The sequence below is a fragment of the Spermophilus citellus genome, assembly GCF_964194105.1.
Source record: "Spermophilus citellus genome assembly, chromosome: 9".
Lineage (NCBI taxonomy): Eukaryota > Metazoa > Chordata > Mammalia > Rodentia > Sciuridae > Spermophilus > Spermophilus citellus.
Genome location: NC_138191.1, coordinates 125,512,690 through 125,583,442, shown reverse-complemented (window position 1 = coordinate 125,583,442; position 70,753 = coordinate 125,512,690). Strand labels below are relative to the sequence as shown.

General features: G+C 51.9%; 3 protein-coding genes across 3 annotated transcripts; 2 read left to right on the top strand and 1 right to left on the bottom strand.

The window, feature by feature from the left end:
- Positions 1-2,892: 2,892 nt before the first annotated feature.
- PLA2G2F (phospholipase A2 group IIF) lies at positions 2,893-8,865 on the top strand (the record flags this gene model as incomplete). The annotated part of the gene is made up of 5 exons (XM_081305639.1): positions 2,893-3,008; positions 3,610-3,659; positions 6,954-7,098; positions 7,919-8,028; positions 8,657-8,865. The coding sequence occupies 5 exons, from the start codon at positions 2,893-2,895 to the stop codon at positions 8,863-8,865; spliced, it is 630 nt and encodes a 209-aa protein (XP_081161765.1).
- Positions 8,866-17,367: 8,502 nt separating this feature from the next.
- PLA2G2C (phospholipase A2 group IIC) lies at positions 17,368-42,532 on the bottom strand (the record flags this gene model as incomplete). Its single annotated transcript, XM_081305638.1, is given in 7 exon segments — positions 17,368-17,465; positions 17,468-17,533; positions 24,691-24,794; positions 28,555-28,607; positions 28,611-28,699; positions 38,017-38,102; positions 42,489-42,532. Coding segments are annotated over 7 exon segments (540 nt in total).
- UBXN10 (UBX domain protein 10) lies at positions 37,990-43,955 on the top strand (the record flags this gene model as incomplete). Its single annotated transcript, XM_081305637.1, has 2 exons — positions 37,990-38,063; positions 43,095-43,955. The coding sequence occupies exon 2, from the start codon at positions 43,110-43,112 to the stop codon at positions 43,953-43,955; it is 846 nt and encodes a 281-aa protein (XP_081161763.1). The 5' UTR covers positions 37,990-38,063; positions 43,095-43,109.
- Positions 43,956-70,753: the final 26,798 nt, after the last annotated feature.

The window sequence follows — 70,753 nt, the reverse complement described above, 5'->3', positions numbered from 1 at the left end:
AAGCCCAAAGTCAATCTGCTGTCTAGAGATGACGGTTACTAATGTTTGACATTTATCTCTCCAGATGAATTTTACATATGTGCAACCAATCCCTTCCCTTTTCTTGTTCTTTGGTGGGGGTGGGGGTGGGGATGGGGATTGAACTCAAGGGCACTTAGCCACATCCCCACCCCCTAGTTTTATACTTTATCTAGAGACAGGGTCTCACTGAGTTGCTTAGCGCCTCACTTTCGCTGAGGCTGGCTTTGAACTCACAATCCCCCTGCTGAAGCCTCCAGGGCTGTTGGGATTACAAGCACGTGCTACCGCATCCAGCAATCCTTCCCTTTTCTAAAGAGAAAAATTGACATTGCCCTGTGTATACAGGTATGGGTTTATTTTTTTAATCATCCAATATTTTTTTTAAAACATGATTATGGATGAATCGTTAATAATTTGCTTACCTAATCCCCTCTCTTAGCTTGTTTCTGATTTTTGGAGGGGGTGCTTCTGAAAGCACCTCAGTCAGCGTCCTTTTTCATCTGTCTCTGGGAACAATTCGGGTTTGTATCTTAGTTTGCAATCCCAGAAGTGGAATTTCTGGGTGGACCAGTTTATCATTTCATTATTGAGCACAACGTGCTTGGTGGGGGGAGGGTGGGGAGCCCATCCTTCCCCTGGAGGATCGGGCCTCTCTGAGGACCAGCCCGTCCAGCACCTCTGGAGGGAATTCCACACGATGAAGGTGGCGGTGCTGTGCACAGGCTCTCAGGGGTCCCTGGATTTGAGGTTGGCCTCCTTAACACAGATCTTGATGGCTCCCAGTGACATGCAGGTTGGAGACTGGACCTTAGTGTGGGGACTGTACCCGGGCTTCCTTCCTGATTCTTTCTTCTTCAGAGCAAGACCATCTCATTAAGAGGTGTGCGCAAACACAGAAGCTCAGCTTTGGGCAGACAGAGGAGCAATGGCAGAGACCAGCCCTGCCACTCCCAGCCCTGGGGCCAGGGGAACTTCTGAGCGTTTGGAGGAAATAGGGGCCCCTCTGTTCTCCAGGATCCTGGTCTAAGGGAAGTGTGCAGATCCACAAACCCAAACATACACGTGTATCTGCAAAGGAACGCGCCCGCAGGTGCAAATTAACAGCTTCCCGTGTGATGCTGATTGGAAGGGGGGTGGGGAGGGTTCGTCCAGGAGAACTTCCTGGGGAAGGAGAGAGGGTCCTCCATCACAGAGGCATTCGGGTGGAGAAAAGGCGGGAGCTGGGTGAGGGGGAATGAGTGACACCTGAGGTGGGTTAATTGGATCAGGACAGTTGGCAAAGCTGGAGGTGGGAAAGGTCCCCTGTCAGCAGTCTGGGGGACACTGGGAGAGAAGGAGCCATGTGCAGGTGAGGTGATTATTTGGAATGTCGACTTCCGAGAGGACCCTTCTCTCCCCTGAAAGCATTCCAATTCACCTTGAGCCAGAGATCAGGCCTCTACTTTGGAACACGCAGGTCTTTAAAACTGAGAACCTGCCCAGTGCCCCACAGCACAGGACACCCGGCGTGCCAGGGCCATCCTTACTCACGATGGCTTGTCATGCAGTGGGGGATTCCTGCCAAGGTCTCAGACAGGAAGTGGGGTGCTGGGGTTGGAGCCCCATCAGTGTGACTATGCAGTCTGGAGCCCCGGGCTCTCCCCTCTTCTCTCCTGCCCCTCCCTCCCATGCACACCACACTCCAAACAAGGAGCAATTGGTGATGACTCCTGGGCCAACCAAACCCTCAACCAGGGGCCCTGGTGCCCCCCAGGGCACATTTAGCAATGTTCAGAGACATTTTTAGTTGTGACAACTTGGAGATCAGGGCAACTTCTGGAGGCCAGAGATGCTGCTCGACCTTCCGGGATGTGCTGGGTTGCCCCTCAGCAAGGCGGTCTCCACCCCCAGGGTCAGCTGTGCCCAGGTTGAGGGGCCCCGGTGCAGCCAAGCAAGCTCACCCCTCCAGATGTGAGCTGGGGGGACTTCCTGCCAGATGCATGTGCCTGGGCCCCTCCAGTCTTAGCCTGGGTGGACACGGGCACCAACCCACTTCCAGAGCAGTGGAGCCCCCTTCTCGATGTGAACGGGGAGTCCTCTGCAGATTCTGGATTAAGGGCACTCCAGATGGACAGGGTACAGACATGACGTGTGCGCATGGAGGCCTCCCTGACAAAAGTCTCTCCTGGTCACACTCCATTCAGGTCCCCTCTTCCCAGGCACCCTATCTTAGAGAGTCCTGCCCCGTCAGTTGGGCTGGAATCTCTCTAATCTGAACCTGATCACCCTCCACACCTGGTGAGTTCCTCAGCTTCCACCATCACCTGGTGAGGTCTGGTCACCCAGCAAGAAGCCCATCAGGTCATTTTCCAGAACCTTCTGGCCCCGGTATTTCCTTTTGGTAATTTTCCACCCACCCATTCATTGGCTAGAAACCCTCACTTTTCCTTTGAAGCTCACTGTAAAACCCTGGGGCAATGGTCCCTCCACCTGTCACGATGGCTGCCCTTGAACAAAGTGCACCTTTGACAAATGTCATGGAGGACTTTCGCATCTTCCCATGGGGATAGGGAGGCCTCTGGACTCATTTCCTTTCGGATCCCTGGGGAGGGGCCAACCCTTGGTCAGGTGCAGGAACCCCTCGGAGGGGCAGGCCAGACAGAGGACGCTGGAGGTGGGACTTCCCCAGGCAGCGCGGGGCAGGGCTGTGGCAGGAGGAGGAGGAGGTGGAGCCTCCATTTTCTAGGGCATCTGCCACTTGCCCGGGGCATCGCCCTGGCTCTACCCTGTCAGTGTGCGAGGAGCGTGAAGCTGGGGCCTGTTCCCTGGAATTTGAGGAATGCATCAGGGACCTCTCAATACTTATGCTGCTGGTCCCCCAGAACCCAGAGTATGGCAGATGGGGCGCAGGCCAACCCCAGAGGGTTCAGGAAGAAGATGCTGGTTAGATGCTGCTCTGTGCGGAGGGGTCCAAGCTGCCAGGCCTCTGCCCCTTCCAGAACCTTCAGGTAGGTGCTTCCTGCCCTGGGATGGAACTCTCCACGGAGGGGTGCTGGGATGGGTGAGGGATGGGCTCCTAGAATCCACTTCTCCCCAAACGGGAGCTCTGAGCTTTTGAGTGCAGAGCTGAGCTCTGTCCCTGTAGTTTCAGCACTAGAAGGGCCTTTGGGACCACTTGGCCACCCCTCACAGGGCACTTGAGGCCCAGAGAAGCTAAGGGATCATCAGCCTGTGGTCAGGGCTGGAACCATCCAGGGACCATCATGTCTGCTGGCTGTGGGTTTAAGCTGCCCAGCTGCCAGGCTGGGTCACTGACTCTGGGTCCCAGGCCTCTCTGGAGTGTGGAAGGCGGGGGTGGCTCTGGTCTGAGACTGTGGCTTCCTGCTTTGGGAGCAGAGGCGTGGAGGGAAGTTGCTTCTGGTGCATCCTGGCTCTGCCACCCTGGGTGTGCTCCTCCAGGAGGCACAGGGCGGGTGTGGGATGCTGTCACAGGGCTGGGGTGGCAGTAACTGGGGCATCGAGGGACAGCATGGGTGGCCCCTGGGCTGAGGCCCAGAACTGCGGGAAGGTGGGGAGATGAACCGAGGCTCAGGGTGTCCTCTCTCTCAGGTCCAGCCTGGGTGTGAAGCTCCTCGTCATGGCTGTCCTGGCCGGTGGTGGTGAGCACAGGCCCTGGGAGACCCCTCGTTGGTGGCTCCCAGTCTTTCTACTGTGACCCTGGGCACCTATTGTTCCACGGGCCTGAGTGGCCTTCCTCTCTCTGGGCTTCCTGTCAGGCTTCCCCCTCTCCCCTGGGGCTGTTTACTCCTGGGGCCGTCCTACACACCCAGGCCCTTCAGCATTTATGAGCCAGAGGGAGGCAGGCACAGGGCTGAGCCAGGTGGTAAAATACAGTGTTCACTGGGCGATCTGTACCTCAGCGTGCGTAGGAGTGAGTGTGCCGCCAGACGCACGTCTGTCTGTGTGTGTGGGGGGGGGGGGTCTGAGCACAGGGGGGTGTCTCTGTGTGCCACACATGACAGAGTGTGTCGGGGCTGGCACCTGAGCCTCTTGTGTCTCGAGGGTGGGTTCCTGTGGTGTGTCCCCAGAGTCTGCGCCTGGCGGGTGGGGGTTCTCTCACAGGCTGGTACTCCAGGCACCACGGACTGGGGGCAGCCACCCTGCAGGATTGTCATAGGCAAATCAAACCCCGTCACACATACAGGGATCCCCGTGGCAGGTGCCCCGGATGCATGGGAGGTCAGCAGAACCTCTTGCTGGCTTTTCACATCCCTGGACACAGCCTGGTTTGAGGAAAAGAAAGAAATTCCAGAAACAAAGATGAGCTTCAAGGTGGCCAGACTTGAGGAAGGACTGGCGGCTCATGGGAAAACGGCCTGTCATTAGAAAACTCCCACTCGCGCTCAGCCACACCACGGGGATTGGCTGGTTGTGGCTTCGTGTGTGTGAGCCCAGTCGTGATGCGTTAGAGTGTGGTTGTGTGCAGGTGTGTGCGGGTGAGGTGCCGGTAGCAGGCATGTGTGTGTGCACAAGTGTCGGTGTAAGAGGTGTAAGCTGAGTGGGTGAGGCGCCTGGATGTGTATTTGTGAGTGTGTAAGCAGAGTGTGTGAGCGTAGAGGCTGCGTGAGGGAGTCCACCCTGTGTGTGACCGGTAAGTGCCTCACTCCTCTCTCGCCCTGTGTGGCGGGTGGTCGGGGCCTGGAGCCTGGTGCTGACCCCCAGGGAATATCTGGGCAGCAGGTGGGGACGGGGGCAGCCAGGAACCCAAGGCAGCCAGGTCCTTTCTTGAGGCACTTCCTGGGCCAGGTGCTCTGTACACATATTCAAGGTGGCACCTGAACCTCCAAGGGACCCATGAAGGAGGTGTCATTGTCCCCAGTTCTCAGATTTGGGAAGGGAGGTTCAAGGAGGTTGTGAGTTGTCTGGGGGGGGGGGGGGCAGGACTGATGGAGAAACCCGAGCCGGCCTGGTGGCTCCCGGGTGCTTTGCACACACTTATCCTGCAAGGCTCAGCAGAGAGGGGGAGGGGGCAGGGAGGGGCCAGCACCAGCCCCCGTCATGCTGTCCTCAACAGCACCTTTAGGCCAGCGCCCCGTCTGCAGCTCAGGAGGGGCTCAGCCCACTGGACACAGGGCCTCTCCTGCCCACCCCCCGCCCGTCCTGGCTAGACAGTCCCCTGGTGCCACACAGTTCTCTTCAAAGCCATCTTTCATTTCTTCCTGGTCTTCCCTCTTTTCTTTGCTCCTTGTTCTCTATAATGATGGTGACCTAAGAACTGAGACCCAGGAAGACTCAGGAGGAACAGGATTCCCAGCCTCTACCCTCTGAGAATTGAGCAGGCCTGACTGGGGGCCACCAAGCCCCAAGAGGGGGCACGGAGAGTAGCCAGGGTGTACCAGCACCAGCTGGGCACTGACCTGTAGATCTCTCATGGTCAGGACTGTTATTCCCATTTCACAGATGGGAACATGGAGCCCCAGGGAGCTTTAGTTATTGGCTTAGGTCTGTCTGACTCCAGAGTCTGAGCTTTTCCCGCTAAGGCACATCTTTAGTGAGTTCTCCTCATTAGAGATATAGAACAACCTTGTCTCAAGAAGCAAGCAAGAGTGGGCTGGGGACTCATCGAGCCTCCAGTGTCTGAAATCCCTGGCTTCCTTGATCTCCCAGAATACCTTGTTCATGCAGCAGGGCAGGGTGGGTGGGAATGCCTGGGGACAGCAGGGGACGAGGCACTCAGCCGAGCAGCTGACCCTGGTGCAATGAAGGAGCCTGGGGCTGGGGGTGCAGATAGATCCTATCTGGTTGGCCTCCCAGCTGCGGTTCTGTCTCTTCCAGCCTGCAACACCTGGGCAAGCCTTAGTTTTCTGATCCATAAAATGGGGACAGAGTGGTTCTCCTGATGCTGTGTGGGGAGGCTTCACCCAGGTAAGAACTGTAGGTGGAGCCCAGGAAGGCATGTGGAAGCCGCCCATGTGGCTCAGAGCCCAACACCAGCGAGGACCACAAGAGAGAAGGGAAGCAGTGGTCAGCAAGGAGAACGCATATGGGCAGGTGCAAGAAGTGCCCCTGCACTAGCGCTTTCTCCATGCATGCGTAATCCTCAGATGCTCCAACCCCAGGACTGTGGTGGGGGCCTGACAAGAATACCAGGAAGAGGCCAGGGAGCAGAAATGAACCCCTGGGGTTTATAACAGCATGTGGCATTTGCAAAGCCCCTTCCAGGGAACCAGGTGCTGGGCAGCCCCTTTGAGGACGGTGTTCAGATGCTCCCTGACCATCGACCATCGATGGCTTGACTTAATTTTTCGGCCCTACCATGGCGCAAAAACAACATGAACTCAGGAGAAACCATACTTCAGATTTTGAATTTGGATCTCTTCCTAGATTAGTGACATGCATTGCAATCCTCTGTCACATGCTGGACAGCACTGTGCCTCCTAGTCAGCCCCCAACCGGGAGGGGAAGCACCCGCCCTGCAGTGGACTCCGTTGCTAAGCCGGGGTGTTTGGTAGGATAGGCGACTGAAAGGAATTTTTGATTTATGATACTTCCAACCTGCGAAGGACTTATCAGGACTTATGACGCATCTGCACAGCCAGGTGGCAGGGATGTGGGTGAGGAATCCTCATCCCCTGGGAACAGACTTGTCTCCACCGCCTTCTCACACAAGCCTGGGCAAGTGACTCAGTGCTCCAGCCTCAGTCTCCTTATCCATACCATGGGATAATAACACAGAGGATTGCAGGGAGTGGAGCGGTTTAGGATTTGTATGTCTGGTTTCTCAGGCTATAGAGCTTTGGTAAGGCCAGGACTTTGTAGGTTCCTCTCTCCTCCAATTCCCTGCTCGCCTCTCCTCTTCTTCTGCTTCTTCCTGCTTCCTTTTTCCTCTCCCTGGCCCTGGGTGGGGGGCAGTCATGGGGCAGGGACTCACGCAGCCCCTGGTTCTCTTATAGTTCTGTCCATAGCCCAGGGCAGCCTGCTCAACCTGAAGTCCATGGTGGAGACCGCCACAGGCAGAAGCGCGATCCTGTCCTTCGTGGGCTACGGCTGCTACTGCGGGCTGGGGGGGCGCGGCCTGCCCATGGACGAGGTAGACTGGTAGGTGCCGGAGACCCGGGCTTCCGATGGGACCAGGTGGGGCAGCTGAGGTCACTCCATCTCTGTGAGGAGGAAGAGGGGCCCCTCCCCAAGGAAAGAACTTTTGCTATGACCCCAAACACCCATGGGAGGTAAGAGGTGTGTCACTCAGCTCCATCAGACTGGGTGCTGCCCTGAGGGCAGGACTGTGCTTCTGCCATCAGACTTGGGGCTCCCAAAAGCCACGGCTTCTGTTCCTATCTCCCCAACAGCAGCCCGCACCAAATCTAGTATCACGGGGAGCTTAATAAATGCATACTGGCAATGACTTCAGTCCTATAAGAAGGTGGGGACAGCCACTCTGCGTTTGCTTCCTGTCCTCGATATTCCAATGCCCATTGACTTTCCAGACCACGCCCCTCCCTGGCCATCAGGCACAGCCAGGCCTAGCCTCGGAGTACAGTCAGAGCTCCTCCGCACGCACCAGAGCCCAGGCCTCTCCCTCCACTTTGACCACGCTGCTGGACCACCCGATCCACCCGACCCCCGCCACACACGCCCTGCAGTACTTCCTGGGCTTTAGTTCAGGAAGCCCTGGGGATAGGACAAAGAGGCAGAATCAAGGACAAGAGCCCTGGCACCAGCCCCAGCTCTGGCCGGCTGTGTAAGCTTAGGCAAATAACTACCGCTCTGGGCAGCAGTCTGAAAAGGTCTGACTCAGGAAGGGCCGACAGATGACCCAAGGTCTCTGGGGCCAGGAGCCTACAGATGACCCAAGGTCTCTGCTGGGGATAGACAGATGGGCTGGCAGCACCTGCCTGCTCACCTCTGCCGCCTCCAGGTGCTGCCATGCTCATGACTGCTGCTACCAGAAACTCTTTGACCAGGGCTGCCGCCCCTACGTGGACCACTATGACTTCACGATGGAGAACGACACCGTGATTGTGTGCAGTGAGTCCCTTCCCTGACACACACACATACACACACACACACACACACACACACACACACGCCCGGGATGCATGGACACCAAAAAGTAAATGTTCATAGAAGATTAATATTAGCATAGAATTAAAAATTAGCATAAGCACTCACTAGGTGTGAGTACTAAGGAGCTCTAGTATGAACCAGAGGAAGTGCTACTTTGTACCCTACAGTCCTTGCTAATCACTCCCTCCAGGGTGTGGGTCCTTGCCCTGGGACTGGAGGGAGGAGGTCTGGAGCGTGGAGATGACCTGCAGGCTGAGCCTTTGCTTCTTCGGGTGACTTAGGTAAACCCAACTCCATTTCTGGGCCTCGGTTTCCCCAACTATTCAATGCTGGACTTCAACTATACGAGCTGAACTTCAGTGGTTCCCCAATTTTAGCCTGCACCAGAGTCACCCGAAGGGCTTGTGACAACATGGACGGCTGGGCCCCGGTCCAGAGCAGCTGACCTGCAGTCTGGGGCATGGCCCGAGGGTGGTGCTGGTGCTACTGTCCCCAGAACACATTCCGAGGGCCACTGGGCTCTCAGAGTTGTGCTCCAGGTGCCCGTGTCCCGGGCCTCCACCCACAGCCTTCACCCCCCCCCCCCCAGGCGAGCTCAACAAGACAGACTGTGACAAGCAGACGTGTGAATGTGACAAGAGCGTGGCGCTGTGTCTCAGGAACCAGACGTACCGGGAGCAGTACCGCAGCTACCTCAACATTTACTGCCAGGGCCCCACGCCCAACTGCAGCATCTATGACCCGCCCCCAGAGTTCATCTGCGGACACCACTTCCCAGTGACCCCTGCCCCTCCCTAGCACTCCTGAGGTCTGAGCGAAGTGGGTAGAGGCTCTGTCTTGGGGACCAGACAGATGGAGCAGACAGGGATGGGACCGGGTCAGGAGCCCAGGGGCCCTGCAGCAAGTCTGGCCTCAGAGGACCGGGAGACCGGGCCCTGCCTATGGCCACCGGCTCTTCCAGACCAGCTCTGGACATGACTTTGTCCTGGTGCTGGTTCTGGACTTGGTGGGAAGCGTGTGGCTGGTTGGGGTCTCTCCTGAGTGTGGAAGGCAAGAGCTGGGAGGTGAGAGTGAGTCCTCTCTGTCAGCCCAGCTTGATTCTCTGAGCCTCTAAGACCTGGCCCCCAGGCCTCCGGCACATGCTGGGCTGTTTCCCGGGACCCAGCTCCCAGGCATGGACAGGGCTGGGAGGTGGGGCTTCTGGAGTCCCTGGCCAGTCCCGCAGGATGATTAGGATGATTCTTCTCTGCTCTGGGGGCCTGTGGCTCTCTAGAGCCCATTAACACGGCAGGTGGCCCACGCCACATCCATCGAGGTGACACAGGGGTGCAGGTCCACAGGACAGGTCCCAGCCCCCAAACTCCTGTCGCTCAGAGTGCCTCCGAGCAGACTCCTGAGCCCACCTGCAGCCAGGCATCAGTGTAGGGTGACACTCCCTTGAGCACACAGAGACAGGATGGGGACACCCAGATATGCCCGCAACACTTACAGCTCCTCTCCTTGCCTCTCTGACCCATGCACATAAAATCCCCAACCCCCACCGCAGGACACCACTCACCTGAGGAGGACCTCTGAGCGCCCTGACAGGGAGCACGCAGGGCCCAGCCTCCAGGCCCTCACCTGCAGCCACCAGAGGCAGGAGGTCAGGGACCCATCACCCTGTGCAAGGGGAGCCAAGTGTCCGGAGTCCTGTCCATGGGGAAGGAGCTCACCTGACCCACCTCAGTAAAGAGGGACACAAAGGTGGAAAGGAAGGGCACTGGGAAGAAAATTCCAGAAGGCAACGGAGTGGGGGGAGTAGGCAGGGGGATGGGAGCCAGGAGAGAAGGCAAGAGCCAGCTCTTTAGAAGGGGTGGTGTCTGGAGCAGGGACAGGAATGAGAGAGGCACTGGGGTGGGGACACCTGTGGACCTGGGGACTTGCAGGCTGAGGTGAGGCTTCTCTGCTGTGCCTAGCACTGCTGTCCCCTCAGGTGCACCTTCCTGTGGTCACTTATTCCCTCAGCTCCACCTCAAGGTCAGCAGCCTCCATCCACCTTCATACCATGTCCACCCCAAGGACCCACAGAGGCTACGCCTGCCTGGACACTGGGAACAACCCTCAAAAAGTTCAGCCTGCCCTGGCAGTGCCCACAGGGAAGTGCCCACTGTCACTAAGGAGGGAAAGCCAAGCCAGGGGGAGGAGGCCCGGAGAGATGTCCAGGAAGAGACCGCAGGAGGGGCCAGAAGCCTCGCCGAGCAGCAGCTTCTAGAATAGCAGCCTTGGGACTAAGGGGGAGGCTGCAATGGGGTCACTCGGCATGGGGGCCTCTTCCTAGGCTCACCTCAGGACATGATGGTCAGCTGCATGTGCTGCCAGACCTGCCCAGTCACGTGTATCTCCCTTGTCTACTCTCCAGGAGCCCAGCCAACAAGCTGCCCTGCTCCACCCGTCTTCGGCTGGCCCCCGAGGCCCTGGGTCAAGGCTCCCACCAGGCCAGGGGCAGAGCAGGGACAGGGTACCTGGAGCCTCCTTCATGGTCTTGACCCCTGACCTGTGGGCCCCTCCTCACAAGCACACACCCTCCCCTCTGGATGCTGGGCCAATGTGCAGGAGGAGAGTCTGCTGCTACGGGTCCACCCATCCCTACCTCACCCCAGACTCCAGGAGGCCACAGCCCCCAGAGCACCCCAGGACTCCGCATCCCCTCTGCAAATTAATAAAGACCCCACTCTGTATCCTGAGTGTCTGACTTCCCTTCCTACTGTGGGGTCCTCCTTGGCCAGGCAGTGAGAGGGGGACACAGGGACCCCTCCCAGGTCTTCATCCCTTGGAAGACAGATTCCCCCAAACCCAGTAGCTGACATGGCCTGTCCCCCGCCCAGGGCTGAAGTGGCCCTGCTCCAGCACAGAGAGGCAGAGGGTGGGAATGTTGGAAAGCAGTGTCGGGCCTGTGGTCCTGCCCTGGGGCAGTGGTAGCAAGACAGGGCCAAGGCTTTCCAGTTTCAGCCATCCTCACCCCCTCCTCTGAGCCACCAAGGCCCACAGAGGGAAAGCAACCTGCCAGAGTCACACGGGCCGTAAACCAGGCTGGGAATCCTGAGCGTCTGGCTGGCACCTCCTTAATGACGGGCAGCCTGGCAGGGAGGAGGAGTGAGGAGGTCCTGGGTACTGGCCAGTCTTGTTCTCTTTCCAGCTCTGCTGTCTCGGTTATGCCATCTGTGAGATGGGACCACACCTCTGGCCTGAAGGGTCACAGGCTTGTTGTGCCAGCCACGGAGACGGGGCTTTGTGCGCCCAGTAGGGGAGGGGTCAGGGAGGGCAGGAGATGGTGTCCCTCATCAGCTCCAAGGTCAAACACTTCTTAGAAGGGAAGTGGGTCAGTGACAGGGAAGCCACACGAGAAGGCGGCAAGACAGCAGGTCCTGAGTCCCAGCCGGGTCCCCTTCCCTACTCAGGTTCTTGTCATCTGGGTGTGAGTATCCTCGGGTATGGTGGCCAGAGGGGCTGCTTCCAATGTTCTCCAGGTCCATGGGTTTTCCTGGGGACATGTGGGGGTGATCCCTGGGGAGACACAGGCTGAACAAATGGGGTCCCCACACCACCACGGCTTTCAGCAGAGCAGCCTGGGTATCCTGCAGTGTAGACAGAGCTTTCCTGAGACACTGCAAGAAGGAGGGACTCCTGAGCTGAATTCCTTAAAGGTGGAAAGCCCTGGCCCGGGCCACCCATTGGTTTGTCCACTCAGGGGCCACTCAGTACCAATGGCCCACTTAGCCATTCAAGACTGAGCCTCGAGCCTCGGCTCTGGGGAGCCCAGGGCCAGAAGGGGAGCAGAAGTGGGAGCTCATGACCTTTGTATCTGGTGCCAGGTGGTGTGGGGAGCAGATGACCCCCTAACTGTGGCAGTCCTGAGGTGCCCCAAAGGCCCTTAGGGTGGAACCCGGCTGACATCTGGCTGCCCCTGGGGGTGAAGGTGCCAGGGAGGGGCACAGGCCCCACTGTTGAAGGGGCACTCCCTGCTTTACACCCTGGGCCTCTCCCACCCTGCGGACATCCTGCCATGCTTTCCAGGTCGGTGAGTCTTCCTCGCTGAGGCTTGAGGAGAGGGCTGGTTGCTGACCTGGGGGCTGCCATCTCCACCCAGAGCCAGGTCTGTCTTCTCCCTTCTGTGGAGATTCCTCCCTTCCCTTCCCCTTTCCCCTATTGGTAGCTTGGAGACCTTCCTTTAGAACCAACTGTTTCCTAGGACTTGGGCGACACCTCGTGGACATTATTGGTCACCACCGGTGCTGTCCACACTTCCTACCCCTCTGCCCTGGACCTGTAGTGAAGGGGGACCCATGGGGAGACAATGCCCAGCAGAGCCCAAGAAGATCTTCACCATCGCCTCCGCCATCTTGTCATCATCAAGGCCACCTGTCACAAAGAGCATCAATTGGGTGGCACTCAGCTCTGACTCTCCCAGGCCATGTGACCTTGGGAGGGTTTTGTCACCCCACCAGAGCTTCAATATTCTCCCTTTGGTACAGTGTGGTTAATAATGAAGCCACATCCGAGGGCTGGGGACAGAATACTATCAGGAAAGGGAGCACCCGGCATGGGGTCTGGCATGTAGGACATGTCAGAGCTGATGAGTGGTGGCTTTCAGTCGTGTGATGGACAGACAGTCCTCAGGTCAGATTGGGAAACAGGAACAAGTGGGGAAGGGGTTGCAGGAGGTGGATTGCCTGTCATCTCCTGGATGACAAATCGGAAACCTGGTAGAACCAAACCTGTGGCTGAGCAAGAAAACCTGGCTCCCTCTATGTGGGGGGAGGGGAGAGGGGAAAGGGGACAGAGAAGGGGGAGGGGCGGGGAGGGGGAGAGGAGGGAGGCAGAGAGGAAGGTTCCAAGGACACCACTGCCCTCAACCACAGCAGGCCCCTGGAGCCTCACCTGACTCTGGTCACAGCTGGGCCTGGAGCCACCGCTCCCTGGGCCTGCCCTTGACCGTGAATTCCTCCCGGAGGCTGGCACAGCCACACCGGCTGTCAGCTTCCCCAGTTGTGGCTTTCTAACAAGCAGCTGATGCCACCAACTGTGACAACAAGCAAAGTCTGGAGAGAAATACCAAGGCTTCCAGCCTCTGGAGGCAGAACATACAGCAGAACAAAACCAAAATATGTCACCCTGCCAAGGGCAGCCCTGCTGGACCGGCCTGGCCGGCAGGGGGTCCAGGGCCCAGGAGGAAGACAGACCAGCCAGCGCTTACTGCCCTTCAGCACTGCCCTGAGCTTGTCTCTCACTCATCCTCGAGTGGCTTCTGGGACGGGGCTACTCAAGGCTATTCACAGCTTCACTTATAAATCAGGCCCAGAGAAGCCAAGTGAATGACTCCAGGTCTTGGAGGTTTGCATCTGACCCTGAGCCTTCACCTCAGCGAGCTCCGGGTCCAACATTCGTCGTTTAAGAAAGGGAAGCGAGAGACGGGGAATCAGAAGCCATGGTTTGCCGCCCAGCTGACCCCGTACCAGCTGGCCCCTGTGACCAGTTTCCTCTGTGGAATGGGAGAAGTACTTCCTGGGGTCCCCCTTGTGGTCAGTAAGACAGTGGATGAAAAAGCGCCCCAGGAAGGGGCTGATGTTCACTGCTATGAGGAGACTGAGGCCCAGAGAGTGGGGGCTCGCGTGAGGCCCTCCCGAACCCAATGCCTTTATGCAAGACCAGGCCGCTCCAGCCTCCTCACCTCTGCTCACCCCGACTTCACAGAGAAATTCCTGTCCTCCCCAGCATCGGCCAGAACAAGAACCAGGCCCCCAGCAGGGCAGCACTGACCCCGGGGGCAGCCTCCTAGCTCAGCCCTTCCCCACAGATCTCCATTTCTTGGTTTCTTCTGGAACAAGACAGCCAGGAGCTCAAGGTGTAGCACTGGGTTGCACCCAGGTGGCCCTGAGCCAGCCCCCTCCTGCCTTGGTGAGTTGGGGATTTTCACCACCCGGGCCTGCAGGTTGCTCAGGAATCCCAAGTGCCTGGCTCCACGTGGGCTCTGAGTCCCTGGAGGCTGTCTGACCCAGCAACTGAGGCTTGGGGACATGTCCTGATTCCCCTACTCCCTCACTCAGGCTCTTGGGCCCCTTAAGTGGCTCAGCAGTGCCTGGCCAGCAGCCTGAGCCCCCAGCCTGTGCACTCAGTGACCCAGAGGCCCAGCCACCCACTCCTCACAGGCTGACTGTCACCCATGTTGCAGACTACAGTCGCAGGCCCTTCCAGACTTTGTGGTGTCCCAGAGCGGGATGAGGTAAGAGCAATTCTGCCTCCTTTGGCTTCCACACATACAGTTACCCCAAAGAGTGACCGGCACTCCTGGGTGAGGTGTGGAGCCCCAACCCCCACCCTCCACGGAGAGCCCATTGCTCTACCCACCCAGACATCGAGAAAGGTGGCTGGTTAAAATCCAAAGGGAGTTCAAAGTCTGGTGGTTGGAGCTCACAGCAGTGCCCCACGGCAGCTGACATCACTAGGTCCTCACGACCACCCCATTCCTCCACTTGGCAGCTAAGCCTTGGTCACAGGCGCCCATCTTGCTTAGACCCTGGGTGGCAAGAGGCTGGCTGCTCAAGGTCACACAGGTGGAGGACAGTGGGAAGTGCTGTGGGGAGGCTGGTCATACGGCAAGATGTGGGGGGTAGGAGCAGGGGTGGCTTGGGACCTGGCATCCTGCTGGCGGGATGCTGTGTAGAGAAGATGGAGGGGGCAGGGTGGCTGCGGAGAGAAGCGTGAAGAGCGGCTGCAGTGACGCAGGCCCAGGTGAGCGGGCTCCAGCAGGAGGGCGGGACTCAGAGACTGTGGTAAGTGCTCAGATGCTAGATTTTTCCTCCTTCTGTTTTATTTTTTCATGTAAACATTCGACCTCATATTTTATGGATATGGAGTCGGGATGAAAGGGGAAGGTGGTCCAACAGCTTGGTTGTAGGAGTTGAGAAGGAGACTCTGACACCCAGGGCTTGGGCCTGGAGGGGCGGAGATGGGGAAGGAGCTTCCGTTGTGGTGGGGAAAGGCAGGTAGGTAGAGGAGGGGACTGCTGTGGGCGCCTCTGGCTGGGAGGCTCTGCCCGCCCCCACTGGGCCTCCCCAAGGCCTGCTCTTCCTTTAGGTCTCAGAGGAGATGTCAGGCCCCACGTTCCTCCAGGAAGCCTCCCCCACCTGCGGGACAGTGCCTGTGCTCCTGGACCCCCCGGGATTTCCCAGCCTGCCTGCCATGTCCCACCACCCTGCAGTCTGACAGCCCAGGGTGTGATGCACCTTTACTTCTCTACCCTAAGCATGGGGCCTGGCCTGGAGCCTGTCCTCAGTACAGATGAGTGACTCGAGGACAGCCAGATTTCCTGGTGTATGAGCCGGCCCTCTACAGCCCCACCTCTGTCCTCTTAGACCAGGCTCTACACCAACAGGCTGGCACCCGACCAGGACCGTCCTTTCTCCTACCAGACGAGGTGCTGGGGCCCCTGGGGGCAGCCTGGATCTCCCGTTGGAGCCCAGCCTTCCCGCCCAGCCTCTTCCTTCACCCTGTCTGGGGCTGGTCTCTGCTGTGGTCAGGACTTTCCAGGGCAGGTGCTGCTGGCTCTGCCCGGCCACCCTGTCCTTCTCACAGACCCCCCAGACCCTCCCTGATGCTCCCTGGCTTCAGCTTCCCTTCTGCGGTGACCCCTTCTGTACTGGTGCAGGCAGGGAAGGAGGAAGTAGGCCAGGCTACTGCAAGACCCTGGTGCTGAGCCAGGCCAGCCCAGGGGCCCTGGTTCCCAGCCCTGCTGACTGGCTGTCTCCGGCATGAACTCATGATAGCCACCATGGCTCAGCATTTCCCCCAGGATTTTTTACACCCAATTTTGTTCATGCATGCGCACGTGTGTGTGTGTGTGTGTGTGTTCTTTACACCTCTGTTGCCCAGCACCATGCCTGGCACATAGTAGATGCCCAATAAATATGTGTTGGGTGACCTACCGAAATGAGCACCGCTCCTCGTGTGTGTTTCGTGACACGTCTGACCCCCTCCTCCCACACCTACCAGGGAAGGGGCAGGGACCATCTCACAATGTTTCAGTGGGCTCTGTGTCTGTCACAGTGCTGAGGCCCAGGAATCTCCACTTAATAAAGACATGCCGAGCCACACCACATCGTCCTGCCTTGAAAGAGCAGCCTCTCAGCAGTTCGCAGCTCTGCATGCTGTGACCAGCTGGGTGGTCGCTTTTGTCCCTATGACACCATCTCATGAGTGTGTGGCCAGATGAGAGTCAGCTTGGCTGACCTGGGGCGAGTGCGCACACGTGTACCTGATCCAGGTGGGCGCCGTCTCTCCGCAGGTGAGCCCAGGCCTCTTCTCCCAGTGGGAGCCCATGTCCTAGGGAGTCAAAGTGCCCTGGACCTCCAAGACCTAGGGCCTGTCACTTCCACCACTTCTGCGTTCTGAGTAAATCACACGCGGTGCAGATGCAAGGTGGGAAGGGAGACTGGCCTCTTGCTAGGAACACATGCTCTTAAGCTGAGCTCCGCAGGTGAGAGGTGAGGATATCCCGAGGCAAGGACAATCACAGTGGTTTTGCAACCTACAGTTCCAGCTGGGGCCATAAACATCAGAATCCGCCCCGATGAGATCACTTGGACATTTATTAGAATTTAAGTCTGGAGTGATAAGAGCCTTCTAAACGTGGATGGAAATCTGGGATTCCTCTGATGCCCTCTTTCCCGTTTCTTGGCATCTTCCTGAATCCACGTGGCAGCAGAGGGTGCTGACATGTCCTCCTGACTCAAGACACGAAACCAGCATCAAGCTGCTCCTACCTGTGGGTGTCCAGGGGGCAGCCCTGGAGCAAATGAGAGCCAGACACCAGGTGTAGCTCCCAGAATCCCATTTCCCAATATTTCTGCTTTGTCCCCAGGGTTCCCAGGTAGATCTGTTGTAGGCAGGTTCCCAGGTCTGCCTGGCATCTTGATTTGGGGTTGGGCAGGGGGAGAGTGTAGGGCTCCCCGCTTCTGGATCCCTGTGGGAGGGGGCTGGGAGCTCCTGTCTGCTCCACCCCTTGCTTTATTGCTTCGAGCACTGGCTACTGTCTGGATAGGTCACTTATTCAGGAGACCTTGGTGGTCCCTCTCTATCTACAGAGTGTAAGTGCCCTCAGGTCAGGGAATTCGCCTCACTTCTAACCTCCAGTCCTCAGGGGCTGGAGGAGAAGGTGCACCGAGGTGGCAGTGCCAAAGTGTGGCTTGTCGGGGATAATCAGAGATGGCTTCCTAAAGGACGGCAGGAGAGCAGATGCCAAGTGACAAGGGGCTGGTGGCCTTCCTAGCCCTGGAGCCGGTGCCTGCCGCGCTGGGGCCGCCTGGAGAAGGGCTTGAAGTTTTTCTCATAGGTGGGCGGGCTCTTTCTGAAGCAGTAGCAGGTTGCTTGTCACACTCGCAGGCCTTCAGCCCACAGAGGCAACTGTCACCAGGATCCAGGGAACATCCACCTGCAGAGACACACAGGGTCACGGGGGTGCCCTGCCTATCCAGGGCTTGGCTTTAAGGCTGGGGAGAGCAGGGAGCTGCAGGGGCCAAGGGCTGAGGGCAGAAAGGGAAGGGGCCAGGCATCTTTCCCCTTCATCTGCAAGCACTCCCCACCACATCCGGGCACCCACAGTGCTGGAGTGAACGGCCTAGACGGAAACGAGGGGTGGGGAGGGGGCTGCATGGAGGAGCCCTGAGGTACGTGGGCAGCCACGGGCCATGGGAGGAGGGCAGGGACTCATGTTCCCAGAGCCCATCTCACATTTCTGACTGCCTGCTTGACATGCCACTTGGGTGGCTTGACACCTCCAACTGGGACGTTCAAAATGGCACCCTGGGCAGACCAGTGCCCCTTCCACCTGCCAAGCCTGTCCTCCCTCCACACTCAACACATGGCACCAACTCTGACTGGAACCAGAAAACTAGGAGCCAACCTGGTCCTCTGTCCACGTCCACACCCAGCCCCGAGTCCTGTTTAAAGTATTTCCACATTTAAAGTATTTCACGCTCTGCCTGCTTCTTTCCACCATCCTGGCCGTACCAAGTCCCTGTCATCGCCAGCTCTTCCTCCTTAATGGAAGGAAATCAGCAGGAGCAGTCTTGAAATGTCCCCTGAATTATGTTCATTCTTCTTCAAGCCCCACTATGCTTTCCTCTTATTTAGGGAAGACACCCCAGCCCTGGTGGCCTGTAGAGCTCACTTGCCCTGACCGCACCCCCCCCAGCCTCCCCTTCCTCATTGAACCTTCACCCTCCCAGCCTCATTCTGCTCCAAGGACTTCAGCCTCTTTTAACTCACACATCTTACCCTGTCGTCCCAGGACCTTTGCACATGCTACCGTCTTGGTCTGAAACCCTTCTCTCCAAGACCTTCAAGGGGTGAGATCCATCCTACACTTTGGGTCTTGATCAAATTCCACCTCCTCAGAAAGGCTGTCCCTGGCCATCCCAGCCACTCTCCCATGTCCCCCAGTTTATGTCATTTGCCACTTTTCACAATCTGCACTGACTGATTGGTTGACTTGCTTGGGGCCTCTCCTCTGTGGAGCGTGAGTTCTGGGACGTAGGGCCCTCGTCTGGCTCAGCGTCTCCAACATCTAGAACAGATGCTGGCACCTCAGCCGTGGCACAGACAGCTGTTGAATAAGCGAATGAGCCTGTGGGCCTCGGGGACCCAGCGTCTGCCCTTGGGTTGAGCAGCCACTAGATGGGGCCTTTTCTTAGGTGTCCAGGGTCCTAGCTGTGTGTTTGTGTCTGTCTGTCTGTCTGTCTGTGGCACAGCTTCCCCCCACCCCGTTCTCTCTAACTCCCCTGAGTTCCACGTCTGTGGGGTTGCAGTGAGGAAGAAGGTCACCAAACGCCTTGGCGTGTAACCTGGGAAGTCAGCCTCGGTGTCTGTCTATAAAGTGGTGACGAACAGAAGTGCCTCCTTCCCGGTGGTGGCGAGGCTGCTGCGGCTGCGCTCCTGGGCAGGGCACTCTGCCAGGCCCACTGCTGCCATGACAGGAAGAAGCGGTGGCTGTCAGGGGACTGGCGTGGCTGCAGGCTGTCCTCCTCTGCAGCGTCCACCTGCCTGCAGGAGCTGTCCTCCCGCGCCCCTCTGCAGGCACCGTTTCTCAAGGCAGATGTCACCGCCCCACGCCCAGCTGCCGCTCGCACTCTCCCTCGGGAAGGTGCCAGGGATGTTCACGCCACTCCCACCCCTCCTGAGGCCTGGGCCACCTCTGCCCTCCCACTCCCCCTTCCCCATCTGCCACAAGCTGTCAAGGTCCCTCAGGCCCCTCCCCAGGCCCGGCTCCCCCCTCTGCTGCCCCTCCCAGAGCGGCAGCGGCAGCCCCCCCCCTTCTCTCTTCCTGCTTGTCTCTGTCTGTCCCCTCCTCTCCTCCTCGCTCCTCTCCTGCATCTCAACTCCCAGGCCTCCTCCTTCCCTTCCCTCACTGCCCTCTCCCTCCCCCTCGTCCTCCTGTCCTTCCTAAATCCTCCCTGACTTCTGTCTCCACCTCCCATAGCTCACCCAGCCCCTGGCCCTTCTGAAGTGGATCTCCTCAACGGTCCTTCACTGGGGACTGCCACCCCTCAGCCACGGTAGGACCAGGCCTGTCATGACGGGGAAGAAGAGGCAGCCCTGGGCCAAAAACGCCATCTCTGGGAGCCTCCTCCTAAAAGCAAACCGAGATCAGATCCTGCATCTTGGAGTGTGCTGTGGGAGAAACTGAGGCACGAAGAAAAGAACTGGTGGCTTCAGAATGTTCTTTCCCTTTCCATGAAGTACATCTCCACAAATGAGAGAAGGCCACAGGACTACGTTCCTGCCTGTGGCTAACCCAGACCCTCACCAGGCCTGTCTGTGCCCCCAGCCTGGGCTCAAATTTTCCCCCAATTCTCTACCAAGTGGCACTCTTGGTAGCCTGGTCCCTATCAGAATGTCTCAGCACCTCACATCTTCTGGACTCCCAGCCCCAGCCCAGACCTCTGCCTTAGCGCCAGACTTCAATGCAAGTGTCTCATAGCTGACCCCTTGGATGTCTGACACGTTCCTTTATTAGTCCGTTTTCCATAGCTATAACAAAATACCTGACGCTGTGTAATTTACAAAGAAAGAGGGTTATGTAGCACATAGGTTTGGAGGCTGAAAGTCTAGACAGCAAGGTGGTGGCTCTGTGGGGCCTGCCTGGCTGCCTTGAGGTGGATGGCATCCTGGCAGGAGCATGGCCAGAGGGGGAGATCACACAGCAAGGGCGGAAGTCAGAGAGACCCGGGAGGGGCCGGTCTTGCTTTTATAAACAACCCTCTGTGGGAACTAAGCATCATCCCGTGAGAACTGCATTAGTCTCTTCCAGAACCCCCAGATACCTAGTGACCTCCTACGGGCCCCACCTCTTAAAGTCCCCCATTTCTCAACATGGCCACTCTGGGGACCAAGCTGCCAACACAAGAACCCCTGGGGGACACACTTACCCATATCCAAACCACAGCACGTCTCAGACTCCAAACCCCGGGTGTCTCCGTGGTCCGCTCCCCCATTTCGCCAGGTCAATAGATGGCGCCACGACCCATGGCCTCAGGCCTCCAGCCCCCCTTAGCCGCCCTCTCCTTCAGACCAACTCCCACCTGCTGGCAGGTCCTGGCACCTGCCACCATCCCAGTTCAAACTCCGGTCACCCTCCACAGGGCTTCAGAAGCTGTCTCCTCCTGGCTCCTCGTCCCTCCCCACTTCTGCACGGCAGCCCCAGGAATCTTTCCAGAACAAAGCTCCCGCCTGGGGCAGCGCCAACCCCCTCTCCCTTCCTTCCCAAGGCTCCCCGCTCCTGCCGCTGGCAACCAGCCTCAGACCCCCCTCGCAGGCCTCCCTCGGCCACCTAGGTAGGCCCCCTGCCCCTGGCCTGCACCTTGCCCCAGCTTGGCACCTTGTGTGAGCTGCTCACAGCCTGCTCCCTATCAGAATGTGTCTCCATGGTGACCAGGTCGTGGGCTCTTGCCCCTAGAAGGGAAGCTCCCTCCCGACAGGGGTGGCGTCTTTCCCTTTTGCTCTCCGCCCTGATGGCTGTCTGCCCCCGCAGTGTTTGCTGACAGCCTTCCAGGCTGCCCTTACGTGGCCTGGGCACCAACCAGCCAAAGGTGCCTGTGCCGGGGTTCAGGAGCCAGGATCTGGTTCCAGATCTGTGGCTCACGCAGGTGACAAAGGTCTCTGCAAACTCAACTCCCAGAAGCTGCCACTTCCGCCTTCCCACTCTGGTAGAGGGGTCATTGGAGGCCCAGAGACGGAGGTGACAGCAGTACAGGTGGCTAGAACCGACCGACGGTCTGTCTCCAAGGCTGGGCTCCTCCCCACACGACACATGCATGCATGCGTGGGTGGAGGGGGGTGTCACTGCCGGTGATCTTAAAGTCCCTTGCAAATGCCAAGTACTTATGTAAGCCCACTCAGAGGAGGGAGAACCACCCCACAGGCTGCTGGAGGGCAGCTGTCCCCTCCCAGCAAACCAGCCCCTGGGCTCTGTCAGAGGCCTGTGTCTGCATTGATCTCCTGGTGGCATTTAGGTGGACAGACCAAGGTGTTTTGCGCCTTTCCTTCCCGGCTCACCTACCACATCCCTCCCCAGCAGCCACTGGTTGCTAGGCAACATGGGACCAGGCTTGGGTGCAGGATTTCAGAACTCAAGGGAGGCTGGGGAGGGGTTAACCCTTGCGGGGCAGCTCTTTGAACTGAGGGGTAGGGAGTAGGGAGGGGGGCCTACCCCAGGAGAGTGGCCGGAACAGCCTTGGCCGCCCAGTGCTTTCCCACCAAGTAGAGGGGAAGAGGAAACCTGGACAGACCGGGAAATCGCTGTGTCCCAAAGGAAGGGCACTAACTGGGTAGCCACTGCAGGCCAGCCGCTGTAGCAGGTCACTCTCCTCAGTGCTCCCAGCCACTTTGTGAGACACCGGTGATGAGCTCCGCTGTAGAGACAGGGAGACAAAGGCCCAGCTGGGAGAGGGGAGGCTGGCAGGGGGGAGGCGGGGGTGGTACCTGGCTCTGCCTGGCTCCTTCACCTTTTAGCAGGAGTTGGGAGATCTGAGCCATTAGAGAGGCCCTCGTTGCCCTCCCTGGGCCAGGGCTGAACCTTCTGACTAGCTTGCTGCAGATCACGAGGCCTACATTTGTGTGAGAGTCCTTCCAACAAGCATGAGCCTGTCACCGTCTACAGGGCAGGGTGGTGGGAGGCAGGCCCACCTGGTTCTGAACCCCAACTCTTCTTTCCCTGACTGTGACCGTGGCTGTGACTCAACCTCTCTGAGCTCAGCCTCCTCTTTGATAGTGGAGGGAATAATACCCACCTGAGAGGCCCATTGCTGGGGTTCAAGGTGCTTCATGTAGAGCATCTATCTTGCCACCTGGAGTTTCCATAAGAATGTGACTCGAAGGACAGGAGGAGCCTGGCCTGCCCTTGCTCTGTGCCTGGCCCTGGCACAGTGCTGGCATTGGACAGGCGCCCAGGGGTGCTCAGTGCATACTGGGCAGGTGAATAATTGTGCCTGGGTCCCAACACACAGCAGCCACAGATCCAGCAAGAGCCCAGGTGGCCTGGCTCTCGGCTCACTGCTGGGGGTTGCTGATGCCCGGTGCTGACACACAGTCCCTCCTATGCTAGGCCCCTGGGCAGGGAGGGCTCCAGACTGCGGGAGCCCGGGGCAAGGCTCGGGGCAGCACGTGAGGAAAGCACAGCCCAGGCCACCAGCTGGCCAGTCCAGCTCTCGTCACCACCTGGCACACGCCAATCAGGGGACATGTGCCACCTGGTGGGGCTCCAGCCTCCTCCCACCCCCAGTTACTTTCCTGCACCCTCCCATCTCCTGAGGTACAGTGTTCCCACGGGCCCTCTACCCTGTGAGCAGCCCGGGTGGAGGCTTGGTATGGGCCTCTGACCAGGGGAGGAAGCCTCTCTCCATCCCCTGATTCCACTGCCCTCCCTGGACACCACCTGTTCCCTTCTTCCCCATCCTTGCACTTTCTGAGCCATCAGAGGAGGGCGCCCTTGAGCATTCTTCTCCAAAAGTGGGGCCTCTTGGGGACACTTGCCACCTCAACCAAGATGAAGAGAGGGAGCCCTGCAAAACACCAGGAACCAGGATGGGGACGGTCGGGGGACCTTGCCAGGCATCCCTCCCTCTCTAACCGACAGTCACCGGCCCCTCCTCATGGGGCAGACAGCCCCTGGCCTCAAGAAGGTGTCATTCTTGTGTTGCAACAAACAACGTCCTGGGCACCCCCCACCTTCCCCTCTCCCGGTGTGGCCTTAGGGGCGTCGTGGAAGAGGTGCTTCGCTTTAGGCCTGAGGATGACCCTGGGCAGAGAGCTCCAGCCTGAAGCCTGCTTGAGCTCCCCGGGGGAAAGGGGTGCTTCCGGTCAGGGGAGCACTCCTGGGGGGCGGGGGCCACGCAGGGGGCGGCGGGAGGAGCTGAAGCTGATCTTCTCCAGCCAGTGTTGGAGCCTCCAGTCTACCCCACGTCCATCCTCACAGCTGGTGCCCAGAAGACCTCACAGTCCCAACCCTGGATCTGGTACGAGCCGAGTTAGAATCCCGGGTCAGCACACTGAGCGCTCTGGAATGTGGGGGGGGGGGCGGGTGCGTGTCCTTGGGATGGCTTTCCCTGGCCTCACGGAGACAGAGGAGCTCCAGAGACCCTCACTATGGATAATCACACCGGGGAGGAAAGGTGTTCCCGCACCCCCACCCTAGGAAGGGAGCCCCACCCTGTATGGGGGACCCAGACCACAGGCTAGAATGGGTGCGACCCACAGAAGGCTACTGCCCAAAGCCACTTGCTCTTTAGACCACACTTGCCCTACCCATAGCTACACCCCACCAGCCGCTCCACGCCTCCGGGACCCCAGGTCGTTCCCCGTGGGTGGACTCTCAGTGTACCTGCCCACTCTGGCTTTTTTCCACCTCTTTCAGTGGCCTCAATATCCTATGGATTCCCTTCTTATACCCCTCCTAGTTACTTTTGTGTCCCCCATGGCACCGATCTGCATGCCTGGCATGCAGTTGCCCTTAACGAGTATTTGCTCAACTGAAAGACGGTTGAGCTGCTTTGTTAACACATGACAGAAATCAGGAAGAATGTTTGCAACAGCAACAGTTGCCAAGGGAAGCTGCAAAGACAATGAAATCTGGGCTGGGGATGTGGCTCAAGCGGTAGCGTGCTCGCCTGGCATGCGTGCAGCCCGGGTTCGATCCTCAGCACCACATACAAACAAAGATGTTGTGTCGGCTGAGAACTAAAAATAAATAAATAAATATTAAAAAAATAAATATTAAAAAAAAAAGATTCATCCATGCTGCTGGGTGAGTCAGGGCTTTAAAAAAAAAAAAAGACAATGAAATCTCAAGTCAACAACTTTTTATTGAGCATGTACTATTTGCCAGGTGCTAGAAATACAGCTTTGGGCAGAGAGACCAATGAGAGATAAAACAAGCCCTTTCCAAGGAGCTCTGGTCCTGGGTCTTGCCCCTTTCCATCTCAAAGCATCTGGAAAAAAAATCTCATTTCCTAAAAGAACACTGGGTCAACAAGGAAGTGGTGGTTAAGGAAAGACCAGATTCTAAGGCATTTCCCTACAGAGAAGGCTACTCACAGTCCACCGTCTTATTGATGATGAGGGACTGGTAGCTATTCAACACGGGCTGGCAGCCAGGCTCCTTCAGCCTCTCATAGCAGCAGTCATGCATCACACAGCATCTGGGATCAAATGAGAGGGAGACGGCATTGGTGCAAGGGTTCCTGGGCAATCAGCTGGAGGACCTCAGGTGGAACAGCAAGGGACTCACCTGCCTCTCCTCCTGGAGCCAGAGTGGCAAACTACTACTAAAACAGTTGTCCCTCAGTTCCAAGGAGGAAGGGTTCCGCATCCCTGAGGATGCCGAGGTACTCAAGCTCAAGTCTCTTATGTAAAATGACATAATATTTGCCTATAACCTACACATGTCCTCTATAATACCTAGTGCAATGTAAATGCTATGAAAATAATCATTATACTGTGTTGTTTAGGGAATAACAAGAAAAAAGCCTATATGTGTTCAGAACAGACGCATTGTTTTTCAAATAGTTTCCGTGTGAGGTTGGTGGAATTGAGGATGCAAAGCCCGTGGCCGACTGTAATATTAAAAATAAATAAAAACAGCCAGTAACGTCCACTGAGCCCCCCTAGTACCTACTGCTGTTTCCTTGGTGACTCGGTCCCCTGGGCAGTATAGTCATTGTCCCCATCTTATAGGGGAGGAAACGCAATTCAGAAAGGCAAATTTCTCAAAATTATGTGGCTGGCGTGTGGGGTGTGTGGTGCGCGTGCGTGCGTGTGTGCGTGTGTGTGTGTGTGTGTGTCTAAGCAGAGAGGAAAAGAATTGCTATATATCATCTTAATAGATCTGATAATTGTAAAGGTAAAATTTCTAAGCTGATTCTAAGCTGCAAAAGTCTGAGTTAAAGTGTAAAAGACTAGGGCATTGTAAAGCTTCTAAATTACAAGGCCTGGGCTAAAAGGTAAAAGCCTATTGTTACAATTCCTCTGCTATCCCCGGAACCTGTAAGTTGTTAGGACAATGCGGGAGCTGCTCAGTAAATATCTCCATTGATTCCCTGGTTGTTTAATAGCTAAGGGCTCCAGGTAACATGGCACGTACACATATAGGCCCCAGGACCAATCAGTTTGAATGTGTGCCCCACTTGGAAGTGACCAATCACCCCTGCCCAAACTGTTCCCGCCAATGAATGGACTAATCATGTATCAGAGTTGTTGTTCAATTTCCCCGCGCCTCATGATGATTTGTTCTGATGTATGCAAAGCCCACCGCCCTCTCCAAAAAGTGTACTTAAGCTCTGCTTGACCTCTGCTCTGGGCTCTGGGCTGCTCTCCCTTCTTGAGTGAGCACAGAGTCCCAGCGCGCTGGAACAGGTCCCTCTAATAAAAATCCCCCTTGCCATTGCATGGAGTTAGTCTCGTGTGGTCTCTCCTTCTCCGACGCTTCGCCGGACCCTTACAATAATTAATAGTTGCTGGTTAAGTGCTTAGTTCAACAAAAGAATGTTGAAGCAATGATGGGAGGACAAAAAGTATACTCATGATATTTGCAAGACCCAACAATTTGTTGATTACAAACCTTTGTGAAGTTAGCTGCTGTCCTGGAAATACAAAACAAATTAAGAACAGGGCAGTAGCAGGAGTTTACATTCTAATCATCTAATGGTTGCCCTTAAGTAGCCGAGACTTAGCACATATCCTACCCTGCAGGAAACAATAAACCTTATCATTTGAATATACACATGATCATGTGGATACAATAAGTTTAATCACAGCCCTAAGACAAAGGATACATAATAGAGACCTCGTGAAAGGGGGGGTGCTGAAAATACCTGTGTCTTCAAGAGTAATAGTGACATTTCAAATCAGGGAAAAATACTAAGGGGAGGTAAGATAAAAACAAATAATTAAAACGATAAAAAAAATTATGTGGCTGGGAATGATAGACCCAGAACTCAAATAGGTCCCTGAGACTCCTCCATCGGTCCAGCCATTTTTCCTGAGCACCTTCTATGTGCCAAGCACTGGGATAGTCTTTTTTTTTTTATTAGTAGTTCAAAACATTACATAGCTCTTGACATACCATATTTCATACATTTGATTCAAGTGGGTTAGGCACTCCCATTTTCCCCCCATATACAGATTGCAGAATCACATCGGTTACACATCCACGTTTTTACATACTAGTGTCTGTTGTATTCTGCTGTCTTTCCTATCCTCTACTATCCCCCCTCCCCTCCCCTCCCCTCCCATCTTCTCTCTCTACCCCATCTACTGCACTTCATTTCTCTCCCTTGTTTTTTTTCCCTCTTTCCCTTCAGCTCCTCTTGTATGTAATTTTGTATAACAATGAGGGTCTCCTTCCATTTCCATGCAATTTCCCTTCTCTCTCCCTTTCCCTCCCATCTCTCGTCCCTGTTTAATGTTAATCTTCTTCTATAGTCTTGAAGGAGACTACTGTCAACAAGAACAGTCACAGTCCTCGCTCTCAGTGCTCAGAGCTGGCTGGGGGCTCGGGGGCGGGGGGCGGGGCGGGGGAACAGCAGGGGATTGACCTCTGCCCGCTTCTTCCACCACCAGGGTCAGGGATGCGGAGCCCCCGGAGCCCCCGGGGACGGCCAGTAAGAAGACAAGATAAACCTGGGCTCAGATCCTAAGACCAGAAATGCCAAGGACAGCGTTTCCATCCCCTTTCCCTTTCCCATCTGCAGGTGGGCTCTTGGCCTTCATCTTTGGCTCATAGTTTTGAATCTGCCTTTGAACTTGGACCAGGAGGCACACATCATCAAGGAAAGGGGACGGGCTATGACAGAGGCAAACCCTATTCCAGTCCTGGTTTTGCCACTTAGGACCACAAGGCTTAGCGGCTCTTGGTCTGGGACCTCCCCGTCCTCACCTGTAACATGGGGGTGGTGACACCGCCTCCTACATTCACTAGGAGGGTTAAATCAGTCCTCCTGCAGACCACCCGTCCTGGCCCGTCCGCTGTTCCACCACCAAGCGCGGGAGACTCAAGCTCAGGTGTGATACTTCAGGCCCTGGGGTGGGGACATAACTGTCCATCTAGGTTGAATGTGGCAAGGAACACTTTGTCTTCTTATTTCTTCAAATGAAGCAACACGCATACTACCCGGTTTCCTCCCTGCACCCTCCCCAGATGACACCAGCTGTCACCTCTTCTAGGAAGCCGTGCTCGCCCACCCCATCCTTAGGAGCAGGCCTTGGAATCCAGGTCGGGCCGTGTGATCGCACCCAGATGGTCAACTTTTCCAAACTGGGCCACTTGGATTCTCTCCTAGAACATGTAATAGGGCCAGGAGGCAGCAGGGTAGTCTAGCCACACCCATAATCCTAAAATCCAAGGGCTGGGGGAAGAGCACACAGTTCCTTTAAAATAGCTTCTAGTGCTCTGAACAGGACCAGCTACGAGCCATGCAGGGCCTGGTGTGGAAGGGAACACAGACCTCTTGTCAAAAACGGCAGGGCTGGGGATGTGGCTCAAGCAGTAGCACGCTCGCCTAGCATGCATGCGGCCCGGGTTCAATCCTCAGCACCACATACCAACAAAGATGTTGTGTCCTCCGAGAACTAAAATAAACATTAAAAAAAAAAATTCTCTCTCTCTCTCTTAAAAAAAAAAAAAAACGGCAAGGTGGTGGCAGCAGCACATACACATGTTGTGCCCTTAGGAGGACTGGCCTGGCCAACTTCATAGTCACGTGTTCAAGAAGCTGGCCCCGGACACAGGCTCTTCAAGTCCCACCCTGTGACCCTTCCAGTCTTTTCTTACGTTGGCCTGAGTTGGTTTCTCTACTTGCTATGAAAGGCTCCTGGTTCTCCCCCTGCCCCGCCCCTCTCTGGCTTCAAGCTACAGCTTCAGTGCAAATCGAATGGCAGGTGGCCTTGGAGCCCTGCACACACCTATCTGGGTCGTCCACAGGGATCCCTTTGCCTCTGAGCCCACAGTAGCAGTCCTATCCATAGTAGGAGAGGAAGGCGCTCCTTCCCGTGATGTGGCTGACCATCCTCTGGAACTGCCAGAAACTGCTGAGGGTGGGGACTGTTACTGCCAATGAGGAAACAAGGAACAGGAAAAGCGGCAAAGAGTATGGTGCAGCCTTGGCATTCCCCACCAGGGGGCTTTGCAGGGGGGCTGTCACCAGGTCCCTAAAGCAAAGTGATGGCCTGGTTGGGATCATCGGCCTCTCTCCTGGGGAAGAAATAGGACCAGGTTTACCCCGTGACACAGAGTTTCTTGCTAACCCACGATGAGCACCCAGTTTCCATGACATTTAGGACAATGCTCCACTGCCTTCCCCTCAAATGCAGAAAACCACCACTGGAGGCAGAAGCCCCCTCAGGTCTGACGCAACATTAACAGGAAAAGTTCAAAGCTAGAAATGCCAGTCCCTCCGGATATCATCAGGCATTTACAACCTCAAAGGAGAAATCAAATATGTACGAGGCAGGAGAGACACCCTCGATCCATATTTTAAAATAGCAAATGCATGTGGACTCAGTGATTTTTACTTCTACAAAATGCTTCCAGAAGCGGGCACAAAAATATATACAAGGATGTTTATGCGGTATTGTTTGTGATCTCAGAACAATGGAAACCACCAATGGAGGGTGGGTAATAAAATTAGGTGTTTTGAAAATATATTGTCTTTAATAGCAATATCTCTAGGCAGTGGGATTTAGGAGGTGGATAGAGAAACCGAGGGGCAACAGCTGTTTTGTATGCAGCTATGCAATTTGTTTTTATTTTTTACAATGAGCAGGTATTATTTTTCTATTACAATGTTTCCAGGTGTGGGGGCGGGGCAGGGTAAGGACCTAGATGAATGAACACCCAAGTTTTAGGAGTGGCTACACCTTCGTGTAGGAAAGGAATAGGTTCCAGGGAAGGTGAAGAGGGGCTGCTGCCGGTACTCAGTATTAACTTTGCAATAAAAATACAGTCAAAACATGAACTTGAAGAAGAAAACCAAAGGCAGGGTTTGGGGACATTTTCCCGGGCGCCTTCCTGCCTCGTTGCCCTGTTGGAAGCCTCACTGCTGTGGCAGAAGCCCCCTCCCGCGCAGGCAGGAGTCGGTGCTTCTACTCTCCGAGGAGGAAAAGTTTCTGGGTCCACCTATGTTTGCCTTTTTAAAAAATGGATTGAGACTGTCTTTCCTAACTCATTCATATTTTGTTTTTTTTTTTTTCTGTGAAATTGTAAATGCATGATGATATCCAGAGGGGCTGGTGTTCTTGGCTTTGAACTTTTCTTATTTTACATCAACCTGAGCCAAGGGGGGGTCATTTTCAGTTCCTGGAGAAAGGTGGGACCCCTCTCGGGCTGCAGCTCTTCAGGACATGCTGTGGGGCTACAGAAGGGACCCTTCCTGCATACAGGTTCCTGTTACACCATGACCTTGAAAGCTGTCAATTCCACCACTAGGGGTGGTTTAGACATTTTTAAGATTAGGGACCCGAAAGTTACTGTTATACAGCTGAAACAGACTTTTTTTAAAAATGGATTTGGACAAATATCTACTCAACTAATCCAGAATAAATCTACAAATTTTCCTTTTCCTAGGGGGCCTTTCTTCATTTTGCAGAGGAATGCAATCTGCTCCCCTGGTCACAATGACTAACAGTGACCAGTTATTCCTTAAGTCATCGTTAGAATGTCTTTCTGATAATAATGCACCACACCTAAACTAGCTAGATATGTGCCTGCCATTTTGTGCGGAAGCCACAAGACTTTAAATAAAGGCAACTAACATCCAAAGGAAGACCCTCCCAGGGTCAGAAGTGGTCGAACCACAGCCGGCGCCTCTTCTGAGTACAAAGCCAGCAACATCCTAGAAGTTCTATGAGGTCTCGGCACTGAGGTCAGCACACTCCACAAGAGAAACAGAAGCAGAACTTTGGTGGCAGCCTGTTTCGGTGACTTGTGGCCTTCCTTCACCCAGTGCCACCTCAGGAGGGGCCACCCCAATGGAAGAGCGAGGACAGCATCCTGGTACCACCTATCTGGCTTACTACTTATGGCAGGAGATAAGGACAACAGGAAGGGCAATGACCTTCATCCCCAAGGATAGCAGGGGTCCAGGGAGCCAGGGTCCCACCTTCTTTGTCTGCCAGTGGAACTCCTATTTGGGAAGAAGGGACTGGAATGAGACGAGGCCATATGAATGCAAACCAGTCACTGTGCAGGCCTCGGAAAGCCTTCAGCAGAGGGCGTAGAGAGCTTTCTTCAGTTCTCTCTGAATATAATATCCTTCCTGGTTTTTAGACCCAAATATTAAAAAATAAGAAGGATTCCATTAAAAAGTCCAAGTATCTTGTTTTAAAAAAAAAACTTCTTTGAACAACACCATCTCTTCAACATTTTCTTTTTCCTTTGGAGGAGTCAGGAGTCCCTCTGTTCTCAATGACACATACACTGTTGACGGTGGCGATCCAGCTCAGGGAAACCTGGTTCCATTTGCATCTCTGTCCAGGGGTTTTCCCCACTTGAAACCCTAGTGTCTTGGTGGTAAACTTCGTCTCTCCGAAACTTGGCTTCCTCCTGTAAAGTGAGACTAATAATCCCTACGAGTAATGTCAAGCCTTTATTAAGAATGCTAAGGGCCTGGCGGGTATTGTATGACTCAACCCTCACATCTTAGGAGTTCCTGTGATCACCATAGAGAGGGGGTAACGGAGGCCCAGAGAAGCTGAACCAATTCCTTATAATCCTACAGCTGTCTACTCCACGGACTTGTGGGAACCAGTTGAAACAATGAAAATAAGACTGTTACCTGTTACAAACCACAGTAACAGGTAAACCTCGAGTTTTCATTACCATCAGTGGTAATGACACCCAGATTAGGCACACTGCCCACGGGCCAATGGAGGAGAATGGTGTCTTGTGTCCCAGTGAGCCACATGGGCCCCATCATAAATCAGGTTACGCCTGATAACGTCAGGACTTGGAGCATGAACAATAGCTCAGCTGAGCCTAGAGACTTTGGCAGGTGCCCGAGCTGCAGCTAGATTTTCACCCCATGGCAAAGTTTCCCAGGGAAACTTCAAAACACCCAGCCTGTCGCAGAGCCCGGGGAGAGGTGACCAAGTGCGTTTACTATTTTGCCCTCTTTGGCAAAATTCTGGCGGATGCTGTGAGGCTGGGCCCTGACCAGGTCGTGTGCTGGCCACCCTTCCTTTCCTTGCTATGCGGGATGTTTTTAAAATTAGGTTCTATCTCCACAGGCTTTTGCTTCCCTTTTCTCTTCTGAGTTTGAAAAAAAAAATTGTGCGCAGCTTTGGTGCACAAAGGAGAGACATCTTTGGAATGGGCAGGCGATGGTATTTTAAAGAGACAAAGAGAGGGGTCAAAGTTGGCTACTGGTAATGAAATCTGACAGACTCTTATTAAGCACCAACTGCGTGCTTGGCTAATGAGAAGATTCTGGCCTGAGCCAGGCTGCCAAGCCGACCACAGATACCAAATACGTATAGACCGAATATAGCCCTAAGCGCCGTGTGGGCAGAAGGTCTGGGTTCACTTCTCCATTGGTTCTTCCATGTTTAGCTGGATCTTCAGGGAGGACATGCCAGCTGGTCCCCACCCTCACTCCCTGGGAACTGCCCCCTGCTGCAGGGGACTCTATGTCTGGAGGTTATGACCCCTTAGGGGAGAAGGGAAAGGGTCGTCTCTAGTTCATGCCTGGCTGGGGTGATGGTTTAAAGGCTTGTCCCCTGCCTCTTTCAGGATAACTCCGAGAGGCGTTGCCAGCCCCAGAACTCCCTGGAGGACTGGCCAAGACCTCAGCGACTGCCTGCATCAGCTTCCCCCTCTATGCATCAGCTTCTCCTGCTATTTGCCAGCGTCTCCCACAGCGTCAGATTCTCCCCCCGTGACATCTTTCCCCATGCATGTCAGCTTCTCCCTTTGTAAGTAGGATTCTCCTTCTGGGTCAATTTCTCCCACTGTATTAGCCTTTTCTCCCCCCACCCCACCCCTGAGGCAACTTTGTCTTCTGCCCAATCTTGCCTGGTTCAGTTCCCAATGGCTGGACCTCCCGGGAGGCTCCCAACAATGCGCTTCTCTGTCTGAGTCTGTATCCAGGGAGCCCAGAGGAAGCTCACGTGGAGCTGGGAGCACCGCTCTGGAGCTTGTAGAAATGAATGTCTTTTGTGCTCAGAGGCAGGAGCGTGAACCCTCTGGGGAGGGTCACAGAGAGCTTCCCTCAGGAGGGGCACTGGAGGAGGCCTTGAATGAACTTCAGCCTGTATTCTGCTCCCATTTCCTTCTCCCTACAGCCCTTCAAGGCAGGTGCCATCACTGTCGCATTTGACAGACGAGGAAACCAGGGCTCAGGGGAGAAAAATGATCTGAAAAAAATCCACAAAAGCTACCAAGTGGCAGGGCCAGGATTTACCTTCTGTCCCTAACTCCAAACCCAGGGCTTCTTCCTGCTCACTAGTCCCCACCTAGACCCCTCGTCCCCGTGGCATTCGGAAGGTCTCAGCATTTTCAGAGACCACAGCTACGACTTGGGCGAGACAGATGCGGTTCCCTCCTTTTGACTTTTGGTTTGGGACTCAGACAAAACCAAGAGCTCAGGGCCAGAGAGCCAGAGAGGGAGGGGCAGCCACATTCAACCGACTCCTGCAGCAAGTGGGGGGGCCCTGGGAGGCCCTCCGGGTTATGTGCGCAACTCATTGGTCCATCTTTCAACACACAGCACTGAAACCCTGGTGGACTCTGCAAAGGAGAAAGTAAGATGGACATAAACTGCAAAGCCCCACGAGAACCAAGGTCACAGCCATTTTATCCACTTCCTAATCCCTAGCACCCACCTAGCACTGTGCCTGACACAATGAGTACCAACGACGAAGAGGACAACTTATATATTGCACTCCCTTAACACCCTGCTAGGTTACTGACCACGTCATGTTTGCTGTTATTGCTATTATGACATCTTCTTCATCGTACACAAAAGTAAACTAGGCAAGAAGAGATGGGGGGCATATACACACCTGAGGAATGAGTGGATGAGTGAATGGTCACTGTCTTGTCATATTTCGAGTCACATAGACAAAAGCAATACCTACAACCAACCTAGTACCAAAATGAGGCTGCAGGTCATCTCCGTGAGTCCTCCTGGGATACTCCCTATGAGGCTTATGTTATCGATCCCAGTTTATCACTGAGGGTAACTGAACCTGGCAGAGGTTAGGTCATTTGCCCTGTGAATTGACAGGTGCCAGACTTACCCCCAGGTGCACCGGACCCCCAAAGTGGGCACTCCTTCTCACCCGGTAGTTAGGTGAACCATTAGCCCAAAGGCTGCACCTATCCAAAACACAGCTGGGAAGACCCAGCCACCCAAACAGCGCCGCAGGTACCACAGCGTACTTATTTTACTCACAATTCTAACAAGCCCCTCACCCCCTACCCCCTTTTCAGAGCCAGCTGTTGCACAGGAATGGAATGCAGAATGGCTTTCTTGGTAGGAAGGCCAGGGAGGAAAGATAAACCAGTAACCATGGAGGCCTGTGAGCCTGGGGCCACTGAGTGTGGGGGCAGATGGCTGGTGGCATCAGCTATATTGCACCCGAGCAGCCAGGACAAGGTGCTCTGTGCAGAGCTGCTAGAAAGATAGACAGACAGCAAGTAACTCAGATCCTACCACAGGAGAGAGGCCTGGAGCTGGCCCTATTTCCTGTCAGAGGATTTAAGCTCAGCTTCCTCCTCTGAGATGGAGACAGTGGTCCTGCCCAGCCCCCAAGGAGCACCAACAGACTCAACCAACTCCCAAAGGTAAATGCACTTGGCCGACAGTTGCCAAGGTAACGACAGTGCTTGTCGGAGTCTGCTCAAGGAGACCCGAAAGTAGGCAACTCATTTTTGGATATTTTCCAACAATATGGGGAAAACAATAAAGCCCTAAAGTACTTCAAGGGGTAAGCTTCATTATCTAGAAACTTCCCTCCGGCAGATGCCCTCAGGAAGCTGATTCACCAGGAGACATGACTAAGGTACCAGCGGCTCAGCCTCGTTAACTAGATTATCCACCCAGTTCACATTCCTCCTGAAGGTTATCCAGGACCTCAATGCAAATGTCTAATGGGATCAAGAAGCCCCAGAGCAAGACACCAGGTACAGGTAGAGTGTGGTGGCTCATGCCTACAGTCCCAAAAGCTTGGGAGGCTGAGGCAGGAGGATCGAAAGTTCAAAACCAGCCTCAGCAACTTAGTAAGGCCCTAAGCAATTTAGTGAGACCCTGTCTCAAAAATTTTAAAAATGATAATAAAATAAAAAAGGCCATGGATGTGGCTCAGTGATTAAGCACCCCTGGATTCAGTCCCCAGTACCCTCCCACTGAAAAAAGACCCTGGGTATAGACACTGAAGTCTAGAAATCGCTAGTTGGAAATGGGGCCAAACGCTCTTTCAGAACAAGTCTCTAAAAAACTGGACCTTCTGCCTTGAGCTGGGCCTGAGGGACCTCAAGCCGGTTAGCTTTGGGGCATCAGCTGGCAGCTCATGGGATTCCCAGGAAAAAAGCCAGCATGGAATGAACATCACCATCATTACTAATTCAATTCTCATTAGCTGAGCACCCACCACACAGCAGGCAGCACCTAGGCAAAGGGGAGGAGCTCATAACCCACTGAAGGAGAGCCTCATGGTCAGAAAGCAACATAACCTTCATTAAGCACTTCCGAGTGCCAGGCACTGTGCTAGGATCTGTCCAGGCGTTATCTCACTTCACCCTCCCAGCAATCCTATTCTACAGATGTGGAAACTGAGGTGCAGAGAAGGGAAGGTCCTTGGCTGGCAAGTGGTGGAGCCAGGACTGAAATGCAAGCTTTGACTTCAGGGACCTTGCCTGCAACACCTACCACCAGCTCAACAGCAGCTCCACATACAGTGCTTTTGGAAATGTGGGGAAGGGGCAGAGTGGGGTTCTGGGGTACAGAGTGGGCACTGGAACCAGGTGGATATGAGTTCCAACACAGCTCTGCCCTAATGAGCTGGGGGTCCTGAGCACAGTGTTTTCTAAAGCAAAGGAGTCAATGGTGTCTCCTGAAGGAGCTGAATGCTGCCATCTTGGGCATGTTCCACTGGACCAGAGGGGACCAGCAGGAGCACATGACATTGGGTAGGAGGAGTAGTCAGGAAAGGCCTTCATGGAAGAAGGGCCTTGAAGGATCAGGCAGTTTAGGTTCACCTCAAGGAAGGGAACAAGGTGGGACCGGCAGGAGCAAAGACGCTGGAGACGAGAAAGCTGAAGGTCCATTTGGGGAACACCTGGCTGGAGTGCAGGAGAGAACTGGGGGAGTGGAGTGAGACAGAGATGGAAAGGAATGGGGGTCCACACGTACCCTTGAGCATGAAGAGACCATGGGCACAATGACCACTTTACTGTGCGCTGCCAAAGGCGCACACCCATGGGGGGTGAGAAGCCCATTTGCTTCTCCAAAGGATTACATAATTCCTAGGTGATATTAAAATAGCTGATGAAGAATCTACTTTAATCTTTTCTGAGTGGGTGCTGAAGGGATGAAGGCATCGCTTAGATATTTCTGATAGAATCATTAACAAGAAATAAGCCATAAGCACCGACCTGCAAAACTATGGGCTCCTAAAACTGCCAACTCCTGTACCTTTCTGGGGCCACAAGACTCCTGCTGGGCAAGTGACAGCTGGCATCCCAATAGGCTTGCCCAGCCCAGGCCTCACCAGCAGCTGCCACAAATCAAGAGCTTTCTCTCTGAGATGAGCAGAAACACGACCCCCACCCACCACCGCCTCAAAAATCTTGCTGCCTATGCCCATCCACACATGATCACGTCCAGCCCGTGCGTGCTCCTCTACCCCTGGCTCAAATTGTATTGAAAACAATCTGATTTGTAACTCTATCAGCATACAATATGTCTTCTCAACAAAACTGAATGTTCTGAAGATTCAGTTTTGTTCATATCAAAATCGCACACCTGCACGGCCAGGCCAGGCAGGGTCTGATCCAAGGTCACATCAGAGGGTTGAGGAGCAATAGTAGATATTTAGCCCCGGAGCTAGATAACTAATCTATGGTTCTTGCATATCTAGTACCTTTGCCTTCTAATAATACAGCCACTAAATTACTCATCTGCATATTCCAAAAGTCTAGAATAGAACCTGGCAGAGAGTGGTCCAGTCGGGGCTTCTTTTAAAGTCAATTTTGGAAGAAAAGCTTCATCTGTTAGGCCAGGACATGAAGAATGGATGGGAATTAGGCAAAGGAAGGGGAAGAATCTTCCAGGTTAAGGGGATAGCAGGAGAAAAGTCCTGGAGTACTGTGAGAGTGTGTATGTGTGACCACGTGATGTGACAGGCCCCGTGGAGGCGCAGTTAACCTCAGACAGAATCCAAGGACAGCCCCTTTCCATTCCAACTGGCAGGATGGAGAAAGCAAAGGCAGGCAAGTTGTAGGTCTGACGGCAGACGGCTATAAAAGTTTCCATATGATGCCTTCTATTTTTTCTCTGCAGAGGGCAGTAAGATTATCTTCCAAGATGGAGGAGGAAGTGGGAGAGGTAGGAGGTTTCAGGAGGGAAGACAGGTTTGAAATAGCCACTGAGGAGGAGAGAGAAGGGAGGAGAAAATGGCAGACCTGCTGAGCAGCACCCACGGTCCAGTTGAGGCTGGAGACCACACTTCCCATCACATCAATGTGTGTGACCTGCCAAGGTTTCTTTAGGATCCAGATGTGGGTAGAGGGATCGGGATGAGGGTTCCATAGCACCTTAGGGATAGAAAGAGAGCAGGACAAGGTGTGGAAGGTTCTTGCCAAGACAAGGGCTGACGCGATGAGCCAGACTCCAGGGTCTGGGAAATGCAGAGCAAGAGCCAGAGATGCCCTAGAAGTGACTGCCTGTGTTTGAAGTGAAGGAGGTCCTGGCCAGGCCCTCAGAGGAGGTGCGGTGGCCCTGGCTCAGAGGTTCAGGATGTGCGCCCAGAGTGGGCAGCTGGAACTGGTGCCCAAAGGGCGGTACCCAGGAGGAGAAGCGGATCAGTGGTCCTGCTCCCCAAAAAGCAGCCACTGGGATTCTAGGGTTGGCCGGAATCAATCAGTCCCTAAGCCTCCTTTTAAACCAGGGAGTCAGGGTCGCTGGGAGGGTCAGGGTCTGATCCAAGGTCACATCAGGGGGTTGAGGAGCAACGGGCAGCGAGGTGGGGAGGGCAGGAGGCGCGGGCTGGGGTCCGGTCGCCTCCAGCTGCAGGGCTGAGGGTCCGGCGACCTGGGGCTCTGACCCGCCTCTCCCGGCCCCGCTCCGGACCGCACCCCTCCGGGGCCGGTTCCGGTCGGACCGGAAGCACGTGGCCCCCTATGGTTGCCAGGGAGACGGGGCTGTTTACCAGCGGGCCGCGCCAGGCGCAGGAGGTGGATGGAGCGGAGCGGCGAGGTGAGCAGGGCAGGCTGCCCGCCCGCGGCCCCGCCGCGCCTGCAACGGACCGGGGCAGGCGGGTCCCAGAGCCCTGGTGCGTCGCCTGCCCGGGGGACTGGAGCCCCCAGGAGGGAAGTCGCTCCTCCGGGGGGACAGAGCACGCCCCGGCCAGAGCTCACGGCGGTGGAAGTAGGACCAGCTCGGGGCTGTGCACAGCCAGCCTCTGGACACTGATCCAGACAGAGCAAAGGACGTCCCAGTCCCACGGAGGGGCTGGAACCCGAGGGAACCTCCCCCAGACCTGTGCTCTGTCACCCTAGTCATCTCTCACTGTCCAGTCCTGCTGTCTTGCCCTTCCCCCAAGTCCCTTCTTCTGAGCTTTAAGTTTCTTTGCTTCCAGGGCTGCCAAAACTTGGAAATCAATGAGTGATCCCCGCCCCTTTGCTGCTGGAATCACCCCCGATTTCCTTTCCAATCTTCTGATCACTTGGCTTGTGATTCAGCGTGGCACTGGGCACAGGACAGTGCGTTCTGGTCTTAGTCTAGGGTAGAATTGGGAATGGTACCAAAGTTTTCTCTGGGGCTGACTACCATCTCCTGTTAGTTCTTCTAGATGTTGATGGGGGGTGGGTGACAGGAGTTGGGATTAGCTGATAAACAGTTTTAAAAGACCAATTCCAATGTATGCATCTTGGTATACACCAGCAGATGGTATGTAGGTGGGTATATTTTATTGCTTTTACTGGAGGTTTAGATTTGGGTTGAAAAATGGGGTGCACTGACCCCGTGGAACATGGTGGGTAGCCTTAGAAGGCAGAAATCATGGCTTTCCTTTCTCCCATCAAAATTTCTTCCTTTCCATTTGATTTGGTGTGAATCTTAATGGGCACCTGCCCCCTGGCAACTTCTTGGAAACCGTCCTCAGGGTTTGTTTCCTCCTAGCAGGTCTCTGCAGTGCCGCTATTGTGTTTAAGTAAACAGGCCACTTGCCTACTCAGCTGGCAGCTTGACGGAGTCCTACGCCTAGATCTTGTCAAATCTCTTTGTGGTTGAGCCTCTGCCAGGCCTAGAGGTAGTGAAATTTGCTGAGCATGATAATGATGGTGCTGTGGAAGCCTGCTTGGACTGGGGGTGGCGGGCAGAGTTTGGGACCCAAGGTGTGAATATAAAGGCACACTTGGCCAGATCCCCAAACACCTGTTCCCTCTACCTCCCCTGCCCTTGTGCTGGGTGCCCCAGGGGGAGCTGGTGTTCCCTCCATGTGACAGATGGTCCCTGCACTTGGGAGGAGGCAGTGGGTTATGGAAGCAGGTTGGATATAACGGTTTTACCTGAAGGAGGTGTTAGTCTCTAAATAACCATGAGTGGGCTTTGGGGAATTAGTCATAATGGAGGCTTTTCTCTAAGATAGCTTGCAGTCATGTTATCTTATGACCAGGGTGTCTCGAATATGACACCCCCTGAACATGGCTAATTATATAGTACCAAAAGGTATAACAAGTGCATGCACATAGTCAAGTTTTACTGTTAAAAATAGCAGAGACTGTTAGAACACATGACTTCACTCGTCAAAGTTGTTAAGGAAGAGGTTTCTAAGTTACCAAACTTACTGACAGTTAAACCTTCCTGAGGCATGTGTGGGTGTTGGAAGCCAAGCCTGTGATAATTCTGTAGAAGCTGTGGCAAATTAATAGCCCTTCCCCGGCAGGGAGGGTGGGGAGAGAGGGGAGCAAGCTTATCCTTGGCCCAGGAGTTGGACAGTTATGGTCTTGTCACGCTGTTCCCAGTTACATGCAGAGCTGCCTCATTACAAGCGAAAGACTCTAGAACTGAATTTGGGGAAAACGTGTCTTAGAAGCTGATCAGAAAATAGATCAAACTAACAAGGAGACAGGCAGGCTTCTTTGGGGGGAGGGGGTACCAGGGATTGGACTTAGGGGCACTCGATCACTGAACCCCATCCCCAGCCCTATTTGGTATTTTATTTAGAGACAGGGTCTCACTGAGTTGCTTTGCACCTTGACATTGCTGATGCTGGCTTTGAACTCGTGGTCTTTCTCTCAGCCTCCCGAGCCGCTGGGATTATAGGAGTGGGCCACCGCGCCCGGCCAAGCATTTGCTAATGAGAAGTTTCTGAACGACCAGTGGCCAGACTGAGTGTGAAGGATGAATGCAAATGGGAAGGAGAGGAAGACCTGGGCTGTGAGTGGAATGGAGCAAACACAGGCCTTTAAAACAAGAAGCCGAGAGTCACTTATCCCCTGATTTTCAGCAGAGAAAGACATCAGGAATTTATGGGGTTAGTGTGTTTGGGTGAAGATTTTGTTGGCAAGAGGAGAGAATACTCCCTATAACCAGGTGACACTGGTAACGTGCACAGAGTGGCAAGGTTAGGACACAGGCCGAGAGGCTTGGGGAATGTTGTTGAGGACTGGGTGGGGAAGCTAGCCTGGAGGGGGGTGAATTTGAGGTCAGTGGAGTGTGAAATTAAAAGGAAAGTGGTCAACTCAGGATTTTTTTTTCTTTGCATTTTTGAGGCAACTGCATAGCTGGTAGCTCCCTGTGCAGTGTAAGCCCCAGGACCTCCCTCTGGTTAGCACTAACTGGGGGGAGGAACTCCAAGGACCCCCTGGGGAAAAGCTCTAGAGCAACAGATGCAGCTTTGGACCTAGAATAACCAAAAGCACTAGATAGGCAGTCAGCCAACACCCAAAGCAAGCGCCCTGAACATTTAACTAAGCCCCTACTATGTACCAGGCCTGGTTCTTCCCACTTACACTTTACTTGGTGTTCCTGTTTTCATGTTACAGAGAATAACACTGAGGTTCAGAGGTATTTAAGTAGCATCTTCAAAGTCATAGATCTAATTTGATAAATGAGGAAAGTTATATGCCAGAATAAACAGTCATGTAGCTATCTGGAGGTCTTGTGACTCTGGTCCTCTGCTCTTGTGCCTGAAATACTGTTTCTTGGGGACCATGAGGCACTGGGAAGTCACCAGAAGGTCTTCAGAAGGCTGGGAGAGACCTGGTCAGCCTGAGTAGAGAAAGCAGGAGTCACCATGATGGTTGGAATGCAGAGGGAAGCAGGGAGCCCACAGCATTCTGGGAAACCTGCAATTGGGGACTGGGAGGAGATGGCAGTAATGGTGTTAGTGAAGGGGCCACCAAGATGGCAATGACAGAAGCAGTGACATGACTTAGTGATTCTGGGTCTACATGGAGAAATGCTCCTCCTGCCGCCTCAGAGTGTAGCCTCTGTGGTTATTTCCCTGACTCGCCTGAGCAGCCTCCTGGAGACCCAGTGCAGAGGCCCTTGGGGTTACGAGGTGGTTGGGAAGCAAGAAATGCAAGTGGCAGAGACAGAATGTGATGTGCTGGGAGAGAGCCAAGGCTGCTCCTTCAAGTAGCAGCTCATTTGGGTACAAAGGACCCAGGACTGAATGTCACAAGACCTGGCTCTGTTTCAGATTCTGCCACCAGCTTGCTGTGTGACCATCAGGCAGCACTACCTCCTGGCTCACGCAGCCGTAGGATTAGCATGTGCCCAGATTCCCCTTAGAGTTGGTTTAAGATGGAGTCTGACCAATTACCAGGCCCAAACTGGTCAGCCACCTGCTACTGTGTGGCTTGTGAGACGAGAAGAGCCTGTTTGCATGTTTAAATCATTGGGGGAAAAATCAAAAGAGGAATATTTTGTGACAACATGAAAATTATATGAAATTCACATTTCAGAGTCCCTAGTTGCAGTTTTATTGGACATGGCCACCTGTGTTCGTCTCCCTGCCATCTCTGGAGCTGCTGCAAAGACGTGGAGTTGAGTGGCTGAAACAGACCGGACCACTGCAGAGCCCCAAATAGCCCCCTTCTGGCTCTTTACAGAAGAGCTTTGGGCACCCCTTGTCTAGAATTTGAGCGCCTCTCCAGCGAGATGGCCGGAGGGGCAGTGGGGCCTTTCTGTTCCTCTCCCCCAAGCCCTGGTGACAAAGTTAAGGAAGGATTTTAAGTGGTTCATGCAGAGCCACCCAGCAAGGCTGGAGGGAATGACAGAGGAAGGAAAAGCAAGGGCAAGCTAGGAGTAGACTGGGAAGGAGGAAGGAGGAAGGGCCGAGACGAGAGGGGAGCTGGCATGCCAGAAGTCAGTGCCTCCACAGTGGACAATGTGCCTGGGTAGACCGAGGGTCCCATGGGGAAGGACACTCTACGATGGCGGGTTGGGGGCACAGGGAGAAGCTATCATCTCTTGAGTGGAGCTGAGCCTGGTTTCCCTGCTTAGCACCTTAACAGGGTCACTTTCCTCTTGGAGCCAAAGCAGCTGTCGCCCACCCTCCTGATGTTTGCATCTGTCCATGGATGGCACAGGCCACCCCAGGGAGGGTTCCCAGGCCTGGGAACCCACGAATTCCCTGGACTCTACCAAGCTCCCCCTGCTACACGACCTCACCAGTGCCCTTCCCTCCCCAGGGGCCCAATCTGCCCCCCCGCCATTTTTGTAACTAAAGTTAGTTCTATTGGAACGGCCACAGCTGCTGTGTGACGGATGGCAGGGCGGTTTGTGCCACAGTGGCAGAGTTGAGTAGCCGTAACAGACCCTGTGGCTCCCAAAGCAGAAAATATTTATGGGAAAAGTTAGGTGACCCTGCTCTGGATTGTCAACAGGGCATCTTCACCATTGTGCTCTCCCAGCTCACAGCCCCTCCTCCTAAGAATCAGAATTAGTCCTCCACTCCGCCAATCCTGTATTTTCTTCATAGCAGTTGTTACTCTTTGAAAATATCTTTTTACATGTGCGCTTAGCCCCTGTCCTTCCTCACTATAATAATTCTAAGTGGTGAGGACTTTGGTTTGCTGATCTATCCCAATGACCTAAAATGAATGAATACATGAATCGCGGCTGGCGCCTTCTCCAGATGCCAGAAATCCAGAGAGAAGGCTCCGGGACTGTGGCCTGCTGGTGCTTACTCTGGGCACTTGGGAAGCGATGGCATGGATCCAGGTGTTCAGGGATGGTTAACCCACTGCCTCCTCTGTTTTTTTCCTGCTTCCTCAGGGGTCCTGAGAAGCAATGGCCACAGAAGTCCCTGTGAACACAGCACCACCCAAGCCCAGCGCTGTCATCGACATTGCAACTGGTAGCTTTCTTTGGCAGTCAAACTCCCTCAAAATGCATGTCATCAGGCCCAAGTCTGCCAAGGGCCGGACGCGGCCCACTCTGCACAAACCCCAGGGGAAGGAGGACAGCTCCCAATGCACCGCTTCCCCCCGGCCACCAGCCATTCCCTGTGAGTCTCCTGGCAGCCAGAAGCCAGGAGCCTGTGCACCCATTTCTCCAGCCCAGGGGGCCTTCGAGGAGATCCCTGAACTGCTGCAGCAGGGGCCCCTCGCGGCTTCCTCTTCCCTCAATAAGTACCCCGTCCTGCCTTCCATCAGCAGGAGGCGCCTCCAGGAGGGGGCTGTGGACACGGTAGCCAAAAAGGCCAGTTCACTGCAACTGAGCAGCATCCGGGCCCCTTACCAAGAGGAGGCCTGCACTGTGAAGCCAAGCAAAGAAGATTCCAGAGCTTGCGCTGGTGCCCTGGAGAGGAAGTTTGCCACTGGAACCAAGAAGCAGGGCCCCTCCCAGGATCGAAACCTGGAGGAACCATCAGACGAAGAACCCAGGCTGCTGCTCGCTGTCCGATCACCCTCAGGCCAAAGGTTCATCCGCCATTTCCGGCCAACTGATGACTTACAGACGGTGGTAGCCGTGGCTGAGCAGAGGAACAAAGTGACCTACCGAGGCTGCAGCATTGAGACCATGGAGGTGCCCCGGAGACGGTTTTCTGACCTCACCAGATCGCTGCAGGAGTGCGGGATCCCCCACAAGTCCGTGCTGGGCATCTCCCAGGAGGAGAGGGAGGGGTGGCTCTGACCCGCACCACTTAGCTGGGGTCCTGGGTCTCTGAGCAAGGAGCGTGCTTGGGTGCCAGGGCCTCCCAGGCAGCCTGGCTCCGAGTGCCATGTGAGCCCAGTGCAGCTGTGGCCCCTGGGTCCCATCTCCACAGCATATCATCTGCTGATGTGCTGAGCGCACAGCAAAGACTCCTTGGACCACCCTCCGTGCTCTCCACCTCTGGAGCAGCTGGAAATGTCCAAGGCTGTTCCTTAAACAGCTACAGCCAGTGTGCCGGGTCCTCCTAAAACAGAGATTCTTTCTAGAGCATGTCCTCTCTGAACACAAACCCTGACTCTCTTGAAGCCGATGGTTTGCCTTTCTGTATTTGATGCAGGATTAAACACTAGAGAGGATTCTAATCTGGTAAATAACCAGGGTCTAGGAAATCTCTAACTAGCATTTGTATTTCTTGCAAGTGTATCTTTAAGAAACAGGCCGCTGACCTTGTCTCTGGAAGCAGCCCCTCTGCTGGGCTTGGGGGTGGTCAGTTGCTTAGGGATTTCTATTTGTGTGATGAGGCATCAAAGGGAAGACGAGGTCTTCTGCTATTGCAAATCCCCCAAGATAGCACCATTTCTACCGTCCCGGAGCCGGAGGTAGGTGCTCCCACAGCCCTGGATTAGGCAGTGCTGCTATTCAATGGGGACCAACTTGGGTTTCCACTCCTGTAGCTTCTCTATGCACACTTCCTCCAAAACTGACAAAAGCCAATGCAATCTGATTTCCTTTGCTTTCGTCACGGATGGAATCTTCTGTTTTTGAAATAGACAAACCTACAAGTCTGTTCAAGTTTGTACTAAGGGCCCCTTATAAATAGTTTCATTCCCCAGTTTTGGTGTCACGCCCACTTCAAGCATGGAAGGTCCTTTGAGGCAATGACAGCACACCCTGTGCAGGAGGAGGAGTGCACCTGCCTGGGGTTGTTTTGCTGTGCCCGTGCCAAGACCACGGCCATGAAGCAGGCTGGCTGGCACCAAGTGCCTTAGCCCCAGATGCCCTGAAGACTGTGGCGTCCTGATTTTCCAAGGCTGAAGTTGAGATGTGGACAAGTTGCCAAAGTTTTCTTGTATTGTGGGTCCAGCCAAACCTGCACAGCTCATCTGGATCCCTTTACTCTGAATCACCATTTAGAGTAAGGAACACTCAGACCTTCTGGGCACCGGCACCCTCAGAGCTTGGCCCTCACAAAGCCATGGGTACTGGTACGATCCCCCACCTCCTAGGTACACAGGGAAGGCAAGAGTCAGGGGTTCTAACAGCATATAAATGTTGCTGCCTCACCTCCAAGGACAGCTTGTGCACAGATATAGCTGGTGGTTGGAAATGTGACTTCTGGTGCATTCTGTGAAGAAGGCTGGCCTGTCCCAGCTGTACCCCATGCCTGTTCCAGCTGTACCCAGGTCACTCAAGGCCAGGTTGGTTCTGAAAGTTTGCAAAATTTCTTAACACTATCCTGATTTAGTTGGTAGCTCCTTTAATTGGAAAGACCAAGTGGGCTGGCCTTGCTTTGGGCAGAGCCACAAAACTAGCCACCTCTTCCAATTTTTGACCATGACAGAAGGTCTGGGGGCTTGAGCCTGGAACCTGTGGCACAGGAACTTCACCTCCCCCCAGATGAAGCACAAGCACATAACTCTGCCTCTGATCTACAACCTGGGGGAAGAGGCTCCCGTAAAATCCCACCTACTCTATGATAAGAATAAAATCCCACCCACTGTGACTTGGTAATTTCTCTAGACAGGAAAGCCTTAGCCAGCTCTAGTGACATGCGGCCTGCCTGAAGGACCAGAACCCTCTGCTCTTAGGGGTGGGCTCTGCTCTGCAGGCTGGAACTCGGGGGTAGTGAATAAAATGGGAGCCAAGAAGCAGAGAAATATTTTTGGTAGTTGAGGATATGTGAATAAAGCTAGATTTGAACCATCATAATAAACATTTTGGACAAAAGATGATAATGCTAACAATAAAAGCTGATTTGTGTGAAATGGTCTGTGGAGAAACACATCTTTTCTTTTAGCCCATCATACACTGTGGATAGAGGGGTGCATAGACCTCATCTGGGGTTTTCTCCCTGGGAAATCCCATGTTCTACCCTCACAACCAAGTCTTCCTCCCACTCTTCAGGTGCCACTGAGTTCCAGCTCCTGCCACGGCTCTTAGCTGGGTCTGTACAGGAAGACTGTCTGGAATTTCTCCTAAAAATCATCACAACGGCTCTTTTGTGTTGGCGAGAACAGATGATTTCAGAATTCAGAGTTCTTGATGGCTCTGCATGTGGCCTTACCAATTTTAGCACCTTGGCCTAATGGGTTCAACTGGGCCCAGGGCACTCTCTTGGTAGCCCTGGAGAGGCTAGACTTGCTCACCCATTTTGTGGTCATAGAACTGGTCATAAGTTAAATAAGGGTCTGGGGGCATACACTGTGCCACTCTTGACAGGCACGGGTGCCCTAGCAAGAGAATGTATGCAAAGGAATATGAAGCCAACACTGAACTCTCAAGCCTACTGATGTTGGTGGCTGTGGCTGTACCCATGAAGGACACCAGATGAAGGATCACACTATACCATCCCGTGTCGTCGTCGTCGTTATTATTATTATTATTATTATTATTATTAGGGATTGAATCAAAGGGCACTTCATCACTGAACTACATCCACAGTCCTTTTTAATTTTTATTTTGAGACAGGGTCTAAGTTGCTGAAGCTGGCCTCAGACTTGTGATCCTCCTGCCTCAGCCTCCCAAGTAACTGGATTACAGGCACATGCCACTATGCTGGGCTTGATTCCATATCTTCTCCTGCCTCCTACAAAGGAAACTTCCCCACCTTTTCCAGTCATGGTGCTGGAAGACTACTCTTAGGATCATGAACTTTGCATAAGACAACGCTCATTATTATTAATAAGCATATTCCCTGATTAAGTCCAGTAGGTAAATTAGTCTTGGCAGCAGAAAGAACAGCAGGAGAAATAAGTGACTCATCATTTAGAATCCAAAAAATTTGTACCAACAGATGGCAGGTGGTTTTAGCATAATGTTTCTCTCTCTGAAATTACCCAGGGACCAGGTCAAGAGCCATCAGGCCAGGGCAGTCCTGCTGAAGATATGGCCTGTGAACATGACCAGGAGCCAGCAGTTACCCCCGAGTTCATGTGTCAAATAATTCACAAAGATGCTAAGATGTATTCCACTCCAGGAATGACCTTAAAAACCCTTGATGGATCGCCAGCGTTGGAGAAGCTGGCACCAGAGGCGCTGGACTTAGCTCTCATTTGTGCTTTTATGGGCCATTTTAAAGGGTTTCCAACATTAATGCTACCCAGACCTAGGGGACGAAGAAGTTTCTCTTTACATAATTCTTTCAGGTCTGTGTAAATAAGTCAAGAGAAAAGAATACTTGGTTTCCTGTAGTTTGGGGCATCTTCTGTGGTAAGAGGATCTCTTTTTCTACCTTCTAAACAAAATCACAATGGAAATTAGGTTCTTCTGCTTTGGTGTTAGTGTAGAAGTCATTCTTAGAATTAATCAGGAACATCTCTTTTCTTAATCAAAGGCAACACACTGCAATGACAATGAAAGTTCCAGAGCCTATCTACCCTCACCCCAAACTGGAACCAAGCAAACCCACCCTAAAAGCAGGAAGGCCAAATCCAGGACGGAGCAGCTGGCAGCCAAAGTAGAGCAGACTCTTGGTGACTCAGTTACCAACAGGCAAGACAGTAACTCACACTATAAAAATAAAATTAGGCATTTTATTTTTTGTCCACACCAGTGACGCGCTGGTCTCCTCTCCCCATTAGGGACATTCCTACCATCTCCTCTGTTCCTCTTGGTTCCTCCACATTCAAACAGCTCAGGCTCTCCTGAACAGCCGAGGAGGAAGCACAAATCCCTGCATCTATTTCTGGACACATTTAAATCCTGTCCCATCCCAAGAGGCTGAATAACTGATGTGACAAATGCCAGTGGGTAAAATTAAGCAAGCCTCATCCAGCCGGTCCTGCTTGAGGGGCCTCTGCCTGCTGCATTGAGCAGACTGCGGGGCCAGGGTGAGAGAGAGAAGATGGACTCTGGGATGTCGCAGCTACTAGGCAAGAAATGATGGTGACTCAGGCCAAGGGGACATCCACAGAAGTCACGAGAGGTGGTCCACTTCTGGACACATACACAAGCCCTTTTCTTTAGGAAAAAAGGAAGCATAGTTTGACAAGTCGGAATTTGCCCAAGTGGACTTGGCTTGACCAGTGTCACCAGTGTGGACGGACTGGGCAAAACAAACATGGCAGCAGCAGAGCACAGGAGATGAGGCGCGGGGGGATAGTAGCAGCAGCGTGCTCATAGAAAGGAAATGAAGAAAATGTGAACAAAGTGACAGAGAAAAGCAAGGCTATTGTCTGCTGTAACTGAGAAGAGGCGATAAAGGCCACTGCTTCACTTTGCGTTTAGTTAAAATGAATCGCCATCTAACTCCAGGGCTGCGCCCACTGACCAAGGTTGCTTACAACCTTACCTCTGCTCCAGGGACGGCACATGGTTCCTCTGTCTCCTGGCCTCTGTCCCTCCATTTTCTGCCACCCTTTATTCCATTTGTTCAAATCCAACAGCTGATTTGGGGTGCATTTCTACTTGGAAGGGCAAATAAAACCACCATCCAGTGACCTGAGTAGGAAAGCCTGGTTTCACCATTTCCATGCCTGCCTGTTCTTTATACTCAGAGGACCTGTGGGCCTCTTGGGACCAGTCAAGGACTGACCGCTGTCAGGCCTGTGCCTTCGGATGGAAATGTGGGTATCACAGGTCCACTGGCTGGGTCTGCTCAATGCTAGCTCACTGTTAGCAAGGAATGTCTCTTCTCTTAGTCAAAGGCGACACACTGCAATGACAATGAAAGTTCCAGAGCCTATTTGTCCTCCCCCCAAACTGGAACCAATCAAATCCACCCTGAAATCAGGAAGGCCATATCCAGGATGGCCTGCAGACGACCTGACTTCGAGTAAGTCTAGAAACTTCTGCCACATCCTCCACCCCTGCATCCAACCCCGGGAGGCTGTAGAGGACGACCCAGACCAGACTCAAGTGTTCCATGTCCTGAAGACCCTTGCACCTCTGTGGTGGCCCCCAGCCCAGGACTCGGCCCCAGCTGGCTCTTTCCCTCTTAACAGAGCTCCCCGCAGGCTCCATCGCATTCAAGCCACCTGGAAGACTTTAATTCAACAACTATATGCCAGTTCCTACATATTAGAGGCACATATTAGACTCATCAGCGAACAGAAAAGCCTCCCATCTCTGTCCTTAAGGAAGTCACACATGTTTTTTGGAGGGGAGATAGAAAGTAAACAATATGCATGGTACCTCGTGTAGAATGGTAGTGCAATAAGAGGGGTTGGAGACCCTAGGGTGGGCAAGGGTGACGTGGGGACAAGGAGCATCTGAGTGGAGAGTGGAAGGGGGGAGTCAGTACGTGGACACATGGAGACGGAGGGCTGCCAGTAGAGGGCATGCAAAGATCCCAGGGTGGGTCACATGGAGCCTGTGAGAGGAAAGGCAGAGCCCAGTGCAGCTGGAAGGAAGGGGGGCAGAGCTACCATGGACAGAGGCAGGAGGCGGACACTGTCACTGTGGGTCACGTGGGGAGCCAAGGCAGGGTGCCAGTAGAAGAGTTCCAGTCAGCTCTCTGGCTGCTGGGAGGAGGACAGGCCCAGGACAGGAGACGGAAGAGCAAATAGAAGCTACTAGCATCAGCTAAGCCAGAGGCGAGGCCCAGGGTGGTAGCCGCAGAGGTCATGAGAAGTAGCCAGGTTCTGAGAATCTAATCTGTTTACTTAAAAAAAAAAGCAATATTAATTTTATTCTAAAAATAGTATTAAAGTCAATGCTCTGTAGCATCATTTACATTATTTTTCCAGTTAGAAAAGACTCATTCATACAGGATCCATTACACTCTGCCCCCGAAATGAAACACTTGGGTTTTTTTTAAGGCAAAACTTGGAAAATAGAGAGGAGATTGAAAAGGGAAGGAAAACCATCCATAATCCTTTCAGTCAGAAATAACCATGGGTAATATTTTGGCAAGTATTATTTTACCCTTAGAGATTAAATTTATGTTGCACATTACTTTCTTGCCAATAGGCACACATGGGTATTTTTAACATTTGTAATCCTACCAAACACAGCTTTATATTCTCTTTCCAAATTTCAGCAGTCTTTGTAATCATTTTAAGATTGAGTAATATTTCAACATGTTGATGTCCTGTAATTATTCAACTATTTCCCTTTTCTGGAACATCTATGTGTTTCCATTTTTTTTAACCACAGAAATCAATGCTAAAATTCTTATTTGTGTAGATTTTCACATCTTTTGAATTATTTCTTCAGCACCAATGCCCATGAATAGGATCAGTAGGCCTAATTATATGGAAAATGTTAAGGATTTTGCTTTGCTTTTCAAAGGGCTATAGAGAGAAGCACATGAATTTTGCCACAGCATCTTCCACTTGAGGTTACTGCTATTTTATAATTTTCCTTAAAATTTTGCTCATCAAAAATGGCAGGGCTGGGGTTGTGGCTCAGTGGTAGAATGTTTGCCTAGTATGTGTGAGGCACTGAGTTCAATTCTCAGCACCACATAAAAAAATAATTAAAGATATGGTGTCCATTTACAGCTAAAAATGTTTTTTTTTAATGGAAACTAAACTTTTAAAAAATGTGCATGGCATTGATTACTATTAAATATCACCATGTCTTTCAATACATTTTTAAGACTAAAATGAAAAACTAAAGGTACCACTTCTTTATGGTCATGACCAAGGCCAAAGAAGGAAAGGACTAGGAGTCTGAGAGAGAAATTCCTTTGTTCTTACTATCCATCTTTATGTGAAGCAGTACACTTTCCAAAATATATATGGTATTGAACTATTGGCATACTGGATTTGAATGAATCACATCTTATTTACATACCTATCTGTTCTTTGCACCAACAAGCTAAACGTGTGCATTTGTCAGGCGTGGAACATGATGGTGAATCCAACTGGTCTCTGCTCTCAAGGGACTTTCAATCTAGTGAATAAAAAATTGGCACAGAGGGTAAGTAAGTAGTCTTGACAATGTTCTAAAACTAAGCACAAAGTGACAGAAAACATTCTCACTTATCTACAATGAAGATGTCTGCATGTTCACAAGAGCTTGGTCCAAGCCACTGGCATTCAGTCTGAGGACAAGGACCAGGGCCACTAAGCCACTGTCCTCTACTGCTTTCAAATTTGAATGTTAAAAAAGAGTCTAGAGGAGGTGTGGGAGGCAGGCGAGGGCAAAGGCCAATCAGGGAGCAGAAACCAGTCCATTCCACAGAGCCTTTGCCCCCCAGGACCACTCCTACTGGACAGGGGCCATTGAGGAGTCATTCCTGCCACTTGCTGAAAATGCTCTTGGACTTGGTCCCAGCTGATTAAATAGTTTGCACTGCTCCACCCCCCCCCCCACCAGAGTGGCCAGCCAAGGTAGCTGATACCGACCTGTATGAATTCCTCAGCCCCATCCTCCAAGAAGCCCAAGGTCTGAGTCATAGACACCAGGCCAACAGGGAGCAAGTCAACATTCATGTTCTTGGTCAACCCAAGATGCTGCCCCTTCATTCTCAGGCAGGGGCTGGACAGCCAGTGTGTAAGGTGGGCTGAGCCTGGGGGAGTCAGAGCAGCACCTGCAAATCTCTGCTCGGATGGTTTCTGCAGGTGGGGATGGGGAAGCTTTGACTGGGCATAGCCAAAAACACCTCCCAAAGGCTTCTAAATTCAAGACTGTGTCTAATAGGTGAAAGTCAACTAGAGAATTTTAAAGGGGGCCTCTGCATCCAAAAGATTCTGGAACTTTTTAAAAAGATCTTTCCCAGATCTGAATTAAAGTCTTGGAGGTAGACCCTGGGAATCACTCTCAGAAACTCCCCAGAGAATCCGAAGGATCAGCCAGGCTAAGAACCTCTGAGCTGGACGAGGTCATGTCCAGGTTCTCTGGATCTCACCAGGTCAGAGCGGGGATGGCCACCAGAGCTGCCCGGGCCTTATGGTCTTGGAGCTTGGCTGGCGCCTCCCCCTCCACTACTCCCGATTGCCAGGACCCCTTCTTAGGTTCAGCTTCAGCCCGGGGCTTCCCGGGCACACCCGCCCTCCCCTGGTTACCCCAGCTCTTTATCACCCCCAGGTTTTTATAAAAGACACCCTCCTCAGTGGAGTAGCAAACACACAGGATTCAGAACCTAAAGTCCTGGGTGGGTCATAATATCTTCAAACCTCCATCTTCCTTTCCAGAAAGAACACAATTGCTTCCCACAGGGCTGTTGTGAAGCATCAGCTGAACCATGTTTGGTGGATGTTTTGACACCTGTAAAAATATGTACAAATGCTAATTTTAATTTTAGTAAGTACCTATCTTACATTGTTGTCATTTCTCTCCTCACTTGTCCCACAGATTTTGCCAAGCACCTGCTTCATTCCAGGCATTGAGGAGACAGAAATGAAGACATGCTCACTGCCCTCTAGCTCCTCATCCAGCTTGGGGAGGCGCAAAGGCCTGTAATCTTTACATGAGATTAGCACAACTGTCCATCTTCCTTGTTGATCCATCTCCAGTGCCTCAAACCACACCTGACACCTAATAGGGGCTAGTAAGGGTGAGGGGGAGAAGAGGATAAATGGGAAGGGTATGACAGAAGCACAGATTAAAGATGGGGGACACAAAGTAACATGGGAGCTCAAAGGACAGGAGAGAACCAGTCAGAAGAAAGAGCCATGACTGAGGACCTTGGCACAGCTGGCCTCTTTGTTCATTGTGAGGCCCTTAAGTGCCAGCCTATGACAAAATCTGCAGTGGCCTTCTGGTGCCTAGGAATGGGCTCTGCATACAGTAGGTGCCAACCTCCCCCAAATGGAACTGTTGAAGATCCTGCTTTATAAAAACCAAACCAAACCAAACAACCCCAGCTCAGCTCAGCATCATGAACATGAAATTGAGGTCATTCGGGGCAGCCAAGCCCTTCAGCCAGTTCACAGTGACGTGGTTCTCAATGATGCCATCCCCAAAGAACCAGGCATGAGTTCAAAGCTCTTGGCCATGCTCTGGGTCGACCTGGCAAGCACAGATGAGTTCAGCCATCTGCCGCAGTCTTTATCCACGTGTTTCAAAGCCGGTCTCTTACTACCCTAATAAAGAGAATCTATTCTTTGCAGTAAGGAGCCGCACAGACAGGTACAGGTAGGTAGGTTTCTGTCCTCTAAGTCATTTTCACAAGAACAGAAGCCCGGTGTGCCTGTGAGACAGGACCACTCCAGTAAGCAGTGAGTCACGGGGCCCTGGCTCCAGTCCTTTTCAGGGACCACATTTCTAACCTGAGCTCAGGGACTAGGCCTGGGGCTGAACTGCAACCCTGCGGACGCTGGGGAAGTCCATTTTGGAGGTCCCGCTATGAGCTCTGCTCTTGGATCTATTTAAGAAGAGCAATGAAGCCTTGTGACCTGGTGTTCTCCATGTGGTTATTACAGACTTCACAAGGCTGGGCAGTCTCTCAGGACCCTTTCAATGTCGTAAGTCCACTCCCCACCAGAGGCTGAGTCTCCATGGCCTGTAACTGGAGATTCTGCTAAATGCAAGCACTACTACAAAAACGGGGAACATGAACAGGTTTTTTTTTCTCAAAATGCACAAATCTGAGGTTCAGCGATTGCCTTAGAGCCTCTGACACGGCCAGCTGCCCTGCCTGCATGGGACTAGGTTCTTGTACCTTTTCCACCTGGGGCCAAGTGGGCAAGCAGGGCTCACAGACGGCCCAGTTCCAGCATCTGTGACATTTGGGAAACAGACCTTCCTTTATTTAATGCTTTGCCTGTGCCCAAATTGATGCTACGTCAGAACAGGGTGGTTGAACAAGTGGGCGTGAGGTTGCTGTACCAGTCAAATGACATTTTCTCTGCTTGCAGGAGATCACAGAATTAGGAAATGCCTATTCAAAATTCTGCTTGTTATACCAGCTTGTCTACCACTCTCCTGCTTCTCTCCTTCTCTACCCATTAACCTGCCTTTACTTTGCTTATTTTTAATCATTACCTGAATTTTTAAATTTATAGATGTATTTGTTTATCAGCTGCTCCTCAGTTCCAACATGAGGTCCACAAGAGCAGGAATCTTGCTGTCTGTACCCCTGGCACCCAGTGCCTGGCTGTAAACTTGTCTTGATAAAATAAAGGAATATCCCATGGACTCAGGAGATACCCAAGTGCAGTGGGATTTGGCCTCTTGAAAATGGCAGCCTGAAGGTACATTATCTAAGAGGAAGTGGAATCCCCAGTTTCCTGGAAGTACCTTCTCTAAGCCAGGGCTATGGACTTGACCTCAACAGTCTGAGCCACACAGTTATCCAAGCTACCAGTATGAAATGCTCTTTAGGTTGTGTGGGGGTTAAGTGGTTAAGTGTGTGTGCCCAGGGGCCAGACCAGCAGAGCTTCATGCCAGTTTTCCCACCTACTGCCCAGGCTACCCAGGGCAAGATCTTTCACCTGCTTGTGTCTTAGCTCCCATGTTTAAAATGAGGGTCATGTATTTACCCCGCAGTGCTGTGAGAATCAAACAGGTGAATGTGCAGGAAGCACTCAGGATTCAAGGGGCCCCTGGTCACTCCATGGTGCCAAGACTCAGCCACCACTCACCAGCCCATCGACCTCACCGTCAGGATTGCATGGGTGGAAACACCTCTGCAGACAGGAGCTAGCCCACAGACAGAAAGGAAGGTCTACGATGTGTCCTTGGGGACTGCTTTAGGAAGCAGTGGGAAGAAGAGGAAGCGGGGCTCGGCTTTGCCCAAGGCCTCACTCCTCTCTGCTGCCGGTGTCTCTGTGCCACAGAGGCCCTGCACTGTCATGAGGTGAAGGTCCCCACAAGACTTGTTAATGGCCACCTGTGGCAACTTGCTTCTGTGGAAACTGGGGTTTATTTCTAGCTGAAAGGGATAGGAGATGGGAACTAGCAAGTTCAGGGCAGCTGCTAGGAACTCCATAGCTGGAGGCCCATTTGATCTTCAGGTTTTTCTTCAGGGCAAACATCTCCCCTCCATTTTACAGATGAGGAAATGGAGAGTCAGAGAGGAAAAGTGACTTTGCCAAGGTCACACAGCTGCCAGCAGAGGTCTGGGATGCACACCCAGAGCCTCCAGGGCTAAGCCCCACTCAGTGACTGCAACACAGGACAGGTGGCAAAGCACCAGGGGGGACTTTGTAGAAGAGGGAGGGGGCAGCTGCCACTCAGTGAGACAAACTTGTGGGTCATTTGGAAACACTTGGCTGCCACCTCTAGGTGAGAGACCCACTAAAGCTCCAAAGCCATTCCAGTTCTGGGCCTGGTGTTCTCCATGTGGTTATTACAGATAATGAGACAATTTAGTGGTGTTAGCATCTCTTAATCACCATTTTCATGTCTAGGCAGCTTTCTGGTGTAGATATTCACACTAAAAGTAGCTGAAACAGCACATGGCAAGCCAGGAAGACTGTGTCCAAGGTCAGGCCCAGCATCACCCAGGCCCTGCAGCAGCCACGGCAGGAGGCAAGGGCCCTGGGCAGCTCTTCACCAGGAGGCAAGCCGGCCTCCACCAGGCTAGAGGCACCTGCTCACAAAGGAGCATATGAAGCTGGAGAAATGACAACAACCTACTGGCCCTAGGGTCCTGCTCAAACTGGGGCACAAAAGAGCCCTAAGAGATAATATATGATGGGGACAGAAATTCCCCAAGTCCTCCCTCCTGCCCACTGGACCAGTTTTTATTTCTTAGGTCACATAAACACATAGATTATTTTGCCTGATTCAATCCAGAACATTGCTGGAAATCCTAGCCTTCCATACATACATACATTACAAACATTAAATGTCACTTATGCATCAGGTTTCACCCTGGGCCACAGGAATGGATTCACACCTGCCTGAGGAACTCCCTGTTTGTACAGGAGACAAAGTGTTTTGGCTAGTACATGAAAGAGCCTAGCAGGTTTAGCAGGAAGCCATGCAGAGGGGATCACTCTGAAGCCAAGTCCTAATGATGAAACAGGAGTTTGCCAAGCAAAGAAGGCAGAGAGGGCCTTCCAGGCAGCGGACAGAGTGTGTGCTGAACTGGAACTCAGGAGAGGCCTGCCCTGCTGGTGAGTGTGAGTTCAGAGTGGTGGGACTTGTCCTTCCTGGAGAGTGTTAGTCGTGATTACCATGGGACCTGAAGGCACGCTAAGGGGTGTGTGTGTGTGTGTGTGTGTGTGTGTGTGTGTGTGGGGACTTGACCCTGGAGACAAAGGAGAGCCAGCAGAGGTTTTTAAATGGGGGTGTGTCATGGTCCAAATCAGGAGCTGGCCTTAAGAAGGCCTTTCTAGAGGTCATGTGAGGGTAAGTGAGGGGACACCACCTGGACAGGGAGACAGGGATGGAGGGTCAAATCTGAAGCTGTGATAGAATGTACAGCATGGCCTTGCTCCGAGGCACTAGGCAGTGAAAGAGGTTCTTTATAAAGCACAGCCAGAGCTTCTGCTGCCTTAGCACAACCCAGCCAGCAGGGACACATGGGGGCTGCAGCTGCAACCCTAAGGGTACAAGTTCTTGTCCCCTGACCATCCATGTGCAGCCTTGGGCTTCCTCCGACCTGTCGCAGAGTCAGGATGGCCTGTGCAGGACAAGCTCCAGAACAGAAGGAACCTTCTGCAGTGACCAGAGGGCAATAGCTCTCCCTGACCTCTGCCACTAGTTCCCCAGTACAAAAAAGGACACGTCTCTGACCCCAATAATGTTATGTAACACAGGACGCAGGTACCCAAACCCTTGCTATGCACCAGGCACATGGGTTTGTGATTTCTGTGGGTTCCCTTGTGTTTATTCTTCTAGAACCCTATGGTGGGTTCTAGAAGAATAAACACAAGCCCTCAGGATAGAAGGGTCCTTGCAGGGAAGGGAGAAATAGCATATAACTCCTGAACCCTGAAATCACCCACAGCTGCTCCTTGGCAGAAGGCCATGTACACAGACCCCCTCCTTCCTCACTCTCCTCCACAGCCCCACAGAATCAAGGTTTTGTTTTGTTTTGTTTTTAAGGTCCTTGGTAAATGCTCTCTGACTATCCAAAATGTCTTTTGAATATTTACCATGCTTAAAGAAAAAGTTCTTCATTAATTGATGAGGTGGCCTTTCTTTGAGGATTTTCATATCTCCCCAACCAGGGAAATGACTCTAACATTTAATGAGGTGGTCTGTGGCTTTTACAGGGTGCTCATTAGTCACACTTCTCAATTCCTAGTCTAAAAAAGACATTAGACTCCTACAGGCACACAATGAATTCCTTCACCCCTAGCATTTACCCCTCCATAATGAGTCCTGGAGAAGGCCCTAGAAGCTGCTTCATGCCAAGCATTTACCAAATGGAACGATATGGGCGGGTGGGGGGACAGTGTGAGCTTCGGCTAGTCCCACTGGTCAGGAATGAATCAAAGCAGGATTCTCTGGTATTCACTTAGGAAGATCACTCAGCTGGCAGAGGGAAGCAAGACCAGAAGGCTCCTAGACAATGGCCTTTGCAAATTTTCTCATGGACCATTTTAAGAAACGTCCGAGGGCTCACTGTGAGCAGGTGTTTCTCATGGATGGAGGTTTGTGTTGCTAAGTTGATGAGGACAGTTCTTTGTTCTTTTATGAAAAAATCAGCAGAAAGTCTCACCATCAGTAGGGCCATATGCCAGAGAGCTTCCCCATGGGCAGGGCCTGAGACAGGAAGGATCTGGGGGTTCAGCCACACTCCCATATTATCCAGAGGCCAAAATGTGTCAGCAAGGGAAACAGCCTTTGGGCAGAGATGTACTGGGGTGCATATCAGAGCACCAAGTGTCTGAAGGACTTCCAAATGGTAACCCGCATCCTGGGGAGCCCTGGATATTTAAGAGACACAGTTTCCTCTTGTAGAAGCAGAGTCAGGAACCACATAGCAAAATGCCTGTCAGGGTTCTGTGGCTCTGGTCTCTTAAGAAAAGTAGCCTCTACCAAGTTTCACAGTCACAGAAGCCCCACATTTTCTTAGAACAAGGTTGGCAACTAGACCCCAGAAACACATTTTCATTAGTACAACTGCCCTGTCAGACCAGGGCTTTGTCAGAAAACAATCCAGACATGCTGTGGTGTGGGGAGAGACCCCAGCCTCAGGGCCTTTGCTCCAGCCTTGGCTATCCTGGGCACACTCAGCAAATGCAAGCCCCAAGCCTCTGTTTCCTTATCCACAAAGCACAGACATTAACTAACCTGCCCTGCCTACTTCCTAAAACCTTTCTGAGGAGCAAAGGAAGAGTAAATGTGGGAGCCTGCAGGAACCTGCCCCATGCCAAGTGAGGAGACTGATGGTCACAGTGGCTCTCACCAAACTGAGCCTCCGCTTTGGGGCTTTGGGGCTCAGTTTCCCAACCAACCACCTCTGACCCCCAGATCTTCTCCTTCTCCTTGGTCAAATTCCTGACAGAATAGTGTGTAACGCCTAGATGTTGATCTTAATTTCCAATACCCCAGAAACCTATCTACAACTGGTAAAATCTTTATAAGTACCATAGCATCATTGCTGAAAAGGGTGCTCTCAGAAAAAAATAAGCAAACAAAAAAGAATCTACCAGACCTGTGCCAAAAAATATCGTGTCCTCAAAAAATATAGTACAATGTGGGTACACCACCTAGAACCCAGGCCCAGCCTCTGAGGCAGATGATAAAGCTAGTCCCTTTATCATCAACCAGAAGGTCAAAGTTAGAAGGGCCTGAACTTTTTTTTTTTTTTTTTTTTTTTTTTGAGGGTAGATGGAAGCCAAGACCAGCTGTCTCAGAAAGCAAGGGGGGTTGCAGGGCAACCAGGTGGTCATCTGCCCAAATATAGAAAGAAAACCTTTACCTAGATTCTCTTTCCAGAAGGGATTCACATTTTGCACTTGCAAAACTATTTCCTGGCTGAGAGCTGACCTACATCGCTGTCCCTGCCCACACTGGTAATTGTCTACCACGGGGTGCCTGTTCTTTGGCCACCATCCTTTTGCTGGTTTTTCAGCCTGTTAATTGGTTTCCAGTGGTTCTGTTGCACCAACGGTACTGAATCCCTCCCTGTGATCTGTCCACTGCTTCCTTGAGCATGCTCAAGAGAATAGATGCCCCCAAAGGCAGCTCAGTGACCCTAAAGAAGCATTCCACCCATAAAATCCACTTGGAAGAAAGGGTCAATTAACTGTTCTTGAAAAATGTTAGTGACCACACGGAAATGGAGAGGGAAGGCACACAGGTAATAAGGAAGACAGGTGAGTCAGGCTGACAGAGAGCGCTCTGCCTTCTTTCTTTCTTAAGACCAAGGAATAATCAAAGCTGAAAAGAATCCTGAGGGCGGAGAGGGGAACTGGCTGGAATGTTCCACATAAGGAGGAGCAGGGAGCTCTACCCTCCTGGATGAAAAGCCCAGGATTGCGCTCTAAATGGAAAGTCGCAGCTCTGTGTGCTCACAGGTGACCAAGTCCAATCTTTTCACTGAAGGGATGAGCAGATTGGATCAGAGAGGGAGCCGAGACTTTGCTGTTTGTTAGAAGCATCTAGATGAGCTCTTAGACTTCCTGACTCCCCAGCCAAAGTTATTTCCACTCATTACATGAATGCCATGGAGGCTCCCCTCTGGAGCTGCCCACGAGAAGGAATTTTTATCGATTTTAGCCACACCTATATCCTGAGCACCTTGGAAAGTGACTGGTCACAGAAAGAACTCAATAAATACCTTCTGGAAGACTAAAAGCCACATTTAGCTTCCCTTTCCCCTTGAGGGGTTGTGGGCCTGAGTTTTAGGGCTTTGCCTGTAGGTGTTCACCAGGGGCTCTCTCTACATGTTGACCACAGCCTGGGTGTCACAGGTGGGAGGGAGGCTGACAAGATGATCTGGGAGGCTGCCTGTCACAGTGAAGATTGTCAACATAAAGGTGGGGGATAGAAGGACATGGGAATCTGGGACTTGTTCAAAGGTCTTGAAACAAGAAGAATTTGGTGGGGAAAGAAGAAAAGCTAGATCCTCTGGAGCAAATATGGGGCTAACAACGTCAAGATCAAGGGCAGGCCAGCAAAGGAGGTAGGTGCTCTGGCAGGTGCGACTGGACAGGGACAGCACAGTTGAGGACACAGAAGAACAAGCTGAGGGCCCTGCCAGAAAGGAGAGAGAAAGGCTTGTCACAGACTTCTGATGAATGATCACAGAGATTTCAGGGCACGCTGGCTTTGATGACACACTGCTGGATGTCACTGATACATTTGATGCCTGGTCTCTGGTTAGATGTGCACCCCAATTATAACCGCGTTCCTGTTGGGATATGTGGTCTGCAGCATGAAGATGTTCCTCACAACTCCTTTTCCAGGATGTGTTGGGCTGGAAAGCATGCCTGTCTGCGCATCCGCATCTCAACGGACTCCCAGATGCTGCATCCAAGCCTGGTTCCAAACAAGCATGCTGGAGGAGAATGAATTTTGGGGCGCAGGCCAGCGACCATGGAGAGGTGAAAGGAGCAGGTGAAAGGGAAGTTGGCTGGGGCGGGCTTTCTGGCCGGGGGCTGCCTGGCAGCAGGCTTTGTTGTTTGGAGAACAGAGAGAACATTCTGCTTGGGGCAAACCAGGCCGAGGAGATACTACACTGTGACTCAGCCCTGGGCGTTAAAGGTTTTGTCCAGTGTTGGCCAGTTTGGGACATTGCAGTCCACAAAAGTCCCTGAGTCAGATTCTCTAGATTAGAAAAACAAGGGGCATAAAACTTCTCTGAACTCTAATTAGCTTTTTGAAAAATGAAATCAAAGGAGTGAGTTGAAAGGTCACAGCCCGCCCTTGCACTCACACCCACAGCTTTAGGCTCTGCAAGCCATCCCGTGTTGAAAGAAGGATGGGCTGTCTGTCCTTCCTGCTGGGACACAGGCCAGGAGTCAAGGGAAGGGCCAGCCTCTGAAGGCAGAGGATGCTGTCATAGGATCGCCACGGGAAACCAGGCTAAGATTCGCCCCAAGAACAGCCATATGTTTCACGTCAACATTTTGGATTTTATTTTGAAGGAATGAGCTAGGCAATGGCTTTAACCTTTCCCTCCACCCTTCCAGCTGACACTGAATAATGCAGTGTGATTTCCCCCTTCAAAATCCTGGGTAATAGTCTACTCGGAGCTCGTGTCTTTTAGCCATAGATTGGCTGAAAGGCTTGAGAGCCACGCAGATCCTCATGGAAATCTAGTTAAATCAAGGCCACAGAGTATCTAGAGAGTGGAAAACAGAGTTCTGGCCCCCCACCCCTTGTTTGGGATCTGGGAAGATATGCACTTGCAGAACAGGAGCTCAGAGTTGCAGGGGTTTCTAAGAAAGAGAGGAGGTAAGGCTGAGACCAGAGGCTCAAATTTTGCTGAGCTGGGGAGGGGGCCAGGAGAGGCTGGCTGGCATCCCACAAGCTCTTTCCCTCTTCCACCCTCACGCATCCTCTGTGGCACCTCCTGCTCCCCACCCCAGCATCCTTCCTATCTTCTGCTGAGTCTCAGGACTGGAAGGAGGGGGCCCTATGCCCATGACCATGGCCTTCTGCAGGCCAGTAGAGACTGACAACTCTTCTTCAGGCCTCAGTGCCAGAATATGTCCTCCTCCACTTCTGCTGAGGAACGAAATGTCATGCAACTGAAATTAGAAACTTTTTCACCTTCTGCTTTCCTTACCTACCTCAAATGCTGAACCAAGGTTCAGCTCATGGGACTCTGTAGCATCAGAACTGCCACTGGCTGGCTGTGTGACATTCAGGAAATCCAGTTCCTTCTCTGGATTTGCTTGGGTGTTGAATGAGGACAGTTGATGCAGTCCATTTCAATGGTTCTCCACTAATTAAAAAAAAAAAAAAAAAAAAAGAGCAACGATGGGCTTTTTCTTCTTCCCACTAGATGGCGCTGTGTCCCCAACTGCAGCAGGCAGTGCCTGGAGCAGTGGCAGGGCTGTGTCCATGGCTGCAGTGTAAGCAGGAAAGCTTCTGCTCACCCAGGGCCAGGCTGGGACGGTGTAACTGGGCTCTGGAGATCAAATCATGGCAGAACAGGAAATGGTTAGGAGCTCAATTTTATTTTAAAAGAGCAAGATTGGGCAGGCAGACCCTTGATCCTAAACAACAGTATCACCTGTGTTTCCACATGGCTACTCTGTCACTAGGACAAGAGCCCAGAGGGTTCTGGCCCTGAGTGGGCTGGATCTCCACGTTCAGTTCTACATTCCACAAGGTCAGCCTCACAGAGTCAAAGGCTCTGAAGCAACAGAAGGAACACCAGAGCCCTCGGCTGCAGGATCTCTGCCACACATCCCCGAGGGGTGGTAGCAAGGCAGGCCCGAATGTGACCGTCACCTTTCCTCATCTCAATGTCAAAGTTGTTTAATTCAACAAGACGGATATAGCTTCTACAGTCTCAAAGGGTTTTTTTTTTTGTTGTTGTTGTTTTTAAAGAAAAGGCCAAGTAGTTTAACAAATGTTCCAGAAAAAAAAACAGGTTCTAAAATGTAGTCAGTAAGCCCTTTTTCAAGTATTTGAGATAATATAGTATTGACTTAAAATGCTTATAGTCTTTTGTGGGGGAAAAGATACAGAATAAAATGTATCTACCCAAAGCTGTTAAATGTTGTATATAGGTGGATAAATATTAGAGGGTGAATAACAAGGAGAAATTGTTTGGTTTGTGGCATTTGTGTAACTATGGATGATTTGTTCCTTCTTAGAGTGTTTTCAGTTTTGCTCGGATGTTTGCAAAATATCAATAGCAAATCTATAATGGCCAGGACATACTGACTTCTCAAAGTCTTCCTGTATTTTCCTAAAAATGTGTTTCTGTTTTAAAAGCCTTTCCTAAATGCTGAAAGTTCCATGAGTTCTTGAGTTATTTTAAAGTTCCCCTTTCTGAACCTCACCACTGATGTTCTTCCAATTGATTTTTAAGCACAATGTTTTAGCAATATCAGAATATTTTTTTCTTCTCTCTTTAAGTTGGAGGCAAAACAATATTTAAAAACATTTCATAAAGAATTAATCTATAGCCAGGCATGGTGGCCCACACCTGTAATCCCAGGAGGCTGAGGCAGGAGGATCATGAGTTCAAAGCCAGCCTCAGCAACTTAGTGAGGCACTTAGCAAAACTCAGAGAGACCCTATTTCTAATAAAATTTATATTAAAAAGGGGAAGGATGGGATGTGGCTCAGTGGTTAAGCACCCCTGGGTTCAATCACCAGTACCAAGAAAAAAAAAGAATTAATCTATAACCTCACCACTATAAAATAGTCACATTCGCCCTGCATGTGCCTATCTGGATGCTGGCTCTGTAGGTATTTTTATAGAGTTGTAATCATAGAGTGCATGTTATCTTATAGAAGACTTATTTTTTGTTAAAGACCCTCCAACATTTTATCCACTATCTAGTTGACATACTTCAAATGCCAAAAGTGTCAATACCTCATCCAAAGAACCTGCAGAATGACATTTAGTTAAAAGTTAAAATGGTACCTTAGTTTTCAGGAACCAAGTAAGTACCTGTGGATTTTGACTTGTACTAATGAACTCTGAGGCACCCACACGTATGATTCAGCAATCCTCAGCTTCTCTGGACTCCTCTGTGCTCCTCTGTGCAGCTCTGTCTAGCCCTTTTGAAGTTCTGCCTCACAGAGCTTCTCATTTACCTGCGTGTGGTGGGGCTGGGCAGCATCTCCTTAACTTTTTACCCTGGCCCAATGCTGAGCACAGCACCTTGCTCACACTGGGTGGTTTAATGAATGAGAGATTCCCAGGAGTGCATCTTCTGTCAGAGATGGCAGGAACTGGGTTCCTTGGGTTGGGGTTGTGGCTCAGTGCCACAGGCTTGCCTAGTACATACAAGGCCCTGGATTTGATCCCCAGCACCACACAAAAAGAAAGAGAAAAAAAGTTTAAAAAGAAAAAAAGAAGAAACTATACTTATTGAAAGAAGGTAAGAAATAAAAAGGCACCATCCCCCAATTCCCAGTGTTAAGGAAGAAGGCAGTGGTTTGACCAGAACCAAGATTTGGCCCTCCATCTCCTACTAGGCAAGAAGAAATGGCACTTACCACCGAAATCACACAGGTTTGTGCACACCATTAATTGCCCTGTCCTTCCACCAACTCAATGATATCCTTCACTGGTCCACGCACATTTACAGAATCCCCAATAGCTCCTCTTCCCAGGGTGGTGCTGCGTGTTCGCTCACCCACGTGACAGGCAGCCTCCAGCTGTCAAGCCTTGAGCAGGAGTGACATCAATTAACTCATGGCAGGAGAGAGACAGGGGAGTCACTTTCGGACCAAATGTATTTGGGGCTAGACAAAGAGGTTCAGAAATCACTTTACAGCACAGTAGTTTTGCTTTAACTACCTACTGAACAAGTCAAGATCAGGGCTGATGTTTGATTAAAACAAATACAAAATAAACTACTGTTGCATCCTTGTATTCTGCTCAGAAAAGCCTTGCAGATACCAGTAATGAGACATGGCAGGCCAGTAATTAAAATGTAGGCTTTCCTTTCATGCCAGCACAGGGTAAGAATGGGCAAGACTTGCTAAAATACTTCTGTGTGATGGTAATTACTCGATAGTTCTCTACAAGGTTATATTAAAGCATTCCATGCAACTCTAGATGCCAGGACAAAAGAAATACCTTTTAATAAAGCTTGGTGACATCAACATCTATTTATACCCCGCCTTGACTCAGAAAGGATTAGAGGTAGACAACAACGACAAGAAGAGTGGAAATAGCTTCCATTTATGTATGACTATTACATGCCCAGACACTGCACAGCAGGTGTTTTATTTACATTGTCTATAATTTTACAGAAGTCCCTCCAAGAGAGATTATTAGGGAGGCAACAGGTACAGAGGCTGAAAACTTAGGCCCTAGAGCCAGACTGTTTGGCTTCACTCCTGGCTTTGTTACTGACTAGCCATGAGATGTGGGCAAAAACCCGACCTCTCTGTGGCTCAGTTTACCATCTGTATAATGGACATATTTGTAATGACTTCAAAAAGTTGGGGAATAAATGGGACCATCCATGTAAAATATTGAGAATGGTGCCTAGCACATAGGAATGGCTCGGTTAAGGTCATAGGGTGGCAGAGACACTTGGGGGTCACCTAGTGGCCCATGTACGCTCCTAAACTTCCAATCCCCTTGAAGCTAGGCAGAGCCATATGACTGGTTGGAGTCAATGAAATATTAGTAGAGATGACATGTCATTTCTGGACACAAAATTTAAGAGCCAGTGTATGACCCTTTTAACACTCCCTTCCTTGCCTCATTATAACCCTAGATGCCACATGTTGAGAGAGTGGCAACACTAGAGAGAAGACACCTGCACTCCAAAGTCCCCAGATGCAGGAAGGCCCAAATGATACACATCAGATTTTTTTAAGGGGAAAAAAAACAATTTGTGCTATACTAAGCTCATAATATTTTTAGCTTTACTTGTTACTACAGCACAGCATACCCTCCCCTGACTAGTGCAGCTGCTATTATATCATTCTTATTACCTTATTTTTATAGTTGGAGGAGCAAGCAGCTAAAGGGAGACCTTCCATTCAATCTGCCCAGTTATCTGTTTACTCTAAACGGAGCATCACCACATTAATCATTGCTTGTCCCTTTAAAAAAAAAATCCCTTCACACTCTTTCAGTGCTATGAAAAAGAAAGAAAAAGTTCAGCCTCCATTAATCACTGATAAAAATATCAGAGATACTGACTGTTGGGGACTCTGTGTATTTACATAGAAATGAGACTGTTGCCATCTGGAAAAAGTACAGGAGAAAACTTGGAGGGAGAGAAGATTAGAATTCTTCTATCTTCTTAAGGGGTGTAGACCCTCAAAATTGAGTTATCACAGGTAGGCTGGGATGCGAATGACACCAAGGTGCATAGAAAAACCAGGAAATGGGGTTGAGGATTCACACAAGAGGGGCTACAATGTGACTGTCACAGGGAGTGAGAAGGTCCATGGATCAGTCAGGGAATTCAGCAAGCAGGGAGTCCCTTGGCTGTGAACAGCCTTTCACCTACCCTGTCTCCTCCAGTCCAATGTGTTCAGGGTCTCCTTCCCCTCCTCTAATATCCTCTGAAGGAATAATGTTCTATGTTAAACCAAAAATCTCTAGAACATCCTCCACCCTAACAAGGCATGGAGTGTGCGTTTCAACAGCAGGCCAGCTCCCTGTTCACCTGAGTTTCCTCTTAGAGAGGCAGTGGACTCCACACTATTTCCAAGGTTCCTGATGGCTCTCAGTGAATGAGGAATGGGAGCACCATGTCCTTACCTGGACCCGGATGTCACAGCCTAAACACATCACAGAGACAAAATGCAGTGCTCATTCTGTGCCCCCTCCTTTTTAATCCATAAAATCGTTACAATGCCTGCCGCCTACCACACAGGGACAGTAGGCAAATGAGCTCAGGTGCTATAAAATGCTCCAGAAACCTCCCACAACATGTTATATAAGAGCTAAACATTAATATCCAACAGCCGCCACTCAAGGCCAATTTCTAATTTGAAGGTTCTATCACTATCAACATCCCGGAACCTACAAGATTTTGTCTGTGCGCGTGTTAAATAACTTTTACCTAAATTTAAGTGATTTATGTGTTCTGTGAAAAATTAGAAAACATGGGGAAATATAAAGCATAAAATAAAAATCACAGTCCCACGCCCAAGCGACAACTTGGGTACAATAATCAGCTTAGTAATTTTCCTTTCATCTTTTCCTCTGTATATCTTTTTTGCTCTGAGTCAAGAACAAGCTCAACACATGGTTTGATGCCCTACTTTAACATCACATTAAGAACATTTTCCCACATCTTCTACTCCAAAATACAGTTTTTAGTGGCTCTATAAAATGCCTATCTTATGAGGTACTCTGATCTGAACCACATCCTCATTGCTGGACACTGTAAGCATTTCCCAAGTTTTCCTCTTATGGGGAAGGCTGAGCTTAATTTCCTCAGCTTTTTGGTGTTCCTGATTATTTCCTTAGACTATACTCTCATGTGCAATGACATGTACCAAAACAAAAACTTAAATTCTGCAAATTCTGGGTTCTGCACAAAAGATAAAAAGAGTCAGTCATGGTAGCTAGTATCGCCAATGGCCTAACTCAAGAAGCACAGCGCCTGCAGGGAAGGCCTGGAAATAGAAAAGTAACAGCTTCCAGTATAAAGATATAAAGAAAGAGAAATCTAAGGTTGCTCTTAAACCAGGGTTAAAACACTGTTATGTGCCACCACTTAACCAGAAGGCCATTTAATCAAGACCAGACATTAGTTTAAAAAGTGTAATATTGCCATTCAAGAAAAGAAATCTGGCCACCCACACCCTCCTGTAATTCAAAAGGCTCTCTAAAAAGCACATATTGCCTACAGACACGGGCTGACAGACACAAAGAGCTTTGAAGTTTAACCTTTCTGTGTCCTCCCTATGAAAGCAGAGCTCTGGGGACACTCAGCTCTCCCCTAACAGTTGCCAAGGATACCCTGAGTAGCTATGGAATCAAGACTAGATTTGTCCAAGAGTCACCATTAGTTAAGCATTTTTTTCTTTTTATTTTGACAAGTTAATACATATTTTTCAAACACAAAATACATAAAGCAATCGAAGCTTCATTCTTTGGATGTGTTCATCTACAAGTAAGTACTTTCCCCCAAGAATCTATCTTTCAAAGAGACCTTCCCATCAATAAGCATCACAATAGCAATACTGACAACCATCATAATTAGAGCAACACACCATTTATTTGCACCAGACACCCGGTGCTGTGAAGATGGTGGAGAGATGCACCAATCATAACACTCTGGATGTGCTACCAGGTTTAAAATCAGCAAACGGTAACGGTCTCACCTCAAAGCCATTGGTTTATTAACAACAGATGTTTATTAGGAAACTGCCTAGGCTGAGCGTTCTGCAGGGGGGCTTGATAGACACTTTCACTAGTCCTCACAACTGCCCTAAGAAAGAAGCATCATGGTAGCCCCATTTCACACAGCAGGAAAGTGAGGCTCACAGAGGTTAGGAGACAGACCGAGAGTGAGGCTTTGATGCAGGCTTAAGTGCCTAGCTTGCTTTTCCCATTGCCTTTTCCACCTCCTCAACAAAGTTAGTAGGAGATGACAGTTCTTGGTCCAAAGGCGGGGGCCAAGATAGCAGAAGAAAAATTCCAAGAGGAAACCGAGGCTGATGCTGGGAAATGGCAAGTGGAAGGCAGAAGTGAGCAGAGAGACGCGTGGCTCTTCAGCCTGTTCCTTTTATATCAAGGGTCACTGCACTGCAATCATGAATGCGAAAGAGGAGTGTGTGGGCCTGTACTCGGGAGGAAGGCTCTTCAGAAACCCTCTCCAACCACTCCTCAGAAAAAGAACCGCTGTTCTGTTGCCAGGGAAGAGGCCAGTTTTACTCCCCCAAGGAATTTCCTAACCCTTCTCTGCACAGAGAAAGCCCCAGAAGCCTTTATACTGGAACTGCACTTGGGCCAGAGCCTGTAAGAGGTGAAAAACAAGCACTTCTACTAGGAAATGTGGGCAATGGCCTTTCAAAGGTGAGAATCAGAAGTTAAGGAACCAGCACCGTGACAGGTGGTGAGGACAAGGAGGAGAGAGAGTCACACTTCTACTTATGAAAAGCAATTCCAAAGAAAGTAGCTTTGCGAAGTGGGTCTGGTGGGTGATGCTGAGATGGCACCATTTAAGCCAGCGAGAGCCACCTACACCTTACAGGGAGGGAGGTTTCTCGCACATTTGCATATTTACTCAGGGCTGAGAATGCTTCTTTTGGGCTTCTGAGCACTGAAGACCCATCCTGAGAAAACTGGACCAGAAGTCCAGATTCTAGAACCAGTTCTGCCAGCAAGGAGCAGGAGGGCACCCTCACCCCCGGGCACAGGAAGGAAGGACAAGAGGCCACTGGAGGTCTTTTCCAGTTTAACTCCATGTGATTTAATTCAACTCAGCCACCACTGTGGACACATACACAGTGCCAGGCGCTATCCTGGCTGAGATTTAAAAGTCTGGATCCTGCCTTCAGAAACTCAAAGTTCAGCAGGGGGAAGGGTTGTAAACAGATGGTCCCAGTAGTTAGTGTGATCAGTGCATGTTTAAGGGGACAAGCAGCCCTGGGGAGACGTGATCAGTGGAGAACTGTGGGCATACAACGGTTCATGAAATAAACGTCCAAGCTGGAGATGGAAGGATCCTGAAGCACTAACTGGTGGGGGATGGGGCACAGGTGTTTTAAGTGGCTCCCAGATGCTTTCTAACCTCCAACACCAAGGCAACATGTGAAGCAGCCTTAGAGCAGAGCCTGTGACCATCCTGCTGGGAGGAGCCCAGACCCAGCAGGCCAAGTGGGCTTCCTCTAGGGCAGGGCTGATCCCAAGTCCTTCCCAGAGCCCTGGGTTCAGAGGTGAGAGTGGGGCTGAGGCAGAGCAGAAGGTCAAGCAAGAGGGCTCCATCTCAGCCTCCACCCTTCCAGGTGTCACCTGCAGAAAGCTTTATTTTCAGAGGGGTTGTCGCTACACGTTTTTGAAAGCCGCATGGTCGGTGCTAAGTGCTTATCCACTCATAGCCATCTCTTAGCTCACAAAACCTTGACTATAAGAAGCATCTATGTGTCTGCTCTTGTCTCTGGCAGCAGCTTCTTGGTCTCCTAGTCTACTCCTGATTCATCATCTTCTAAAAGACCATTAAATGCTGGATGCTTCGGGGGTCTGCTTGGGTTTGAGCTGCTGCTCAGTCTCCCCTCTGTCTAAGGGGACTTCCTGGAGCCCTAAGTTTACAGCCCACCTGTTTAGCCAGGAACCCCACCTCTGCTGCTCTGTGGGGGCTCTATATCAGCCATCCCACAGCCCTATGTGACATCACTAAATGATTCCTCAAGTCCAATATGGCCAAGACTTCAACTCCTCATTGCCCATCCCCAGCTCAATTCTCCTCTCTCCACCTCTGGTACGCACAGGAAATAAACTTGGTGGCTCAAGTCACACCTTTAGAAACTACTCCTGACTCCTCCTCCTTCGTGGCTCCAACACTCCATCAGCCACCAGTTCCCTCTCTCCTGGCTTGTTCTTCTACAGCTCTCTTGAGCCACTCACCTCTCCATTCCCACCATCGGCAGTGAGACCCTCTTGGATGATCCCCACCTCCCACCCAGACTCCTAAAAACCTTCTCTCCACACAGCTGCTGGGATATTTCAAGAACACAAATCTGATCATAAAAAATCCTCTGCTTAAATCTTTTAATGGCTTCCCATTTCCTTAGGATCCAAAATCCTTCAAGTGGCTTGAAAGCTGTGAGTGACTGGGCACCTCTCCAGCCTCAATCATGAAACCCTTCCCTCCTTGCTGCTCCAACACGCAGGACTTTTCTTAGTTTCTAGAACAATACATGCTGTCTTCCTCCTGCTCATGTCCCGTGCACCAGGCCTGATGTGCCTCTGTTGCCCAGACACCTCTTCTTTGACCTTTATTCTCAGTGTGGACTTACTCCTCGGGAAGTCTACAGTGTCCATGTGGGATATGCCTGCAGGGTCCAGGACTGATCCTCCGTAGCCCTGGCACACTGGATTATTTACAATTCTTTGTTCAGTGTCTGTCTTCCAAAGAATCGAGCTTTCTCTCCTGCCCTACCACCCATGCTCAGCACAGAGCCCAGCACACACAGAGGTGTGCAGAATGCAT